General features: G+C 42.4%; 2 protein-coding genes across 2 annotated transcripts; both read right to left on the bottom strand.

Annotated features, from left to right (window-relative positions):
- Positions 1 to 16,952: 16,952 nt before the first annotated feature.
- Positions 16,953 to 24,439, bottom strand: LOC131902477 (cytochrome P450 2A3). The gene is made up of 9 exons (XM_059253476.1): positions 24,252 to 24,439; positions 23,823 to 23,985; positions 22,974 to 23,123; positions 22,549 to 22,709; positions 21,083 to 21,259; positions 19,387 to 19,528; positions 18,774 to 18,961; positions 18,027 to 18,168; positions 16,953 to 17,331 (listed from the first exon to the last, which is right to left on the bottom strand). The coding sequence occupies exons 1-9, from the start codon at positions 24,429 to 24,431 to the stop codon at positions 17,150 to 17,152; spliced, it is 1,485 nt and encodes a 494-aa protein (XP_059109459.1). The 5' UTR covers positions 24,432 to 24,439; the 3' UTR covers positions 16,953 to 17,149.
- A 19,258-nt stretch (positions 24,440 to 43,697) lies between these two features.
- Positions 43,698 to 54,754, bottom strand: LOC131902478 (cytochrome P450 2G1). The gene is made up of 9 exons (XM_059253477.1): positions 54,575 to 54,754; positions 53,598 to 53,760; positions 52,011 to 52,160; positions 49,343 to 49,503; positions 48,807 to 48,983; positions 47,036 to 47,177; positions 45,396 to 45,583; positions 45,136 to 45,277; positions 43,698 to 43,879 (listed from the first exon to the last, which is right to left on the bottom strand). Exons 1-9 carry the CDS (start codon positions 54,752 to 54,754, stop codon positions 43,698 to 43,700), a joined length of 1,485 nt encoding a protein of 494 aa, XP_059109460.1.
- Positions 54,755 to 72,084: the final 17,330 nt, after the last annotated feature.

Genomic DNA, 72,084 nt, shown 5'->3' on the forward strand with positions numbered 1-72,084 from the left:
CCAACTTACTGGGTATCATGGGAATACCCAAAGATGGACTACAAAATTTGGCTAATACTCTAGAAGGGGACAAAGAATTAAATAGTCCAAGAGAATTATCAGCCGAAGCTGAGAAGGAATTGGCTCTAGTAGAAAAGACAATTCGAGAAGCACATGTGGATCGTGTGGATCCAGAACTTAAATGCATTCTTGTCATATTCCCCTCCAGACATTCCCCAACAGGTATTTTGATGCAGAGGGAAGATATTATATTGGAATGGATATTCCTACCATGTAAACCAAATAAGAAATTAAAGACTTATATAGAAAAGATCTCTGATTTGATTCAAAAAGGTAAATTAAGACTTCGCCAGTTGACGGGAATGGACCCAGCAGAAATTGTAGTACCTTTAACTAATGAGGAAATTTCATCACTATGGAAAGATAATGAATACTGGCAGAGAGCCTGCAGTAACTTTTTGGGAGAGATTAACAACCACTATCCCAAAAGCAAGAGAATAGAATTCATAAAGAAGACCAAATGGGTCGTTCCTCACATTGTACAACAAAAGCCAATTTCTGGAGTCCTCACATTCTATACTGATGCAAATAAATCAAGGAAAGCAGGATATAAACCAGGAGACTTAAGTAAAGTGGTACAAAGTCCGTACAGCTCTGTACAAAAGGCAGAACTGTATGCCATTCTTATGGTACTGATGGACTTCACAGAACCCCTCAATATAGTCACTGACTGTCAATATGCAGAGAGAGTTGTTTTACATATTGAAACTGCTGAATTTATTCCTGATAATATAGAATTAACTTCATTATTCATACAATTGCAGGAAATCATCAGAAAAAGGGAACATCCTATATATACGACACATATCAGATCCCATACAGGTCTGCCAGCAAGCAGGCACTGCTCCAAATCCCCGCCGGGGACAAGGGACAGTGCCCTGTGTATTTTAACTAGGTAAAACTGCAGAAGCCTTGGGCTAGGGTGGGGAGCCGGCACTGGGGAGGAGGCAGAGCGCCCCACTCACAGCGATTTCACTGGTCTGGGGTTAAACTTGCCACGGAACTGCGACAGGATTAGCTCCTTTTCAGGAATGGAACTGTGTAGGCTTTTCCTGGTTTTACAGAACTCTGTATGCAGTAACCTGCAGCTTCAAGCACCCGCCAGCTGAGGAGGAAGCTGAAGCAGGAGCCACCCAGGCCTTTGGAATTTGCCCCACGTTGGGCGCCAGATGTTGGTGAAATTATTAAGGCCACTCCATGTAGTTAAAAGGAAAGTTTATTAGTGACACAACTTACAAATGAAGGAAGGGATAGGTAGGTCACAGGGTCTGGGGAAGGTGTATCACAGTCCAGCGGTGTTCTCTGGAGCTCTACTCGGTCAACCTCCACCGTCCAGGGTCCAGGAACAGAGAGAGTGTGGCGTGTCTCAATCTCTGGTCTTCAGGGCCCTCCCTTGGCCCCACCTTGTAGGCATGATAGTTACCAAAGCCTCAATGGGGGTTGGAACTTCCAGACCAAAGCTGGAATGGCTACTCACTACAAGGAAGATAGACACAGGCTAGACCCAGAGAGGGGTAGACATAAAAACTCAGAATCACTTCCAGAGGTCTTCAGACAGAGACACCCAGTCAGTATAAGACAGTCAGCTTGGTTCAATAGAGGCATAGGGGTGTTGAGGAAGACACTATGGGAGGTTTCTGAGAGATAAGACGTTTTAGTTGGATTCCCATTGCTGTGATAAAATATTGACCAAAACAAGTTTGGGAATGAAAGGGATTATTTGGCTTATTATGTCCCTCCCCACAAAAAATTCATTATGAAGTGAGGTCTGGGCCAGAATCTGGAGGCAGGAACTTAAGCAGAGTCCAAAGAGGAGCACTGCTTACTGGCTTGCCCCTCATGGCTTGCTCAGCTTGCTTTTTTTTTTTATACAATTCAGAGCTACCTGTCCATGGTTGGTCCTGCCCATATGGGCTGGGCCTTTTCACGTAAATCATCAGTCAAGAAAATGACCCACAGATTTGCCTACAGTCCAGTCTGATTGAGGCAATGCCTCAGTTGAGACTTCATTCTTCCCAGATGACTCTAGCTTGTGTCAAAATTGGAACAAAGAAAACAGCACAGAACAAAAAGAGAGAGAAGCAAAAAGAAAACAAAGAAAGCACAAAATCAGATGATGTAAGGACAAAACCACCAAAGTTAGGGAATCAGGGTTCCTGTCGTGGAACTCCAAGGGTTTCTGAGAGACGGCTGGCACCAGAAAGAAAATACACACAGTGGGAGACAACATGAACTCTAATAGGGAAAGATCAGAGAGAAAGCAGGTATACACATACACAAATACCTAAAGCAGTCAAAAGTCAAGAAGTGAGGCAAGGAAGAAATCAGCTGTCACATAGGGGAGATTACAGAACACAGTGTTCTTCAAAACTGTTATCATAAATGTCAGCCAAGAGTCGTCAAGGCTCTGGAATCCAAGGCCATGGTGTACCTGACCACATGCCCCACATGCTGTTGTCCTCATCATAGCCTTTGCAGATCCATCGCAATCCTCAGCTAAAACAGGCAGACTCTCACACCCATCTCATTTCATCCATCTCTCTGCCCGGTGGTACCTTTGTAAGACAGTTGTACAGTTTCCCAGCGTCCAACTGCATCTAATTGACAATCGAGGGCAAAGATCTCGAAGGCATTGTTCCCCAGAACTCCCTCTGTTTCCAAATAGAGATTAAAGATTATGACTCTTGGGCAGATCAACATAGGCACCAAAAAAAGCCCTGAGTACACCGTGGTGGAGTGAGGGTGACAGGAAGATATTGATGACTGAGATGTTTTTCTTTATATTTCCTGGGATGGAGGATGGCTTTTGGTCTTCATTATGTAATTGCTTCACTGCACCGCCCAGTTTCATCTCCTGATACACACTGTGGCTTCTCTGTGTAACTTGGAAGGAAGAGGAGTACTGTGGGCTGCTCCACAGGCAGACAGGTTCCAGTAGAAGGCCACAGCATTGGAAGACAAATTATCCAAGGACTTTGAATGTACTGGTTAGGAGATAAACTCTGGTATTTAAAATGTTGGATGGTGTGATGGCTATTTATGGTTGACTAATACAGATGGGTTCCATGGTACCAAAGTACCTGAACTTTGATTTTTAGACCAAGTAGTAATGTTGAAGACTGGTGTTATGGATCTAAATAGAATTCAATATTTTGGATCTTCTTAGGATGAGAGATAATGCATAATAATGGATATGGGACACCTCTCCACACATTTCTTACTGTTCTGCATCAGGCATTTAAAAATTATTTTCACCAGGAGGTGGTGGCACACTCAGGAGACAGAGGCAGATGAATCTCTGAGTTTGAGGCCAGCCTGGTCTACAGAGTGATTTCCAGGTCTGTAAGGGCTACACAGATAAATCCTGTCTTGAGAAAACAACTTCTTTCATTCATTCTTTGAAAATTTCATGCATGTATGTGATGCATCTTGAACATACCCACCCCTCACTTCTCTAATTGCCCCCAGTAGCTTCTCCCTTCCAACTTCACATCTTCCTTTTACAATATTTATTTACTTACCCATTTAACCCACTGAGTCCAATTATTGCTGCCCAAATGCACAATAACATGGAATCATCCACTGGCGCATGGAGAACCTACCGGTGGCCATACTTTTAAAGGAAAATGACTCTCCCTTCCCCCAGCAGCCATCAACTTCCCATAACTCCTCAGATAGGGGTGGAGCCTTGGGAACCCCTCCTGATGTGGGAAGTTTTAACCAATTCTTAGTGAGGATGGAGATAGGTAAGAAACTCTGCTCACAGAATGATCTAAAGTAGCATTAGATTTCAGTTTATTACGTATGTAGCAAACAAAAGCAAAAGAACAAATAGCAAGCTGCAAATAAATAAAATACAAAATCAGACACAACATCCCTCAAAAACAACTGCAGTGAGCCCAACTGAACTAGTCTAGCTGGAGTCCCGGTGCAGAGTGATTTTCCCTCAGATAAAGCCTCCATATTTCCATTCCCAGCACAGACACTTAAATTTTTTTGAAATTATTATTTTCTTATTTTATGAATATGGGTGTTTTATCTGCATGTGTCTGTGTATAACATGTATGTAATACCCACAGAAGCCAGAAGGAGGTTTCATATCCCTGAAACTGTAGTTACAGATGGTTGTGAGCCACCTTGTGGGTGCTGGGAATTGAACCCTGGTCCTCTGGAAGAGCAGCCAGTACTCTTAACTGCTGAGCCATCTCTCCAGTTACTCCCCTTCTCCTAAATCACAGGCATTTTTTTTTGGTACCACAGGATTACCAAATAGTGACCTAATTTGTAGTGCTTTGCCTTCTCGATGTTCTCAAGGCTCAGGATGTTAAACATTCTTGGATTGTTTGCTGACATCCGTCGTCCTTGTCACAGTGTTGGGGGTCAGCCTGTTGCAGGACAAGGAGATTTGGAGAACCCTGAGATAAACACATTCGAGTCTGAGACAAGGAAACCCACCTTTCTCCCCGAGTGTGCTCTTAACAAGCAACAACAGCACATGAAAAATTAGCATACTCTACACTGCATTTAGCCCTTAAATGGCTCATGTGTAGTTATTTTGCTAATTTTACCTTGTGGTCTTGTAGCACAATTATCACCATGTCTATTGATACATGATCATACAAGATATGTCAGAGCAGAAGGTAGAGAGACACAGGTTGGTGGGAGAAGTGATACCGTCAACAAATACAGAGACAGTGCTGGGTGACAATACCCAACAGCGGCTAGATTAACAGGCACCTGGTAGATGTAGCATTCATAGAAAGGCAATAAGTAAGGTTTATCCCTGAAACATTTGTAGATGTCTTTGGAGACATTATTCAGTTATTTTGTGACAGATTTTTAGGAGTATAGCTAGTATTCATACAAAAGGTTGACTGATTTTGTACACGGTGGGCCAAAAGTGAAAAGAAAAATAGAGGCTGAAGAGATGGTGCAGGGCTTAAGAACACTCGTTCTCTGCGGAGGCCTGGGGTTCAGTTACCGGTGCCTACACAGCAGCTTCCAACCATTCATAGCTCTAGTTCCAGGGGACCAAATTGACTGCTTGAGCAAACAGAAGTGCCTTTCTGACTGCTGCAGGCACTAGGCATGCACATTGGCATACAAGTACATGCAGGCAAATCGCTCATGCACATAAAATAAATAAATCTGACATTAAAATAAGTTAGTTAACTGTAAAGTCTTCCTGGGAGCCATCTGGAGTCTCTCCTGCCCTGACCAACATTCCCTACACTTAGTTTTTCAGGGTTTTAGACATCTGTCTTTCTTCTTAGTTGGACTTCAGGGTTTCTAGCTTTGCTGCTCTAACTTGAATATTTATTTTAATTCACATATATTTTTAACTATGTAATTTCTTTTAAGTTTTTATTATTCATTTATGTGTATCTATGTGTGTCTGTGCATGTGCCCAAAGAGCTGAGAGTGGTGTCACCTCTCTGAAGCTGGAGTTCCAAGCAGTTGTGTGTCACCTGGGAACTGGACTTGGATTCTTTGAGAGAACAATATGTTGTAGCTAGAGTTTTCCTGCCTGGCCCACAGTCAGGACAAATCTCTCTCACCTGCCAGTCCCACAGCCACTCAGACCCAACCAAGTAAACACAGAGACTTATATTGCTTACAAACTGTATGGCCGTGGCAGGCTTCTTGCTAACTGTTCTTATATCTTAAATTAATCCATTTCTATAAATCTATACCTTGCCACGTGGCTCGTGGCTTACTGGGATCTTCACATGTGGCTTGTCATGGTGGCGGCTGGCAGTGTCTCCCTCTCAGCCTTCCACTTCCCAGAATTCTTCTCCTTGTCCTGCCTATACTTCCTGCCTAGCCAATGGCCAATCAGTGATTTATTTACTGACCAATCAGCAACACATTTGACATACAGACCATCCCACGGCACTTCCCCTTTTCTTTTCTTAAAAAGGAAGGTTTTAACCTTTGCATATCTCCAAAGTCAGCTTGGTATATTTGGGAATTTGGGCGTAGCTTCTCTTACTACTTCCTGCTTGAGGGGGGCGCTGTATCTTATGGGGACATAAAGAATATTTTAGGATTATGGAGTAGTCCATGAGGGTGTATCGTCTGAGCCAGTTGCCTTGAAATGGTTCTGGATGTTGGATCATCTGGGCCATGGTGTCATCGGAGACCTTTCAGGGGGTCTTGGCTGGTCAAACCTGATGTATCTTAATCTGGAACAAATCCATAGCCTCTGGCTTTCTGTGGAAACAAAAGCAGAGCCTCCTTTCCAAAGTAACATATCCTTACATACAAATTTTGAAGTCAAGGTACCTTTAAAATATACATTTTGGCATAACTCAACAGCTTTTGTAATCAAATGTTTTTCTTCAGTTATGAATATCAAAGAGAACATAATCCAGATTCTCTGTGTGGTAGCCATCTTTACGTGGCTTATTTTTTATATTAGCTTGAGCCTATTGCTTTAAACTGCAGCCTTCTAAGCCTGAAATGGCGCTGACACTATGGCTGCTGGCTCCGCCCACTTCAGCTTCCCAACATGGCGGTGGTACATTTTCTGCCAGCTCTGGGAGCCATCAACTCTCAGAAATAGTGGGTCTATGCTTCTATCAAAGCAGCGTGTAGCCCAGAAACCTCTTTTTTTTTTTTTGTACTAGCAAAGGCTAAATCCACCACACAGCTTAATGTGCCACTTGCAGAGGCCTCATTCCTGCCATACTGCAGGTCGAGCATGCACGCCAGGAACCCGCCATAGTAGCTCAAACACGCAGGCTGCCACTAGCTTGAAAGAGACAACTAGGAGCTGTTTTTAGCTCCGTTTTAGAATCTTTTTTTTTCTCAGTTTTTAGGTGGAAACTCTTGCCACCACGTTGGCCGCCATTTGTAGCTAGAGTTTTCCTGCCTGGCCCACAGTCAGGACAAATCTCTCTCACCTGCCAGTCCCACAGCCACTCAGACCCAACCAAGTAAACACAGAAACTTATATTGCTTACAAACTGTATGGCCCTGGCAGGCTTCTTGCTAACTGTTCTTATATCTTAAATTAATCCATTTCTATACATCTATACCTTGCCACGTGGATCGTGGCTTACCGCGATCTTCACATGCGGCTTGTCATGGTGGCAGCTGGCAGTGTCTCCCTCTCAGCCTTCCACTTCCCAGAATTTTTCTCCTTGTCCCGCCTATACTTCCTGCCTAGCCAATGGCCAATCAGTGATTTATTTACTGACCAATCAGCAACACACTTGACATACAGACCATCCCACGGCAATATGTGCTCTCAATCACTGAGCCATCTCTCCAGCCCCCACATAAGTAGTCTTAAAACAATAATTTAAATTTATTCTTTGAAAAATTCATACATCTATACAGTGTGTGTTGATCATATCTACCTCCCACTGCCTCCCTACGGCTCCCCCTTTGGGGACCTTCAACACATCTCTTTCCTAATTTCATGTGGTTTTTAAAAACCTCTGTGCTCAGGGATATGGTCATCTACTGGGGCATGGGCAACCCTCCATTCCCACCCCAAAAAGGTGACTCTCTCTCCCTCAGCAGCCATCAACTTCCTATAGCTTCTCAGCTAAGGGCAGGGCCTTCAGAGCTCCTCCCTCATCCATGCTGGAATCCATATTGTGCAGGTAACCATAGCAATTGTGAGTTCATTTGTGCAATGATTGTATCATGTCTAGAACATAAGATTACACAGCTCTCTTTCTCATTTTTGACTCTAACATGCTTTCCAGCCCTTTCCAGCCCCACTTCTCTGATATTCCCTGAACATTGTGGGTGAGGAGGCTAATGCAGATGACCCATCTGTGGCTGAGCACTCAATAGTCACGTATTCTCAGCACTTTACCAGTTATGAATCTCTACATTAACCACCTCCCACTACAAAAAGTAAGGTTCTCTGAAGGTTCAGAGCAGCACAAATCTATGAGAATAAATATGAGTGTTTAAAAGGCAGTGTGACAATATGAACATTTAGCAAAACAGCAGTAGTTCCCACTCCCAGCCTATGATCTCCCTAGACTTAGTCTTTTGACTGAACTGAATTTGACATGGGGCCTGTGAAAGGCCTCTCAAGGTGTTTCCAGATGGCAAAGGATTACCTTGACTGTCCCTTGCTGATCTACATTCATTAGTCCAATGTCTGCCTTTTCCACATCTTCTGTATATTCCAGAAGGGATGGCATTCTGTTGGGATTATTCTTAGAAAAAAACATTGTTTTTAGGAATGCTCTGTTTACAACTCCTTTTCAGGTGACCTTGTTTACTGCAATTGAAATACCTGGTATTTCAATTTTTTTCAAACCTCTGGAAATTGCCTCTCCTATCCAAGCATCATCATGGTTATGAGATTCAATATTAATTATATCTTGGATCCATTCCTCTAAGGGTGCTGATCTTGCCTTTAATATCCTAAATACCCTTTTGCATTGTGCATTAGATTTTCAAAAGCCAGAAATTCAATTATTATTTGTCTAGCTTTTGAATTTGGTATCATTCTATTTACTGCTGAAGTCAATTTTGGTAAGAAATCAGTGAAGGTTTCTTTTGGGCCCTGTATAACTTAAGTAAACGACTCAGTTTTCTTTCTTACTTCTTCAATTCTGTCCCAAGCATTCAAGGCTGCTACACAGCATAAAACCAGGGTATGGTCATCATATAGAGATTGCCTTTCTACATCAGCATAATCTCCCTCTCCGAGAAGTTGGTCTTGGGAGAGTTCCATACCTCTAGCCCTACTTTGTTGTTCAATGGTCTTAGCCTCATCATTCCACCAGATCCTCCACTGTAATTGAGGACCAGGCTCCAAGACTGCTGTAACCAAGTCTCTCCAGTCTTGAGGGATAGTTCTATTACAGGTTGACCATGAGTTTAACATCTGCTTGACAAAAGGTGAATGAATACCATGAAGACTATTGCTTCCTTGAATCTCCTCAGTTCCACAGGAGAACTGATTAGGTTGGGCTCTTACACAGCTTGGAGGATATCTATCATTTGGAGTTCCTGTAAGGTTACTGGATAAATTAAGGTTGGTTGTTTGAAAACCTTAGGCTGTTCCTTTCTAACCTTATAATGCAATGCTGAGACTGGTTCTCCTTTAACTTCCTCTGTCTGGGTCTGAATATCTCTATGGTCTGTTTTAATAAGTTTTTCTAAAACTTTTATCTTGGAACTCATATTAACCAATTTTTTAATGATAAAACAAAAAGATCAAACAGATAATATTTATAATTGATATTACATAAATACCATGTAAATTATCCTCTGATTTAATTACTCCATCTTCAAACTGTCTAGCGTATTATCATATAGAGACCTAACTACCTCCATTGTAACAGTGTTTCCCATTTTTTTGATGTGGGGAAAAAACTCTCTCTTTTAACTAATTCTTGCCTTTAAGAATTCCCAATTGTCTCACCAAATCTGCTGCTGCTGCTGCTGATTCAAATGACAGTGAAGATGTGGGGCTGACTGCTCTGCATAGAACAGTAGAAGCTCAAGCAGGTTTTCAAGGGAGCTACCTAGTTTGGCAGCCCTCAACAGAGAGCAATGTAAAAGCAACAAAATGGCAAGAATTAGTACATACCTTTTAATAACAACTCTTAATGTAGTGGTCTTGATTCCCCAATCCAAAGTAACAGACAAGAAGACTGGATTATGTAAAAGGGCCTGTAATTATGCTGTTTGTAAGGAACACAACACTATCAAAAACAAAGGGCACTTTAGATTGACAGGCTGGAAAAGAGGCACTCCCAGCAAGTGGAACTAGGAAATAAGCAGACATGGCTTTTCTAATAGCTGACAAAATAAACTTCAAACCCAACCTAATCAGAACCACTCCATATTGACCAGGACAACAGGAAGACATTGAGATTCTAAACATCTAAGTTGGTACTTTTTTTTTTTTTTTTTTTTTTTTTCCCTGAGACAGGGTTTCTCTGTGTAGCTTTTTGCCTTTCCTGGAACTCGCTTTGTAGACCAGGCTGACCTTGAACTCATAGAGATCCGCCTGAGATCTGCCTGGCTCTGCCTCCCGAGTGCTGGGATTAAGGGCGTGTGCCACCACCGCCCGGCTAAGTTGGTACTTTCAGCTTCAGAAAACACATGGGCTATGGTTGTCAGTGCCAAGGCTCCATCTCTCATGTCCTTGAGAGAATCAACAGTCCTTGATTAGCTCTTGTGTAACAGTTTTTTGTTGACTCCGTCCCATTTTCCCTTTCAGGAAAGACTGTATATAAGATGTTATTCTTAATAAGCTTCTTTGGCATAAGATATAGTTTGTGCTGGATCTCCTGACCCCAGCTTTTTTTTTTCTTCAATATTCTTTATCTTCTCATCTCCTGGCCCTTCCTCTTAGGATCCTGTCATTGAAGACTGACCTGCTGGTCCAGGTTATTTTCCTAGATCCTTTTTAACCATCATGATATTGTTTACTTTCCCCCGTGGTCTCTTGGGTGTGTTTAATCTTCTTTTCAGTCTCAAGTGTTCCTTCTGTTACCTTTTGTAGAGCTGGCTTAGTGGCCATAAATCCTTTTAGTCTCTTTTTTATTGCCCTTTAATATGATAACTAGTTTATTGAGTGTCATAGTGGGGTGGCAGATGTGATGTTTCAGAACTTGAAATACATCTTTCCCAGCCCTTCTGACCTTAAAAGTTTCTATTGAATCATCATGTTATCCTTGTTGTAACCACGTCACGAAACCCCTAGAGACTACTAAGGAGCCAGTTTCCAATGCAAGCACACAAGGATCTCTTTATAGTCAGGTTTGAACCAGGGCTGCCCATCAACCTGTGCTCTGACACAGCAGATGGAAGGAAATGCAGTGGTTCAGGTCTCAGGGGTTGGGGGGTTTTAAAGGAAAAAACCACAAGCCAGGAATTACAAGCCTTGGTGGTTTTGGGGATTGGGTAGAAGGGATATGGGGCAAGGTGATTTTTTAAAACTATTGGTCCAGATTTTTGGTGTGAAACCATATTTGAAACTATTGGGTTAGACTTTTGTTGGGGACCCACAACCTGCTGACAGAATTATCTGGATATTTTCAAGGGCCATAAATCGCAGACAGAATGTCTGCAGGAGCATTTGGATCTTGTTAAACTTTACTGCCCTGTATCTGTTTGAGTTGTCATGGCACATTCCTGAGATTTCTGGAACTGAGTACAGCAGGTGGTGTAAGACGGTGGTCCTTTCCCTAAGATGGAGCCTGTAAAGTCAAATCTAGGCCTTTACAATCCTGAGCAGCCTGCTTCTGGGTAAAACATGGCCCTTCTCCCCTGCAGCTTTCAAGGCCTTCTATTGTAGGTGTTTGTGTTTTTGAATATATGATAGAGAAGGCCCTGTCTATTTGACGTTCTGTCTACCTCTTGTAGCTCAATGGGCATGACCTTCTCCATGTGAAGATTTTCCTTCTATGATTTTTATTGAGAGCTTCTGGTAGCAAAAGACCATGGGAGTATACAGCAGTGACAACTAGAGTTCAGAAGGTCAACCTATCAGAACTAAGGGTTCTCTTAGAGGAAACCATTACTCAAGGCGTTATGGAATTACTACCTTTTGAATGAACTGACTGTCTCTTGTAAAATTCTTGTGCAATAACAGCTATGATTCTCCCAATGTACCATGCATTTCCATGTTATGTGTACATATAATCTCATGATTGTATATCAATCTTGGGCACAACTTTCCCTATACATTTGGGGTAATTGGATAACTGGCCCAGGGTGTGTTTATCTCTCATTAACATAAATCTGGCCAGGCTATTCTCTAGACAAAAGTATTTCAGCTAAGATACCTTTTTATCCAAGGACAAATACAGGTAAACATTAGCTCATCTCCCTTACAGATAAGAGAAAAGAACCCTTAAAATTAAATCCTCAACTAGCAATTAAATCTTCAACTCCTTACCTTCACCCTGGATTATTTACACAAGACCCTATCTTAAGAGATTTACTGCTCACATTTCTGGGATGATGTTTTAGCCACCTGCTAGTTACTGAATTAAGATAGTTACTTCCCACTGACCAAAGGAGATTTCTGACAAGGCCAGGCAGGTGATAGGTGCCAAGCTTCATTTCTTGTGCAAATTGTTTTAATTCCTTCTCAGCCAGGTGCTACTTCTAGATTTTTTCCTCAGCAATTACTCTGAGCGAAGGTGCTTTTACTGACCAAATGCTACATGCTCTGATGTAGGTTGCTTAGCAACCAAGCATACATCCCCCTCTACCAGAAAGCAGCTGCAGCCAAGATGAGCTAGGAAAGGGGGTGCTAAAGACAGTTTTACTTTTCTAGTGACTTATTGACGTTTATAAACCCCTAACAGTCTACCTAGCCACTTCCAGGTTATGTTTGAGCACAGAAATTACTTTTTAGAATTCCCTAATTGATCTTAGCCTTTAGTTGACCCTACCAGAGAGCTCCCCTTTAGTCACTCCCCCTTTTGGGTTGTAATTGGAAGCTGACAATTATTGCTTTATGTGCAGATCCTTATCACCTCTCTCTGTGACCCTGAAACTTCAAGCCTCATCTTGCTTTGCCAAAGAATTACTGCTTGTGTATATACCGGTTCCCACACAGCACTTGGAGAATGGATTTAGAAGAACAAAGATGAGGATGGAGATGGAAAGAACTAGATAGAGAAGAGAGAACAGCAGAAGGGATGGGAGCTAAGTGTGAGGACAGAAAAGAACTGTGTAGATTGAATTTTTCTTAGAAGAAAAATTCTTAGAAGAATTTCTTAGAAGAAAAAGTGTGCTTAGATTCGTTTGCTATCCCTCAGGGCAGGCACCTGGGGAGACCTCGGTAGATTTTGTCGATCATATCTTCTTTGCTTTTAGCATGAAATTCCTTCTTGCATGCCAGCCATTTCTAGATCTTTTCATGCGGTCCCAAAGCCTTCTCCAGTTGCCTCACACATTCGCTTCCTTTGTCTAAATCCTCCTTCCCACTGAGCCCTTTCTTCATCAGCTGCTCAAAGCAATGGCTTCATAGCTGAATAAGCATGTCAAATATGGCCTTTATCCTTTGACCGAATTTTAGAGTGAGGTCATTTGGACAACAGGCATGCAGTCTCACAGACCCCAGAAGGCTCCTGTGGAAAGCCACCCTTTCCCCCCAGGGAACTCTTTGTGCCTCATATTTGAGGATGATATTTGATCATTCAGCTGGGTCTAAGCCTTAGGAAAGGTTTGAGCTATCTGCTGCCCTCTTAATGGACCCTTCCCTTCCCAGCAGCCAGTAGCTGCCCATATCTCCTCAGTCTTAACTGTTATATTTAGTTGGTGTATGTTAATTGCCCACAGTTTCTGGCTTTATAAAGACTATTCCTTTCAAGTAGTATATCATGCATCAGCCATATTGACCCCCGTTAACCTTGTTTCTCTTTCCTCTCCCTCCCCTCCTCTAGTGTCCGTCCCTCCCCTGAGACTCCCTCTTCATTTGTGTAATATACAGCCTTCCTTTCTCTCCTACTGTCTGTCCATCAAGAAGGAAAGCTCCTTGCCCTTAGCTGCAGTGAGTCAGGGAAGATAGGAGGGAGACCCTCCTCCCATGCCTGGAAAAACAAACACCTTTCTCCTTTCTCTATTTCTCAAAGGAGAGGCCTTAACAACAAAAACTAATGAGAATATGGCATATTCTAGAACAGCTCAGAGTGAAGTAAAGAAGCAGACCACTGCCATGTGGTCCAGGGCTCTGTGGGAGTCACATGAGCTGAACAGTCCGCGGCCATGTCCGGGCACTTTTCATACTTGATCTGAGGAGACATATATTGCTCCTTACCGCAGAAACTGAAGCCATTGACCACACTGCTTCCCACAGCCAAGGACAGGTTTGTGGTCAATCATTTCCCTCCCATGACTGTCTTTTTTTTTTTTTTTTTTTAAAGATTTTTATTTATTATTTATACAATGTTCTGCCTGCATGTATGCCTGCAAGCCAGAAGAGGGCACCAGATCTCATCACAGATGGTTGTGAGCCACCATGTGGTTGCTGGGAATTGAACTCAGGACCTCTGGAAGAGCAGCCAGTGCTCTTAACCTCTGAGCCATCTCTCGAGCCCCCATGACTGTCTTTTGTGACCAATCTGGAGCTGTGTTCTCAGGATGCTGAATTGTAACTTGTCAGAGAGCCATGTCTCTTCCACCCTACTCGCCCCTCCCCACCACTCACCCAGAGTAGTCAGTCTAGTTCTTAATGACAGATCTTAAGAGAGCTCCTGAACATATACCTCTCTGCAAGACAAAGAATGCGATTCATTTCTTCTCTAAAGTTAGCTTGTTACGCAAGAAAAACCTCTTTCAGAGCAAATTCCCATGCAGAATTTAAAGGCTGTGAGAACCATGGTTCCCTTCTGCAGTTATGGCCATCAGTCTGTCCTCAGCTGGGGTGCCTGCAGTCTCTGGGGGGGGGGGTACTCTGAGCTCCTGTCACTGCCCTGCTGGGTACCCAGGTTGGAAGGGAATTTCTCTTAGTTTGCTGAGTTGCCTTCCTGCTTCTCCTTTTTCTCATCCTGTTAAGTTTTTCATCTCCTCGTTATTTCTTTGGAATATGGCTTCTCCTTTGCTGTTGTGGTTATGCAGGTTTGGCGGGAGGAAAGGGAAGGGGGAAATGATGTTAGAATATTATAATCTCAAAAAAATAAAAGAACTGATTTGTAAAAAGAAAAAAACATGTTATTGTGATGAATCTTTTTGACCCATGGGAAAATTTTAAAAAGAGCATTTCTGAACCTGAGCATTCTTTGAATGTCAGGCCATGAATTTACCTATACCTCTGCTCTGGCTGTTCTCATTCCGTAAGTTTGTATATATTTATTTTTATTCCATTATCTAAGTATTTTATGACTTGCCATATGATTTCTTTGAATCACTGTTATATAAGTCTGCATTGTTTTTGTTGGTGTGACTTAGCCATTGAGTAATTTAGACATGTATCAAAACATCAATTGTACTCTATTAATGCATATATAATATATATATATATATATATATATATATATATATATATATATATATATTAAAAGGCTTGTTTTTAAATTGGGTGTATTTGTGTGTGTCTCTGTGTGTAAATGTGCGTAAGCATGCAGGTGCCCATGGAATCTAGAAGAGAGAGTTGGATCCCCTGGGGCTAGAGATGTAAGTGGCTTTGAGCTCTTAGACATGTGTGCTGGGAACTCAATTCAAGTCCTCTGCAAGAGCAGTCTGTGCTTTTAAGCCTAAGCTGTATCTCCAGCTCCTGATATGCATAATTTTTATTTGCCAGGGAAAGAAAAAAGCAAGCATATTTTAACAAGCATGTTTCTTAATCTTCCCATCCTTGCAGCTCTTGTAGTTTGATTTTGCTATTGATTTCTGGCTGCATTTCACTTGGTTCATCAGAGTTGCTCTGGTTAACCTAATATTTATAAAGTGATTGAAATTTTTGTACCCTGACATGTGGCTTATCCCAAAGAATGGTCCAAGTGAACTTTGGCAGGATGTGTGCTCTGCTGCTGTCCAGTGGAACATGGTTGGTTATAACACGCCTTGACTCAGCAAACTGGGTCATGTCTTTGTGAGTTTTAACATTTTTCCCCCCAACATTTTGTTAGGGTTTGTTAGTTTTTTCTTTCCCTCCCTTTCAGACAAAGGCTTGCTAGCCACTGTCCCTTCTCCTGAAGGTGTGTCTCATTGCTAAAATTGAGCTAGCCCCGCCCCTTGTGAGTGTACATTTTCGTATGTGCATACCGGTGTCTGTGCACGTGTGTGTAGAGTTTAGAAGTCATCACTGCATGTCTTCTTCAGTGTCTCTCTACTTTGTTTTTTGAGATAAGATCTCTAATCAAATCCAAAGTTCATGATTTGGCCTTCAACCTCCTCCCAGCATTATGGTGACAAGCATGTGCCACCAGGCCTGACTTTCAGTGGGGGCTGGGGATCCAAACTCAGGTCCTCCTGTTTGTTTGGCAAGCACTTTTCCAACTGAGCCATCTCCCCCAACCCCCTTTCCCTCTTTATTCTTCTGCAGCTTGTAGGATTGAAGTTTGCCACCAGGGAGGGCTTGAAATGCAGTTCCCAAAGATGTCATCTCCATGTCCTGATAACCTCGCTCCCTCTTGGGTCTGCCTGATACTGACGTCATAAAAATAAGAAGAGATACCCGGAAAATAAGAAGAGATACCCGGCTGGTGTTGCTGTCGAGATTGGGCATTGCTCAGCCATCCACTCAACAGATTTATACTAGTGCATACGCTTTTAAAACTCTTAACTGGCTCTGATCTCAGAGGTGTAAGCAAACACTTGGCCTTGGGAAACTAACTTGGGGCAGAAGATGTGGTTGTGCGCATCCCAAGGAAACCCTGCAATGCGCACTTACACGCACATCCACGAATCAGCACACTCTCATGTCAGCTTCCTGGCCGTCTCTGAAAATGTCTTTCTCCACCACAGATCTCGTGAAGAGGCCCGATTCCAGTTCTCCAGATGGATTCTGAGTCAGACGCAATGACTTTAACTAACAAGGCATGGGTGATGATGCCCTGGTTATCAATTCCTCGAAAGTGGATCAAAGTGTGGGTGAGTGAATGGTGAAGCCAGGTTGGCTGCCCACCCGAAGTTCTGGATTACCTCTGGACAGGATGATGTGGCAATAGAATGAGCTCTCGTTTTATCTGAAGGGTGGTGATATTTGAAAATCTACCCAAGGCCAATGCACACAGATATTCGTCCAAGTATTATTGAGCTCTTGGAATTGGTGAGACTTCAGTAAACTTAGACTAAGGAAACATTATAACTCAAGAATATATCTCACTAGTAAAATGGACATGAACTCTCTTTCCTTTCCATGTATGAGCATTAAGTGGGATCTCAAGACCCTTTAGCATAAACTTGACAAAGAATACTTAGTTTATAAATAATGTCTACTTTATTATTATTATTATTACTACTACTACTACTATTCACAACATAGTATAAATTTCTCCTTTCTCTCGCTCTACCTTTGAAATGGCAGTCTCCCTTCAGCAAGTCTATTCACGTCCTCTGTCTCTCCTGCCCCTCTGACCCCTCCTAAGTCCCCAGGCCCCCACTAGCCTGGTCTTCATCCTTCCCTTTACCCTCATCCAGCCCTGGCTTAACGAGACAAGAAACTCATGGTGTAGTTTGGTGGGATCGTGGCAAAGCCCACGAGTCTAGGGGACACATCAATGTCCTGGGGTGCCTGTGCGGATCTGAAACGGAAGTTCTGCAAGATGTTCGTGAGGAAGAGAAAGAGCTCCATTCTAGCCAGTCCTTCTCCGAAGCAGTACCGCTTTCCTAAAGAGAGGAGATAGAGGAAGGTGAAGCCAGTTCTTGACGTCACCCACGTGGCAAATCCCTGCCTGCGTTCTCCGTGGGAGGAAGGGCTAAGACCTTTAAGGAAGGCTCTAACGTCTGAGCCTCAGTTTCCCTCATACTTGTGGAAGGTTGATCCACGCTAGGCTGCAACAATGAGAAATGTGGATTGCCTTCCCTACAGAGGAAGTCTGGCTTCTCCAGCATGGCTGCCGTATAGCCACATCCTTTCTTTTCTTTCTTTTTTGTTTTTTTTTTGAGACAGGGCTTCTCTGTGTCGCCCTGGTTGTCCTGGAACTCTCTCTGTAGACCAGGCTGGCCTTGAACTCACAGAGATCCTTCTGTCTCTGCCTCCTGAGTGCTGGGATTAAAGGCAAGCACCACCACGCCCAGCTGCCACAGTCTTTCTAAGAACTGGTTGTTGGACCTGAGAAAGATCTCTGACTTAGTTTGAGATTTCATTGCCCCTCATCTACCACTACAATTTGAACATCACTTTTCCAGGGTCCAGATACATGGTGCTTGGGAATTATGGGAGTTGCAGCCGAGTGGCTGAGGGTTTGAGCCAAGAGAATCTTCCAAGATGAAGAGATATTTGGTTTCATCAGAGGGAAGCTGTGGGTGAGGTGTTTCTGTTGGTGTGAGCAGTGGTCTGGCACTACATGGTGACTTCTTACCTATGGAAAAGGGCACAAACGCATCATTCTTCTTAAACTGCCCCTTGTCATCCAGGAAGTGCTTTGGGTTGAAGTCTTTGGGGTTGGAGAAGAACTTGGGGTCCCTCAGCACAGAGCCCAGCATAGGAAACACTTCAGTGCCCTGCCGGTGAGGAAGATTTGATAAGGTAGATTTGGATGAGTGCCCTGTTGGCCCATAGGGGTTAGAGGGGTAAGTTAGGGTATCCCAGGTGAAGATAAAGATAAATATGTGAGTTGGGGGGGCTTTGAGGGAGGGGTTTTGAGGAATGTGAGGTCATTATCCTTGAGACAGGAGGTGTGGGCTCATATTATATGAGACAGGGTGAGTAAGTGACATGAGGCCTGTCTTCTGGGGCGGGAGATTGAAGGATGTGCACTTCATGTCTCTCAAGTCAAGAACTAGAGTGTATTGGATTTATGTACCCCTAAACAGGATCCATGGCAGACATGTGACTCCTGCCCCTGACAGAAGATCTAGGTAAATTAAGTTTATATGTCTTGAGACTTGATGTTTGGGAGGCACGGAGTTGAAACTCCTGGGTCAGAAAGTCTAAGAGAAAATCAAGATGTAGGAAGGAGACTCTACATAGGAGGGTGGAGAGGTGTACTGGCAGAGAAAGCCTGTCGCTGAGAAAGTGAGAGAGGGTTGGGTGGTTTCTAATGAGGAGGAGGACCTGCAGGCCCATGAAGAGAGTTGGCGATCACTATAGGCTGGTGAGTCAGCACCTTGGGGATGAGGAAGTCCCGGAACTTGGTGTCCTTGGTGACCCTGCGAGCCAGGCCCATGGGGATCATGTCTCCAAATCTCTGAATCTCATGGATCACAGCCTCTGTGTAGGGCATCTTCAAGCGGTCCTCATATTTGGGTTGCCGGTTCTTGCCAATCACTCTGTCAATCTCCTCGTGGACTTTGGCTGAGAAGAAGAGAGATGTGTTTAGGGGTCCAAGAACCTCATTCTAGGGATGATAGTGCAAAAATGTAGAACTGGGTGGAGGCCTTGAAACAGTGTCAATCATCGTCAGTACATGCAAGTCATCCGCATTGTTGGAAGAGGTTCTTGTGATCATACCAGAATTATGTGAGAATTGTGAGGAAGGAGATTTAGGCAGGGTCTGGGGGATCAGGAAGTGGTTCCTTTGAAGTTCAGATGAGCAACACACCAGTTGATTGAACAACTAGAGCCCAGTGCCCATCAGCTCTCTCTCTGTCTCTGCAGAGCAAGGAATAGCTATCTGAGAGTCTGTTTTCTTGAGAGAGGTAGGGGATATTGTGGAGATCAGAGAAGCGAATTTAGAATCTACGACACACAGTCCCCCTTCCCATTCCTTGCAGCCTTACCCTCCACATCTGGGTGCTTCATGAGCAACAGAAAGCCATAGCGTAGGGTTGTGCTGACGGTCTCTGTGCCGGCAAAGAAGAGATTCAGTGTAGTCATCACCAAGTTTTTCATGTAGAACTCTGTGTTGGGGTTCTTCTTCTCCTGCAGGGAGGGAAAGATTCAAGTCCAACCCACTCCTTATGCTCTTGGTGTCCTTCTGTTTTGTCCAAACTTCCCCCCACCTGAATTCACTTCTCTTTGGCCCAGACCTGAGGTGCGAAGAGGGATCCTGGCTATGCCAGGTTCTCTCCAGTTTCAGACCTTTGGAAAGGATCCAGTACCCTAATCTAGTGCTCTTCTGTCATTTATGACTTAGTTAATTGTCTGATCTCTAATGACCAATTTAGTGGTCAGTTTTTTATTTGTTTGTTTGTTTTTTGAGGCAGGGTTTCTCTGTGTAGCTTTGGAGCCTGTCCTGGAACTCAGTCTGTAGACCAGGCTGGCATTGAACTCACAGAGATCCGTGTGCCTCTGCCTCCCTAGTGCTGGGATTAAAGGCGTGCGCCACCGCCGCCGCCGCTGCCGCCGCCGCCGCCACCGCCGCCACCACCACCACCACCACCACCACCACCCAGATTACTTGTCAGTTTTTAAATGGTAGAAATATTTAGGAAGGAAAGGCTGGGGCCAGGACATCATGATGGAGGGAGTCAGTGAAAACTAGAGACGGTTTTTCTGAGACAGACACAGAGCTTTTTAAAAATTATTTTTCTGTGCCTGGGTGTTTTGCCCACATGTGTGTCAGAGCACTATGCGTGTTCAGTAACCACAGAGGCCAGAAGACACATCAGGCGGCTTCGAATCCACTGCGACTGGAATCTCATGGTGGTGAACTGCAATATGGATGCTGGGAGTTGAACCCCAGTGCTCTGAAAGAGCAGCCAGTGCTCATAACCACTGAGCCAGGGATTTTAGGCGATGAGATCCTATTTGTTAATTATAAACCTTAATATTTCCTAGAGGAATCCCATCCCTCAGTCCTTTGCACTTCAGACAACATGAAGTTCCATCTTGGCCAGATGCCACACGCTGGGAATCCCAGTCTCCAGAGAGCAGATCCAGGAGGACTACCACAGGTTGGAGGCTAGCCTGGACTACACACAAGTTTCAGGCCAGTCAGGGCTACATAGCAAGATCCTATCTCAAAGCCACCGATGACAAAATCTCCATCTTTGTTCCGAACAGATGGGAGAAGGTCACGCTAAAGCTCAGATCATACAGATGCAAATGGCAACGAAGACAGGCAAAGGCAAATGGTGTGTCAGCTGAAAGCACCAGCCTCAGTCAGTGAGGTGGGATGCACAGCCTCCTTGCTGTGCCATCAGACAGTCACCTATATCTGCAGAGCTGCAGCCTCCTCATTTGTAAAATGGGAGTCGAAATGCAACCTCACTCAAGAGTTGTGGGTGCTAACTAATGAATAAAACTACACCTTTAAAACAGTGCCAGGAACATGGCAGCCCTGTACACTGGCTGCTACCTCAGCCTGTACGCCCTCCCGAGAATAAGGGAGTAGTGGATGGGACAGTGATGTTGAATGAGGTTTATAACGAGCAGACCGATGAGTGGTTCTCTGTTAACTCCCCCCTCCCCATGCTTGATTTCATCCTACTTGGCTTTGAACCTCCCATCCTGCTCCCTGTCTTCTGGGTTTACCTCCAGCATGCGGATGAGGAAGGAGTCAATGAAGTCCCTTGGGGAATTGGGATCCAGGGTGCGCTGGTTCTGTTCCACCTTCTTGGCTATGAAGTCCTCCAGCCCCTGCAGTTCCTTAAAGGCTTGTTGCTGTGACCCTGGCAGGTGCTTCATCACGGAGGAGAACATCTCGTAGAGCTGATGGTGGGAAGGGAATGAGAAACCAAGGCAGTTGTCATTGGACAAAAGATGAGGGACATTCACATCTCCTGTCCAGGAGTTTAGGCATCCAGGTGGGGCTGTGTGGCAACAGAGTTTTCTTATAGTTCAATCGTGAGGGCTATTGTTCAAGGTTTTAAATGAGATGGATTTGGGAACACATGCAGGTTTAGGGTATTCGGGTGAGGCTGGGGTGGGAGGCAGCCAGTTGTTGGTAGGAGTTGCCGATGTAGATGTTTAGGTGGTTGGGTAACTTGAGACAGCTATTCATATACTAACGGGATTTGGATTGGTGAGTTTTAACAGGCATTCCAACATTAAATTAGTGCTGGATAGTCACAATAGATAAATTATGCAATCAACCTGAATGTCCAAAAACAGTGCAATGGAAAAGGAAAATGTGATCTATATACACAGCTGAATTATTTTTCGACCATTAAAAACAAAGTTACAGCATTTTCGGGAAAATGGGTTCAACTGGAGATAATCATATTAAGCAAATTTAATGAGTCTTAGCGAGAGAACTCATGCATTTTTTCCATTTATGGTACAGATACGTTAAATCTGTGTACATATGTACATGTATATCTTGGAAGTGGAAGAAAAACGGTTTCAGGGGACAGAGAGGACTAAAGGAGGAGGAGGTGTGGGAAAAGGGGAGGTAGGGGATATGGGGGTGAATAGGCTCAATACACAATATACGCTGGTTTAAAAAATAAAAAAAATAAGTATTTTGAAGTAGTGCTGATATTCACATATCCACCTGCATTGTTAATCCAACGGCTGCACAAAGGGCCCTACTTAGGTGTGTGAGTGAACTGTGTTGGAAGACCCTTAACTGGGGTGTTTGAGGGGCATTCTGTGCAGACATTTTGCTATTTCCGTGGCTGAGTAAGTGGTACTCATCTACATAGTCCAGTGTGCTGGCTCCGAACATTTTGCAGACGACATGTGATTTGAGTGACCTGGATTTTGCAGCATCTGACAACTGGGAACTGAAGGGGGCTAGTGTATTCAGCGGGCCCTCCTGTAGCGACCTCATGCTAGAGAGTAAAATGAATTGTGATGGTAACGCACGCCCAGCTGAGACAGCTCTGTGTGTGTGTGTACACTGCTGGCTTTGATTTCTGCCACAGCGGTATATTGACATCTGTTCTGGCCCAAATGTCGGGCTACTTTGAAGGTCCCTGGTGGAAGGAGGCTGGCAGTTTGGTAGTGAGCTGGCAGCTGTGGTCTGCGGGTGGTAGGACAAGGCTGAAACGGGTTACCTGCCCCGTGGAGGTAGCCGTGAACTGGAAGCTTCCCAGCATCATCCTCAGCAGTGACAGGAACTCTTTGTCCTCATAGTCAAAGCGGTCCCCGAAAACGATGGAGCTAATGACGTTGGAGACTGTTCTGCTCAGGTAGAAGGTGGGGTCAATGAGAGCACCTATGGGTGGGGAGGGGGAAGGAGATGGAGACGTTGGAACTCGGAAAAAAGCCTCACGGGGTGATAGCATCAGATACTTTGAATCAGAGAATTCAAAATGAGCACCGGCTGCAGTGCGGAGTCCGCCAAAACCCGGGCACAAGGACCCACAGCGGGGACCAGGGCGCTCTTTCCTGGCTTAGTTCCCATCCTGGATCATAGTGCTGCTTTTCCTATGGTATCTTCCCCTTGGTCGGTCCTGAGAACTTGCAGGGCTCTGCTTACCGTTTGTCTTCCGGAATGCCTCCAGGAGAAAGCCAGCCTCCTCTTGGATGCGCTCCTCGATGCCACGCTTGCCCACGCCAAAGTCCCGCAGCGTGGCGATGGAAAAGCGCCGCAGCTGCTTGGCGCGCTCGCCGCTGCTGAAGGCTACTCCTGGGAAGGTGAGTGAGGGACAGGGAGAAGTCAGAGAAGAGGGGCGTGGCTGGCCACTGACCACCTTTGCGCTGTTCCCCAAGAGGAGAAAGATGCACACAGACGGTGCCACAAAACTACGGATAAAAAAGAGAGCAAGTCAGAGGACAGTAGAAAGAGGGAGACAGAAGGACAGATGCAAGAGGCGCAGAGACAGAGGGACAGGGCAGAGGCGGGAGAAGGGAGACTGTGGAGATCTGTGGGTGGATACAGTTGTGAAAGATTTATAATTGAGCTAGGGAAGAGAGGGAAATAGGGAGAGAGACACAAAGAGAGTCTGGGAAGGGTTGTTGTCGGGAGATTGGACTTGGGAACAGATGTTCTGACAGTGGAGGAAGAAAGCAGCGGAGAGGAAGAGAGACAGTATCACCGGCAATCACAGAAGCTAAGAATGATGGTGTGGGGTGGGGGGAAAGCTTTCAGAGCCTTCAGAGCCTTCAGAGGATTTGGTTAGAGGAATCCCAAGGCGCAAGAGGAGGCATGGGTGGTGGATCAGGATACACATGCAGAAAGAGACCGGGAGATTAGGACGCAACGGGTCCAGACCTGACACAGCAGGAGGCACCAATGTGAGAAGATAGCCTTGAAGGGACAAGGCTGAGGAAAATGATGCCTTCTAAATGTCCCCTGCCACGTTCCCCTCTATCTTGTCCCCCTCACCATAGCCTTTGAAGAGCCAGTCAAAGGTGGCCTGCTCGCCACGCCCACTGAATTCCTCAGCTTGATCTACCAGAGCCTCCTTGACAGCTTCCTGTCCGCATAGTACCACAATTCGGCGAGGCCCCAGGTGGATGGTGAACACAGGGCCGTAGCGTTCGCTGATCTGATGGAGATGGATGAGTGGGGTTAGAGGGGAGGGGTCAGACCTTGATGTCAGGTCTGGGATTCATTTCTCTGGAGTTCTAACAGCTATCAGATGGGATGTCCCAAGACGTGATCTCACATGCCTAGGAATTGGTTGCTAATTCGTCACAATTCCCCCGGCCTAAAATTGTACTCCCGCCTGGTCGATACCCTACCACAAAGCTTCAATCAAAATTGGGCATCCCTCCATGCCCCCGTTCTACCCATCTCCCTGCTCAGTGGCACCTTCATGAGGGAGTTGTACATCTGCTCTGTGTTCAGCTGAAGGTAGTTCCCGATGAAGGGCAATGGGGTGGGTCCTGGAGGCAGCTTCCCTGAGAGCTTCCTCTGCTTCCAGACAGACATCAAGACCAGGACAATGAGGAAGGCCAGCACGGTCACCAGGAGCAGTCCAGAGGCCAGCATGGTGGTGATGAGGGTGACAGACAGACAGATGGTGATAGCTGAATTAGTTTGCTTTTATATATCCTGAGGTAGAAGGGTGGGTGGCCTTTGGTCTTGATTATGTAATTGTCTCATTTCACCTCCAGACTACGCCTCCATCATGCACTAAGCTTGGGATATAGCCAACAATCAAGGAGGAGGAGGGCCCCAAGAGGGATTAGCAGGGAGTAGACTGAACTTGTGACATCTGAGAAAGTAGTATTGCAGGGCTATGTGTTACACAGGAATGGATCGCTAGACAGAAGCCAGAACCGAATCCTTCATAACATTTATGCGGGGTCCCCTGGGAAGGGACCAAAACGATGTGATATTAGGGTCTCAGGAGAGAAGAATCCTATATTTCATTAGCTTGAAACAGGATGAATGGCTATGAATTTGAAAGTCCATTTTCTCCCTTACTTGAGACAAGTTCTCACTATGTAGTTTTGCCTGGCCTGAGCTCAATGTGTAGACCACAGAGATCCATCTATCTCTGCCTCCAGGGTGCTGGGATTAAAGGCCTACACCACCACACCTAACTCTGGGGATCTTCCAATGAAGAGGGTCCTGAATTTAAGGAACTAAGAAGGGGAGACTCCAGGGCTATGGGTTGTGGATGTTGAGGTGAGAACGACTGTGGATGAGTACTGGCGAGAAGTATATGCAGATCCCAACAGGATCCTGGAGTCTATACTTATACTTGGGTGGGAATATACTTTGGTTTTGGCCCCAGGCTATCTCTTGATTCCTAGAACCCTTGGGGAAGTACCTGAGTCTAGGATAGACCTCTGGAACATAGGATCTAGGAAAGGTGGGGAAGACCAAAATCCTATTCCAATGGAACTTTGTACAGTACTAAAGACAACATCTGAGGTTCATGGTTGTCAGAAGGACTGTCTAGGTCTTGAGAAATGATGATAACAACCACGACTATGGTAGAAAAGTTCTAATTTATAAAAGCCTCCCTCCCCATTCCTATCCCTGATCCTTAGGAAAGGCCACTGGGTTCACTGGCTCATTGTTGTTGTTGTTTACAAAAGTTCCCCACTTTACATATGGATGCATGGAGGGTGGCATGGGGTCACAGATAAAAGCCTGCAAGCCAAAGGCATCAAAATCCACCTTAGCCTACATTTTCAGCTTTCTCTTTCTAGACTTCTTTCCCCACCAGTGGGAAGAGAGCATTGGGGGTGGGAGGGTGTTATAATTGAGGTGTGTGGTAAGTGGGCTGATGGCTGCATTGCCAGGGGATGTTATTAACAGGAAAAGAGAACGGAGGTAGACAGACTTAGGTAAGCATCTGGCATGGGGAACAGAAGAGGACCCTGGGATGCTAAGGGTGGCCACAGGGAAGGGAAGAGTGGCCACTGTTCTCCCACACTGAAATTCTTCTAAATAATCAGGACAGTTACTTTTTTTATGAACCATCTCTCCAGGAAGATTATGTGTATACCATCTATGGGATGTTAGTAATTACGGAGTTGGCGCATCATCAACCTCACCAAGATTGCCAAGATCATAAAGGAGCTGGAATTTAATTCACTCTTCTCTTCATTGCCTGGCCCAGCTCAGCCTGGGAGCGACATGGGGACTAAGCTTAGCCACAGGGTAAATGCTGAGATTGGAATCTGCAGTGGACAAAAGACAAGACACTGGCAGTTGCTATGTCAGTATCAAGCAGCCCAGGAGGGAGGAGGATGAGGCTGGCATTAAGATTGTCCCTAGGAAGCACTAAGGTCAGAAAGAAGTTAGCACTGAACTTGACACCAAGGGGATATTAGTAGAATCACTTCTTAGGCTAAGAGGGACCTTGAGAGTGGAGGCAGGTTGTCACTGGAATTGCCTGAACGAAGGCATACGTGTGGCATCATACAGGCTCTGGATTTGCTTCCAGCAGGTTCTGACAGAAACATGAGATGCTTGCTGAGATTGGCCTCAGCTAGACTCTGGGAGGGGCCTCAGGTGGACACTGGCAGGCTTTGATGAATGGACCACTTGAGGTGGCGCCCTAGCTTTAGACAGGTGGAGGTGGGTGAGGCTGGAACTCCCATGACTGGCATCTTGCTCATCTCATTCTAGCTGTTGGACTCTGAGACCTGTTGGGGAGAAACAAGGGGCAAAGAAGAAAGCAGAGAGAAAAGCTGTTTGTTGATTTTGGAAGAGGAAGAGGCGGGGAATGGGATTAGCCTAGGCTCGGCAGGTAGCAATCTCTCCTTAATCCTTATTACCAGCCTGCACCTGCACTAGCTAGCCCTCTCCCCTTGTTTCCACTTGAATAGGAGGAAGGGAACAATTTGGAGAATTTGTTTCTCAGTGAAGGTGGCAACAGGAAGGATCCCTGAGCGTTCAGGCAGGCTCCCATGATCTGTACAGGGGGTAGGTGTGGGAGGGCTAGAATGGGAACAGAGCTTGAAGAGTTCAAGAGAGATCAAGTGTATTTGCTCGTATTGATTTCTGTAGCCACATGAATGACAGAGCAGGAATTGAAGTCACGTGGGAGAGACACTGGCACACAAAAGAGGGATCGGTGCCTGCAGTCACCTGGAAGAGACATGTGCAAGTGCAGTATCTCAAGACAGGCTTCCAGACTGAGTTAGTGGTGAACACAGAAAATCTACCTTTGGTGGGTCTTAGTTTCCCTTTCTGGTTGAGTGGTTAAGAGCAAGGGCAAGGCATGGAATGGAACCCTAACCTGGGAAGATACGCCCCTCCCTCCAAATCCTGTCAGTCTCCCTGAAATCCTCTCTGTTGTTGTGTGACCTTGAAGAGCTGACTTCATTGACAAACTGAGCTTTAGGGGCTCAAGGACTGAGTGCATGTACTTCTTGGTAGTAATGAGTTAATGCATAAAGGCAACAAATATTAGCCATTTTATACATACGTTATTGCAGCTTAATAATCTACAAGAAAAGGAGATGGGTTCAATCTGTCTTTTGCAATCTCTGGTTTTTATTGTAGCATAGAGTGTCCAGCACTGGATAAGACCACTGGTAGATATTCTTCCCTAGAAGTCTCTGCCCCATGCCTTCCAGCACTATGAAAGCTAGCCAGCAAGGAGACACTTTGCTAGCCAGTTCAAGATTGATCTCTCTATGTCCTGTAGCCAAAGTTGGTGGTGTCTTCACCAACAGGGTCCTAACGTCTAGTTATGGTGGGCAAGCAAGAGCCATGGCAAGGGCCAATCTTGTTTTGAGTGCCTTCAGGACCAAGAGAGGGTATCTGAGAAACCTCTCTCCCCAGTACTTCTTTACTGAAGCCAAACACTGGGGCCCTTCCACCCCCAGAGCTGCGAATAGAAAGTTTATCCTGGAGGGCTGATGCTCTATTGAGCAATTTTTTGAGCAAGTACAGATTATCTTTAGATGTTCAGATTGTTCTGGATAGAGCTGCACAGGACTTGGCCCTGCTGTCTGTCTTCCCTCCTCACCTTAGACTATCCATGCCTCTTCTTTTCTTTCTCCTTCTAGCAAGTCACTGTCGTCTCCAAGAGTCCTCTGTGTTTATGAATGTCTTCATGTTGTTATCAGTTTGATTAGTAAGTTATGACAGGTGCTTCTGCCTTGCCTAACTTTGCATATACATCCTTCTGTGAGTATTGTTTTGAGTACGTTTGGGCTCTCCAGGGAGAAGGGGGAAGAGGAAGTCATTGATACATAAGCCAGGTCTCAGACATGAGATGAGTGGAATAGAATGGATGTTTGACAGTTGCCCCCTCCTCCACCCCATCCCTACACACTTTTAATCTTATCTATTAACTTCCTGTCTTATCCTCTTGCTCTGACCCCAAACTCTCAGGACACAAATGGCTTCTCCCAAACGTACCTGAAATCTATAATCCTGTACAAACTGAGCCTTTCCTTTTACTATTATTATTATTATTATTATTATTATTATTATTATTATTAGTGTACATGTGCATGTGTACTCATGTGGAGGACAGAGGTCACGGTATCTTCTTCATTTGCTCTCCACATTAAGACCTAATATATTTTTGCTGAACCCAGAGCTCACCAATTTGACTAGCCTGTGTGGCTAGTGAGGCTCAGGGACCCTCCTGGATCCATCTCTCCCAACCCCAGCACTGTGAGATGAATAGAACTAAACTGTGTGTGCCACCATGCCTGGCTTCTGATGGGGGGCAGGGATCCCCGTGCTTATACAACATGCCCTTTACCCGCTGGGCTGCCTCCTCAGCTTCTCTCCTTTTCTTTTAAATTGAGATGAAATAACATAGGAACTAAGTGTTTATAGAGAAAAGCTCAGTGGCATTTAGTGTATTCACCGTGTTATATAACCACTACCTCTATCAAATAGCAAAACATTTCCCAATGAAAATCTTAAGTAAACGTAAGATAGTGGCAACTTACTTTGGGGTCTACACTAATGAGAATTTTGCCTGGAAATGGCCTGTGTGTCAGTAAGTTCCATGCCTGTTGAAGCCCTGTCTGCTGTCTGAGGTTTGGTTTTATTGTTGTTGTTTTTTTAGGAAACCCCAGAAAGTTGTCCCTAAACACCTATGATTCTTAAGCACGTACCCCATTACCGTAAGCTCCATACAAAAGAACTCCAGAACTAGACAAGAACGAGTATATCTCAATAAGAGAGATATTAGACTTTTTATCCCCGTTGCAACCTTTGGTTCATTAACCAATTATGACCTGGTCAACCAGGGTACATTGCCCCCAGGTCACTGGTACCAAGGCAGTGAGTGAGCCTTGAGAACAAAGGGCTATGGTCAGAAAGAGAAAATGTTTGCATTTCAGATTTCCCGGTTGTAACAAGGATTAGGAAAGAGTTTGGGGAGTGTTGGTTGAAACCATGTGAAGGGGAAAAGCAGAGGAGGAAAGTTCCTTTCTGTCTGGTTGTTCACCCTCCGCCAGGAATGCATCCCCACAAGGAAAACAACAGGACGTGTGGTGGAATGCATGCAGAGAGAGAGGTTTGATGGACACATGGGGTGGAAATGGCCTGGAAAAACAGATTTGTATTTATTTATTTAATAATCCCAGTTTAAAAAATATATATAATTTACATATACTCATATCCATACACGGGAGATAACAAACTGCTAACACCCATGTCTAGCACTTCCAGCCAGTGGGCCAGTGGTGGATGGGGACAGGTCTCATTTCATGAATGTGTTTCTTCAATGTCCTCAGTTTCCTGGAAGGAAACTCTAGCATACTGGGGAAAACGTTCCTTTAAAAAACACAGGAAATTATTATTTAAAAAAACAACAACAACAACTCATGCTGTCAAAGAAAACCAAGTCAAAGTGTTTACATTTCACCTTCATTATCAAAAAGGAGGAGGCTGCTGCTTTTTACTTGGCTCTGTGGGTTCTGAATTCTGTTCATTCACTTCATGTGTTTTCCTCATTTTGGAGCTTGGTGTTTAACCTGAACACCTATCATCTGAGGCCTGCCTGGCTGGTTTTCCACACGTGATTCTCATCACCTGGAGGTGGGTCTTTACCAGCTCTGGGAGCCTTTGTTTCTGCTTTAATTTTTATGAGGCCTTCAGCCATCAGCTCCTCCCCCACTCCTATTTTTTCTTTTCCTTTTGAGATTATAATATAATTCCATCACTTCCTCCCATTCCCTTTCCTCCATCCAAACCCGCTTATACACCCCCTTGTTCTCTTTCAGTTCACATCCTCTTTATTCATGAATAATTGTTACATGCATATATGTATGGACTACTTGTCGTAATGGACCACTTAGGACTGAGGAGTGGGAAGGCGTACCCAGAAGAGCCCTGTGTGAAATGCTTCTTGCAGAATGGGTTCTCCAGGGAGAAGGGGAAAGAGGAAGTCCACACAAGCCAGGTCTCAGACATGAGATGAGTGGAATAGAATGGATGTTTGACAGTTGCCCCTCTCCCTCACCCTCCCCTACACACTTTTAATCTTATCTATTAACTTCCTGCCTTCTCTCACTCTGACCCCAAACGTACCTGAAATCTATAATCCTGTACAAAATGAGCCTTTTCTTTTATTATTATTATTATTATTATTATTATTATTATTGTGTTTGTGTACATGTGCATTGTGCACATGTGGAGGACAGAGGTCACGGTATCTTCTTCATTTGCTCTCCACATTAAGACCTAATATATTTTTGCTGAACCCAGAGCTCACCGATTTGACTAGCCTGTGTGGCTAATGAGGCTCAGGGATCCTCCTGGATCCATCTCTCCCAACCCCAGCACTGTGAGATGAATAGAACAAAATGTATATATCCACAATATACATACATCACTACTTGAGGCTTTTCATCATCTTTGTCACTGTGATCTGCACCTTCTCTGGGAGCTGAGACTATATCTCTCGGTCTTTTGGAGGGTACCTCCCTACTCAACCACTCCTTGAAGTAGGACTGGAAGGCGCCCATGGGGATTCCTGATGTACTGTATTTTTAAAATAATATTTGCCACATTTTTTATGTTAAGACTCAATATAATTAGCATATAACATAAAGGGTTCTGTTTTGTTTTGGTTGATTCTCTGTCTTTAACCTCCCCCTTCCCTCTCCCTGACCCATTCCCCCAGTCTTCATCCTAGGAGCTCGACTTTTGTGTTCATATAACATGTATTCTACTGTCTCTCCTATGTAAGACCTCTTTTTAAATTGACAAATAGTAATCAAATATATTTAAGGTGTACAATACAACTTTTTTGATATGTTATATATTGTAGAATGGCTAAATCAGGGTAATTAGAATACATATTGTGTCACAAAGGATTTTGTGTGAGAACACTCAGAATCTTAGCAGTATTCTAGAACATGATGTTTTGTTATTAACCACAGCCTCCGTGTTGCACAATATAGATCTGTTTATGTCTCTGGCTTACCTGATGTTCTGATCCTTTGACCAACACTTCTGCTCTCCCAGCCTCTGGCTACTGCCAGCCTGTTTTCTTCTCCTATGAGTTCAGCTTTCTAAGTCTCCCCATGTATGTGAGATCATGTGTTTGTCTTTCAAAAGAAAAATATATTTTTATGAGGATGAAGCTGTTGTGAATACTCTAAGGGGATTTCCATTTCTGGCGGTGGTTGAATGAGCTCCTGTTGAATCCAGTGAACAATAACTACACACTATGAAAAAATATTTTAAAATCTCTACCAGTTGGATGAAATTTCTAGAGAGCAGAGAAAAGCAGATACTGGAAGAGTTGGTTGAAGGATTTCCCACTTTGTTTTTGGTTGGTTTTGTTCTAAGGGTGGCAGGCCATGAACAGCACCTTGTGGGATGACAAAAACCCTGATAGAAACTTTCTTTTTTCTTAAATTTCTAGAGCCAGGCAACAGAGCTCATCGTGATTAATTACAGTGTAGTTGGTAGTAACATTTGAAACTCTAAAGAGTCAGATAAAACAAGACGAGATGAGATCAAATCCTATGTATACATCTTGACCAAATTTCTGACTGATTATTTAGGTACTTATGAACTGAAACACTCACAGCTAGAAGCACTGAGGCAGAATACCAGTACTGTGCATATACTTTTAGCTATGTCAACTGCTCTTTAAAACAAAAACAGTGCAACAATATTCTTCAATAGAACATAACAGAATCCAGAGTCTCTACAAGGTCTCATTTCTAGTACATAGGTTAAAAATCCAAACTTAGCAGGTGTATAAAGACATAGGGAAATATAACCTATCCTCAAAAAAAAAAAAAAAAAAAAGAAAAAAGACAGCTGATGGAGACCAACCCCATGGTGACTTTGATGTTGGGATTTAGCTGATAGATGCTCAAAACTTATTAGTTAAGCAGATAGTCTTATGGATTACCCTGTTATGATTCATATACCATTGTATAATGATGAAGTAGTTGATGTCTAAGGTGATAAACACGGTACCTTTTAATTTTATTTTATGTGTATGAATATTTGGTCTGTATGAATAACTGTGTACTATATGCATGACTGGTGCCCTTGGAGGCTAGAAGAGGGGATCAGATCCCTGGAACTGGAATTAGTGATGGTTGTGAACCACCATGTATGTGCTGGGAATGGAATTGGGCCCTCTGGAAGAGCAATTAGCACTCTTAACCACTGAACCATCTCTCCGGTCCCTGATTGTTGACACCTTTTTGAGGTGTGAAAATATCATCAACTCAGAAACCTACTAAACCATTTCTCCAGTCTCTGATTTAATTTTGACACATTTTTATAGTTTATAAGTGGAGAAATTGAGGTCATCAACTTGGAAAACTACATAGTCAAGATTGGTTTATAAGTGGAGAAATTGAGGTCATCAACTTGGAAAACTGCGTAGTCAAGATTAGAGACTGGGTCTCTCTGTTGGCAACACTAGGTCCCTCAATCACTTCATCTAGCATCAAGCTGGAGATACTAAAGGAGCAAGAACAAGCTTGAGGAAAATCAGTTTGCACAATGCTCAGTTTGAAAAGATGAATCTACTTTGTTTTAATCATTAAATAAATTGTACACCTACTTTTGAGGACAGGGTGGTTTCAGACCTTCTCAGAGAGTTTGGCCCTGCTTCTAGACTCATTGATTTTTCACCTGATTTGAGATGTCAACAATTCCTAATTCATAGTTTCAGTGAGTCAATCCTAAGCCATAGTTTTAACTTGTTCAATAGCAAGTTAGAGAGCAGGGCGTTAAGTCTTGGGAACATGCACACAATATAAAGGCACTGCCTGTAATTCAGAGGTTAGGAAGGAGTTTGTTTTTCTCTATCTTTACACCTTCTTCTGCTAAGTCCAAGTATATGAACAGAGAGATGTGAAGGTGTGTGTGTGTGTGTGTGTGTGTGTGTGTGTGTGTGTGAGAGAGAGAGAGAGAGAGAGAGAGAGAGAGAGAGAGAGAGAGAGAGAGAGAGAGAGAAATGCTCCAGGTATAGAGAAGACTTCCATGTTTTAAGAAGTTGGGAGAAACTTAAATATTAAGGAATCTGGTGTCTGGGGTAATGGTTCAGTGGGCAAGAGCATTTGCCTTGTAAGCACAGTGACCTTTTGAATTTGAATCCCCATCAATCACATAAAAAGCCAGGCATAGCTGCATGTGCATTGGGTGGTAGAGGCAAGTTAATTCCAAGAGCTTCCTTCTTGTCCAGCAAGTCTGGCTGAAATGGTGATCTTCCAGTTCAGTGGGAAGCCCTGTGCCAAGGCAGTAAGATGGAGAGCAGTAGATGAAGAGCCTATATTCTATTCTGGCCTCTGCATACACATTGGCATGCATTCATAGATGAGAGAGAGAGAGAGAGAATCTGAATTTAACTCATTAGTGGAGTCCTTGCCTCTGACTCGTGATCTTCTGGGTTTAATCCCCAGTAAACACACACACACACACACACACACACACACACACACACACAATTTTAAGACTTGTGAGGAACCTAGGTGTCATGGTGCATGTTTGTAATCCCAGCACTTTGGAGGTAGAGATAGCAGGAACTACATAGGGCATTTGAGGCCAGCCTGGACTACATGTGAACCTGTTTCAATGTCTCTTAACAAAAAGAGACTAATAAGGACTAACATCCTTATCTATAAACCCAAATAATCAACAACATAAAAAAAGGGTAAAGATGTCAAAAAGGCATTGGAAACTGTAACACACACCTGTATCAAAGACTATTGGGGTCCAGCCCCACTATAGTATTTTCCCAGAGTTCCAGAAGAGACACTACTAGCAGCGAATTAATTAATCTGAGGGATTCTTGAATGAATCTATGTACATGAAATGAGCGTACTACATTCACTTTATTCTTCTGAGTCAGTTTTCTCTCTACACAGCTTCTTTTCTGCTGTCATACTTAGCCCCTTTCTTGCCTGATTCTCTCTACATTTTTCTGCTGTTCTAAGTTCTATCTTAAATCTCCCATCTCATTCTTTCCCATCTTGTTCCCTCTATCTTAATTCTTCCCCCGTCTTAATTCTCCACCCTAGTTCCCCAATCTAGTCTTCTTTTTGTCTCTGAGGTTTACAGTTATATACACATGCAATCAGCAAATATTATGGCCAAGGCAAGGTCACCAGGCTTGAATGCTTTCAGGGTCAAAAGGAGGTGATAAGATCCACACAAAGAGCAGTAACTGTCAACTATCATTTAGAACCCAAACGGGAAGTGACTAATGGGGAATAGAATCAACTGAGGGCTAAATTTGGTTAAAGATCTGAGGAAAGGGATTTATGTGCTCAAACTATATTCTTAGAAGTGGTTAGTTAAATGTCTATAAGTCACTAAGCCATGAGTAAAAATAGAACTGCCTTTTATTCCTTTGGAGCCGTATCTGTCACAGTTTAACTCGGCCGCTCGTTTTCTGGCAGGGCAGGGCAAGGCAAGTGTGCTCAGTAGCTAGGCAACTTATATCACAGCTTGATGTACCTGGTATGTAAAAGACCTTTAGTTCTGAGTTAATTGTTAAAGGGAGATCAGAACTAGAGACAGCACTTAGAAGAAAGAGGGTTAAGCTTAATTAGCACACCTGCCTGGCCTTCTCTAACAGATAGTCTGGATTCTTATCTATCTGCAGTCTGTTCTTAGAAAGTCTGGGAAGTATCTCAGATAAGATGGTCCTGGCCGGATATTGCTAATAACGATAATTACAGAAATCCTGAAATTAGGGGGTCTTGACTGTGATTGTTGTTAGCACAGTTGGGGGAAGTTATCCAAATGCTTCAGTTGTGTAGGGAAAACCATGCCCAGTGAATGATCAAACACACTGTTCTTAGAAAAAGAATTAAATGGAAAAGCTACAATAGCACACAAGAAATTCCTTTCAGGAAATAGCTAATATTCAAAAGCCAATATCACCAAGACTCCTTAAGTCTTGGCTTTATCCTCTGTAAGGGCCCTTGGCTTCGTCCAAGTATTAGCTTTGCCATAGTCAGCTGAATTCCTACTTCATATTTCTGAGGCTCACTGCACACCTATCATACTGGCACTCAGGAGACTGAGGCAGAAGGATCAAGAGTTCCACTTCAAATTAAGCTACATGGTAAGGCCATTTCAAACAAACAAATGGGCAAGTATTACAGTTTACAGTGGTTTGCATGTGTCCCCTCTAAAATCTAAGTGTTGTAACTCACTGCTCAATGCACTGATACTAACAAGTGGGAGTTTACTCTAGAAATTAGTGTGGAGTTCCTCAAAAAAACTAAAAACAGAGCTCTCATATGACCTAGCTATATCAGTCCTGGGCATAGACTCAAAGAACTCCAAATCCCGTAACAGAGAGACCTGTACATCCATGTTCATTGCTGCTCTATTCACAATAGTTAGGAAATGGAAACCAGTCTAGAGATCCATCAAGATCCATCAACTCATAAATGATACTGAAAATGTGGTACATATGCCCAACGGGATGTTGGGGGATATTCAATTACACTGTGAACCCCGAGTTTGCATTTGCATTAAATTAACTTTGGGTCAGGAGGCTGAGTTAGCAACTTGTTGACAGAAAATAATCATAGAGCAGCAGAGGACATCTGGAAGAGATAGAGAGACACAGGAAGTAGTAGGGAGGGATTTAGAGTGGTGCAGCCGTTTCTGGTTTGATGAAGTGAGTCTTTCTGAGACACCAGCAAGGAGAGAAGGTTAGCTAGTTGTGACCCAATCTCTCTGAACTAGCAAGTTTTCACTCCAGCCTTTGAATCTTGAATCTTATTTATAAATAGAATGATAGAGATTTAGTTAAAGCTACCTTTAGTGGCAGTAACAGAGCTGGTTTGTGTAGGAACAGAATTCCCACCAGGCTGCGGTCTGAGAGGCCAGGCCCTTGCTAGAGAAGCAGGCCAGTAACTTCGGAGTTGCAATTCCTGGCTGAAATAGTAGATTAAGGCACAGCTACTGTGCTGAAGTTAAAACAACAATGGGATTCTATTCAGTGCCAAAGAAAAAGAAAAACATGAAATTTGCAGGAAAATGAATGGAACTAGAAAACATTATATTAAGTAGGGTAACCCAAGAACTACATATTTTCTCTCATATATGGAGCCAAGTTTTTTTTTTCATTTTTCTTTATTAAGAAATTTTCTACTCACTCCACATACCACCCACAGATCCCCCCTCCTCCCTCCTCCCACCCCCCAGCCCTCTCTCCCAAGCCACCCCGCATCCCCACATCCCCCAAATCAAGGTTTCCCATGGGGATTCAGCAGAGCCCAGCACACTGAGCCTAGGCAGGTCCAAGCCCCTTCCCACTGCGCCAAGGCTGCACAAGGTGTCACACCACAGGCACCGGATTCCAGAAGCCTGCCCATGCACCAGGGAGAGATCCCGGTCCCCCTGCCTGGGTGCCCCCCAAACAGTTCGAGCCAAACAACCATCTTCCGTATCCAGAGGGCCTAGTCCAGGCCCATGGGGGCTCCACAGCCACTAGTCCACAGTTCATGGGCTTCCACTAGTGTGGCCAGTCATCTCTGCATGTCTTCCCATCATGATCTTGATGTCCCTCACCTGCAGAATCTCTCCTCTCTCTCTCATCAATTGGATTCCCAGAGCTCAGCCTGGTGCCTGGCCATGGATCTCTGCATCTGACTCCATCAGTTACAGGACAAGGGGAGCCATGTTTAAAATCCAGATTTCCGTGTGATTGTCAGGAAGAGGCCAGGAATCAATAAAAGATCCATGAGAGGTGTGTGTGTGTGTGTGTGTGTGTGTGTGTGTGTGTGTGTGTGTGTGGTCTTGGAGGGAATAGTAAAACACATGTGATGGGAAAGAAGGGTGAACACTGGGAACAGGAAGGCTTAAACAGGGTAGGGTGAGGAGATAGGGAAGGGAAAGGGCAGGGGAGGGTCAACAAAAATTAAGGATTTATGAAAAAGCCATATAGAGACCTATTATCTTATAAGTTAAAAAGTACAATTTAAAAGGAAAAAAAAGAGAGAGTTTGAATGAAGGTACCCTGCATAGGTGGATAATGGTGTTTTCATAAGCCATGGGTTGGTAAATGAAATCTCAGGCATAAAATACCCCTCCATGAGTTGTTGGTCAGGGAGGACTCAGAAGCCCCTAAACAGTATTGCCCTTGTTCTCAGTTGTCCACCAGAACTAGATGGCAAGACCCTGTTGCTGAGGACACCATATGCTTTTGTCATGATGTATAGAAAAATCTATTTGGAACAGAGCGGGGAGTTTCCTCCCTGCTGGGTGTTTTTACCATGCGGGGAGGTGCTACGCAGGCTGCTGGGGTGGGTAAGTCATCAGTGTTTTACTCTGCAGTGGACCCTGCATGCTACAATAATGATCTGCCGGGCAAGCTGAGTCCACGGATGCAACAGCGGCATGCATGTTATGGTAGTAACCACCACTTTTGGTTCAATGTGAAGCCCACTTCACAGGAGGGAATTCATAGCTGGTACTGTAAGCCTGGTCAAAAACCCAAGGTTAGAAAGGTTATGGGCCCCAGGGGATGATATACTACTGTTTTGCTGAATGGATGTGGTATCGAACTGCCTTCTGAGTATTTGTGTTTAGAGCCATAGTTTGGTATCTGTTGTCAACCTCAGTCAAACTTCTTTTTGCTGTGGTCAGCAGCTAATTCAGAGACTTGAATTTGTTCAAGGGTTGAGAATAAATGACTTGGTGGGACATTTATTTCTATTCTTTCCTCCCCAAGGCTCAAGGGACATTATGGATGAGGGGATGGTAAGAATGTAAGAGACATAGGATGAGGAGGAACACCGTGACATGCTGTCTTCTGGACATGGCATGGTCATTGCACTCACAAACTCACTGTGTTTATGGTTACCTGCAATAGATGGATCCTGTCAGCATCCCGACATGGATGGGGGTGGGGCAGAGGAGGCTCCACTCCTAGCTGAAGACTTATGGGTAGTGAATGGCTACTGGGAAAAGAAAAGCCATTTTTCCTCTTTACATTATCCAGTAAATAACTCTAAAACCATGTGCATGCAAGTCACCCTAGCTATTTTTTTTTTAAAGGCAGGAGAAAGGGGGCATCTAGAAGGGTATCGGGAAGATAAAGTGTTCTGTAGAGAGTGGGAGGGAGATAATTGAGAAGAATGGAGGTCCATATCATTAAAGCAATTCTATATGTGTGTCTTTGTAGCTCGAGTTTTCCTGCCTGGCCCACAGTCAGGACAAATCTCTATCACCTGCCAGTCCCACAGCCTCAGACCCGACCAAGTAAACACAGAGACTTATGTTGCTTTCAAACTGTATGGCCGTGGCAGGCTTCTTGCTAGCTGTTCTTATAGCTTAAATTAATTCATTTCCATTAATCTATACCTTGCCACATGGCTGGTGGCTTACCGGCATCTTCACATGCTGTTTCTCATCGTGGCGGCTGGCAGTGTCTCTCTGACTCAGCCTTCCATTTCCCAGCTTTATTCTCCTCCTTGCCCCGCCTATACTTCCTGCCTAGCCAACGGCCAATCAGTGTTTTATTGATTAATCAGCAACACATTTGCCATACATCCCACAGCACTTCCCCCTTTTTTTTTCAAAAAAGGTTTTAACCTTAACAAAGTAAAATTACATATAATTTGGGAATTTGGGCATAGCTTCTCTTACTACTTCCTGCTGGAGGGGGGCGCTGTATCTTATGGGGATACAAACAAAATTTTAGAATTATGGAATAGTCCGTGAGGGTGTATCGTCTGAGTCAGTTGCCTTCAAATCGTTCTGGATGTTGGATCATCTGGGCCATGTGTCATCGGAGACCTTTCAGGGGGTCTTGGCTGGTCAAACTTGATGTATCTTATTCTTGAACAAATCCATAGCCTCTGGCTTTCTGTGGGAACAAAAGCAGAAATTCTTTTCCAAAGTAACATATCCTTATATCCAAATTTTGAAGTCAAGGTTTCTTTAAAATATACATTTTGGCATAACTCAACAGCTTTTACAATCAAATGTTTTTCTGCAGTAAAAAATCCCAAAGACAACACAATCCAGATTCTCTGTGTAATATTCATCTTCACGTGGCTTATTTTTTATATTAACTTTACTGTCTCTTTAAAGACTTTATTTTTTTATCTATGTATTTGTTTATATAACTGTATATATTCCTTTTTCTCTCTCTTTCAAGCCTACGTACATTTTTACACACATTGTAAACTATTACATCTGAATCTGTCTTATTGTGAATCTATTGCTTTAAACTGCAGCAGCTGTGGCTGCTGGCTCTGCCCACCTCAGCTTCCCAACATGGCTACGTTTATCACCAGCTCTGGGAGCTATCGTGGGTCTATGCTTTTATCCAAGCAGCGTGTAGCCCAGAAACCTCTTTTTTTTTGTTTTGTATTAGCAAAGTCTAAATCCACCACACAACTTAATGTGCCACTTGCAGTGGCCTCATTTCCGCCCTACTGCAGATCAAGCACACGCTCTAGGAATCCGCCAATAGCTCAAACCGGCAGCTGCCGCTACTTTGAGAGAGACAATTAGGAACTGTTTTTAGCTCCAATTTAGAATCTTTTTTCTCAGTTTTTAGGTGGAAACTCTTGCCCCATGTTGGGCGCCATTTGTAGCTCGAGTTTTCCTGCCTGGCCCACAGTCAGGACAAATCTCTATCACCTGCCAGTCCCACAGCCTCAGACCCGACCAAGTAAACACAGAGACTTATGTTGCTTTCAAACTGTATGGCCGTGGCAGGCTTCTTGCTAGCTGTTCTTATAGCTTAAATTAATTCATTTCCATTAATCTATACCTTGCCACATGGCTGGTGGCTTACCGGCATCTTCACATGCTGTTTCTCATCGTGGCGGCTGGCAGTGTCTCTCTGACTCAGCCTTCCATTTCCCAGCTTTATTCTCCTCCTTGCCCCGCCTATACTTCCTGCCTAGCCAACGGCCAATCAGTGTTTTATTGATTAATCAGCAACACATTTGCCATACATCCCACAGCACTTCCCCCTTTTTTTTTCAAAAAAGGTTTTAACCTTAACAAAGTAAAATTACATATAATTTGGGAATTTGGGCATAGCTTCTCTTACTACTTCCTGCTGGAGGGGGGCGCTGTATCTTATGGGGATACAAACAAAATTTTAGAATTATGGAATAGTCCGTGAGGGTGTATCGTCTGAGTCAGTTGCCTTCAAATCGTTCTGGATGTTGGATCATCTGGGCCATGTGTCATCGGAGACCTTTCAGGGGGTCTTGGCTGGTCAAACTTGATGTATCTTATTCTTGAACAAATCCATAGCCTCTGGCTTTCTGTGGGAACAAAAGCAGAAATTCTTTTCCAAAGTAACATATCCTTATATCCAAATTTTGAAGTCAAGGTTTCTTTAAAATATACATTTTGGCATAACTCAACAGCTTTTACAATCAAATGTTTTTCTGCAGTAAAAAATCCCAAAGACAACACAATCCAGATTCTCTGTGTAATATTCATCTTCACGTGGCTTATTTTTTATATTAACTTTACTGTCTCTTTAAAGACTTTATTTTTTTATCTATGTATTTGTTTATATAACTGTATATATTCCTTTTTCTCTCTCTTTCAAGCCTACGTACATTTTTACACACATTGTAAACTATTACATCTGAATCTGTCTTATTGTGAATCTATTGCTTTAAACTGCAGCAGCTGTGGCTGCTGGCTCTGCCCACCTCAGCTTCCCAACATGGCTACGTTTATCACCAGCTCTGGGAGCTATCGTGGGTCTATGCTTTTATCCAAGCAGCGTGTAGCCCAGAAACCTCTTTTTTTTTGTTTTGTATTAGCAAAGTCTAAATCCACCACACAACTTAATGTGCCACTTGCAGTGGCCTCATTTCCGCCCTACTGCAGATCAAGCACACGCTCTAGGAATCCGCCAATAGCTCAAACCGGCAGCTGCCGCTACTTTGAGAGAGACAATTAGGAACTGTTTTTAGCTCCAATTTAGAATCTTTTTTCTCAGTTTTTAGGTGGAAACTCTTGCCCCATGTTGGGCGCCATTTGTAGCTCGAGTTTTCCTGCCTGGCCCACAGTCAGGACAAATCTCTATCACCTGCCAGTCCCACAGCCTCAGACCCGACCAAGTAAACACAGAGACTTATGTTGCTTTCAAACTGTATGGCCGTGGCAGGCTTCTTGCTAGCTGTTCTTATAGCTTAAATTAATTCATTTCCATTAATCTATACCTTGCCACATGGCTGGTGGCTTACCGGCATCTTCACATGCTGTTTCTCATCGTGGCGGCTGGCAGTGTCTCTCTGACTCAGCCTTCCATTTCCCAGCTTTATTCTCCTCCTTGCCCCGCCTATACTTCCTGCCTAGCCAACGGCCAATCAGTGTTTTATTGATTAATCAGCAACACATTTGCCATACATCCCACAGCATGTCTTAGTTAGGGTTACTATTGCTGTGATGAAACACTAGGACCAAAAAGCAACTCGGGAAAGAAAGGGTTTATTCAGCTTACCCTTCCACATCACTGTTCATCATTGAAGGAAGTCAGGACAGGAACTCAAATAGGGCAGGAACCTGGAGGCAGGAGCTGATGCAGAGGCCATGGAGGGGTGCTGTTTACAGGCTTGCTCCCCACGGCTTGCTCAGCCTGCTTTCTTAGAGAATCCAGGACCAGCAGCCCAGGGATGGCTCTACCCACAATGGGCAGTGGGGGTGGGGTGGGGCATGGGGAGGTGTTTCCCCCATTGATTACTAATTGAGAAAATGTGTTACAGCTGGATCTAATGGAGGCATTTCCTCAGCTGAGGCTCCTTCCTCTCTTATGACTCTAGCTTGTGTCAAGTTGACACACAAAACCCACCAGTACAATGTGTATGAAATTATTGAATAAATAAAAATATTTTAAAATACATGTTTGTTCTTTCAGTTTGTATTTCAGTGTGGTGAGTTCTCTGGATATATATCTTATACTTCATTAATCTTTGTTGTTGTTCAGATAAGGCCTATCTAGTTTTGAATACAACAAAAAATACTAATTTTGGTTGTGTTTTGATTTCAAGCATCTTTAAAATTCTCTTGTGGCACTTAACTTTCCACTAACACTAGTCTTCAGCTCTTATGTGTTCCCCAACCTTCCTTTACAGCTCATAACGTGATCACAGCTATTTAAAAATTCCCAGTCAGAGTGAGGCATGGCAATGTGTAGCAATTTCCACTGAATCAAAGCATTCCGCCTCCATGGAGAGTGTTTGTTTGTTTTGTTTGCCTATGGGTTACCAGCACACACTGCACATTTGATAATTATTGACTAAGTGAAATATGAGGGAGAGTTTGTTGACATCGAACAAGCTGATAGAACTGTGGAGACAGGATCACAACAGCTGTGAATAACTGAGGTATACTCAAAACAGAATACAGGGTGTGTAGAATTGGAATTTGAGATAAGAGCCACCAGGAGAGCAAGTTTAGCAGGAGAGACAATTGTGAGGAGAAACACTGAGCCAGCAACGTGCTTGATGCCATACGGGGTGACCAAATCAGCTGGGAATCAGTTGGTGGCATAGAGAATTGCTATCAGTAACAAGTAGTCAGAAAGCCCAATTCAACTTCTGTTCTACACTTCACCTTGAGGTAGAAGACCCTCTCGGAAGCTAAAGAAAGATCGGCACCCTTGTGGGAGCTTACTGTGTCTCCTCTGTAACTAACCTTCTCTCCCCACCTTTCTGCATTGAAAAAAATCTGCCCATGATAGACTTCTGTTTTGGGGGGCCGTTTTAATATATTATGTTAGGCAAGTTTCGTACAGCCAAGCAAAGTGTATGTCACTCTGGGTTGCCAAGCAGGGGGCACAAAAGGCTCTGTTTAATTGAATTTGGGGGTCAGTTTTTGGATTGATGTCCCCTGGGCCTGTTCTGTGTACAGTAAACGGCTTCCAGGCTCTTAGCTTGCCTGTCTCATCCCTTGGTTATTTCCTGCAACAAGAGAACTGTCAACGTGATACTCAGTAAACTTGTTATAGCCAATAGTCTTGAGTTCTTTATTGGGGAGGAGAAATAAAGGCAAACAGGATAGAGTACAGAGTATATTCTGGCCACTGTCGGGGCAAAGACAAAGGGCTATATAAGGGCAAAGCATCCATAAGAGTATGGTGCGGACTGAGACCAAGGTTGAGAAATTCAGTGAATTTAATTTGACCTTCAGGCTTTGCCCCAAATTGTGGCTAGAGATCTGCTTTACACATCCAGCCATGTGTTTATAGACACCTCTCCTGACCCGTGGCCTCGGGCACAGCAATGAGACTGATTTCTCTAAGTGTAGGGAGGGTTGAGGAAGAAAGGGAGAGTGGGCATCAGTGAATTCCATCAGAGCTCAACTCTCAGAGGACTCTTTGTTGGCCTGGCAGTGGGCAGGCACTCAGCGGGCCATGAAGCAGAGCTTATAAGTGGGGGGGATGTTGCCGAAGCCTGAGATCCTGTGAGTGATGTTGATATCAGCAGGAGGCACCAGAGAACGTAAGGAGAACCTCTGAAGGATGGAAGTGAAGTAGAGGAAGAGTTCCATGCGGGCCAGGGCCTCCCCGACGCAGACACGCTTTCCTGTAGACACAGAAACGATAAGAGATGTGTGGCAGTCTCGACCTACTCCTCAGCATCTCTGCTCACAGCTGTATCCACAATGTGGGGGCGTTATCAAGACTTTCTAGGGTCCCACTGCTACTGCCCAACTACTAGCTGCCACCTAGAGGGACCAGACAGGTGGGAACTTCTTGTCTGCCCGCCCACCCGGATTCTGCCTGAGTTAGAACCAGATATACTGGTTCCAAAGGATCCTTGAGGGCTGGGGTGTGACTCAATAACCAAGCTTTGACTGGATTCCACCAGTGAGAGGCTGGGGTGTGTGAATCAGTGGTGGAACATTTGCTCAGAGCGTGTGAATTCCATCCCCAGATCAGGGGGAAAAAATTCAAAAGTCTGTTCATTTCAATTCCTCAAAGGCATTTCAAATGCCTTAGGTATCAAATACTAGTAAGATAAAAAAAAAAAAAAAGACAAGAATTGTATTTAAGGCTATCTTCCTGATCACCAAGAACCATTTCAACAGTAGAAAGGGATTAATGTCCATTTCAAGTTGAGAATTGCAATAATTCACCCAAGGCTCCAGATGTCCCATGACTGCCATTTAAAATTACATGATGCCAAGGCCACTCACTGGCCAACACACTTCTGTCTGTGAGGCCAAGCTATGGTGCTGTTTTATGTCTGTATGTGCGAAGAGTATGAATGCTTTCCCTCTTTTAGAATGTTTGACAATGTTCAGAGAAAAGAGAGTATTTTGTGTCAGTTAAACAAGTTTCATGTTTCAGTGCTCTTGAATAAGAATGTTCACATTTTCACACATATGTGACCATTCAGTCAGGTGTTATCAGTGGTTACATGTGTCCACAGTACATGGCAGATACGCCTGGTTTAGACAAGGATCATATGGCTGACGAAACATGAAATATTTTTAATGTGATTCTTAACATAATATGGTTAAGTTCACTAAATGTGTGTTCACTGCTATTCCTGCTCTAACATTTTAATTTTTTTCTCGTTATTTCCAATGGTTTTAATGTCAGGATCTCACTGTGAGCCCAGTGTGACCTTCCGCTTGAAATCTTATTACTGCTGCTGCCTTTTGAATATTGAGATTGCATACATTACACCACCATGCCCACATGCCCACAATCATTCAAGTGAATGGTTCCAATATTACCTGATCTGAGATTTTAGTATTTTTATAACTCTATAACACAGACCCTAGAGAGACCACTCTAGTATTTATCTTGGGATATCTAGGCATAATTACCTACCAGAGGAAAAGACTACAAAGGCATCGTTCTTCTTGAAGCGCCCCTGTTCATCCAGAAAGTGCTGAGGATAAAAAGCATCTGGATAGCGGAAGTATTTGGGATCTTTGAGGACTGAGCCAATCAAGGGATACACGTCTGTGCCCTGGGATTCAGACAGAGGCCATTAGAATTCTGTGTTGGGCAAAGGGGGTGGGAGTACAAAAACAGGAAGAGGGAGAGGTCAGGAAAGGTGATAGGACAACAATGGGCGACAACCTCACCTTGGGGAGAAAGTAGCCTCGGAAATGAGTGTCCCGTATGACATTATGGGGGACACCCAGGGGTACAACGTCTGTCATTCTCTGTATCTCATGGATGACAGCATCAGTGTAGGGCATCTTGGCCCGGTCATCCACTGTTGGAATACGGTGTGTTCCAATCACCTGGTTAATTTCCTCGTAAACCTTGGCTGTAAGATGAAAGAAAATATATCAGGAAAGGTGAGAAGAAAAGCTGACATTGTATTCATTGTTTGGTCTTTGTTTTTATTTGTGGTTTGAGGGGAACATGTGATTGTCAACGGGGCCTCACTAGGTAGCTCATGTTGGACTGGGACTAGTTATATAGATCTCAAATGCTCTCTCTTCCTACTCAGCCTCATATGTGCTGGATTACAGGTATGAGTCACATGTCTGGCCAGGGAATGTCTGTGTAGAGAGGCGAGGGCAAGTCATGTTCTGGGTTTTGTGGATGTCGTTAAGTCAAGGATCTTGAGATGAAGATTTTGTTTCTAGATCCAGAAAAAACAGTGAGCCTTAAGGGAGAATAACGTGTGTTTGGATTGCTTCACCATATTCAACAACAGACATCACTGGTGCTTGATGGTACCAGTTCTTGAACACTGGTCAGACATCAGGAGGTACACAGCCTAGATCCTTGAATGACAAATGGGAATTTGATCTTTACTTGAAAATACCAAGAAACCATGAGAGGATAATGATCAGGACAGCATGCTGGGTCCAGCTGCACTATTATACACAGGTGTTGTTTTTACTCAACCAAAGGCTTGTTTTTAACTTGACTAGTATAGAGAAAGACCAAATTAGAGAGTTTTCTTCAGCAAGAAATGTCTTTTGATTACTGGAGTTCCCCAACCAAATCAAATTCTAGTTTATTAGACATGAATTCTGTTTGATATGGATAATGTAGTCAGCTGAGCAATAGCCCTCACATAGCCTTGCCTGGGTTTGATGGCACATGTGTCATCCCAGTGTCCCAGAAGGCTGAAGAAGAGTGGTCATTAGACCAAGGTTAGCCTGGACTATATAGTGAGATCCTATCTTTAAGAGAAAGGGGAAGGGAAGAGGTCCACCTTTAAATCCTTGACATCAATGTTATTTACACAAGGACGATATAAGGTCAGAGGACACTTGGCAGGTCTGACTAAGTTTCTGTGAAATGAAGAGATTAGCAGATTATGCATATTGGCCATGAGTAGTCATGTGTCTGAATCTTAGGTGGGCACGAGTTAGGGGAGGAGGTGTGTTAACAGAAGCAAAGAGATGCCTGTGCTCTGCTCAGGCTTTGCAGATGCAGGAAACAAGCTTGAGCCCAGGAACTCAAGAAGGGCTCTCTGGGAACTGGGAAGTCAGAGAGAAAGTCACTGACTTCCTTGACATCAGTCTAATGGAAGCCACTCTAAGCAGAAGTCCTGACCAGGAGGGTCAGATGATAAATACAGGTTACCAAGTCTCAACAGGTACAGAGAACAAAGACAGGGACAATCAGAGAGGTGAAGGCCCTATGTTCTGAGGTCATCAAAGGAAGAGAGGCCAAGGCTGTGGGAATGTACAATTTCAAGATTTCTATCCTTCCAAGGAGGCCTGGGAGGTACAGATGAGTTGCTCAGAGTGAAACTCACCCTCCACCTCGGGATACTTTGTCAGCAGCAAGAATCCATAGCGCAAGGTGGAACTCACAGTTTCTGTGCCAGCAAAGAAGAGGTTGAGGGTGGTGAGGACCAAGTTCTTGAGGTTGAATTCTGTGTTGGGGTCACTTTTATCCTGAAAGCAAAGGGGATTGCCAACAGAATCACCCCCTCGAGCCCTTACCTTCCCCTTTCCTCTGTGTAGAGGAGGCGCCTTTGTGAAAGGAGGACAGATGGGTTAAGTAAGTCCAGGAGAAACAACACAAACTAATATATTGAGTCGGGGGCATGTCTGGTGTTTTAGAGGAACAGCAAGAGAAGGCCGGTGTGCATGTAGTGGGCAAGAAGAGGAAGCAGAATCTTGCACAATTTGAAAGTTTGGGAGGCATCAGAGCACACAGCTTTCAACTGCCAAATACTCAGGTTACATAATGATTTTCCTAGAATTCTAATGGTCAACACACAGGCATGCAGGCTACATAATGGTCCCTACCTCTCAAAGACTTTAAACTTGTGATTTTGAAGTTTAAACTCAAATTTAGAGAGTGGGCATCCAAGATTCTCAGTTCTGAGACTCTAAAGGTACATTATGATTTTCAAAAATATAGTCTGTTGTATAGATGGTCTTAAAACTGTAAGATTTTAAGTTTCTTTCTTTATGCTAAACTTTGTAGATCTGAAGTATATTTTAGAAAAAATATGGTATATATACATGGTGTCATGAAGAACAAGGAAATCATCCTTTGCAGCAAAATGGATAGAACTGGGGGAGTTTAGTTTACTGGAAATAAGCCAGGCACAGAGGCAATTACTGCATGTTCTCTATCATAGAAGAAAGCTAGGAAATGTTTACTTGAAAGTAGGCCATATTCACAAAGATGAAGGGTGTTGGTTTTGACCAGTGTATGCTGTATGCTTATAAGGAAGTATCACACTAACATGCAGTTTATATGTGATGGCTATTCTTGGTTATCAACTTTAAGTGGGAAGACCTACTTCATCTGGGTCTTTGATGTGGGAAGATCCACTTTTAATCTGCTGGCAGCCTATGTAAAAGACATGGAAGAAGAAACCTGGCTCTCTTTGTCTGTTTGCTCTCATCCTCACTGGCAAGTCCATTCTTCACTGGCATCAGAGAAGACTTCTTCAGGATTCTTGCAGATATTGAAGACCAGCTGAAACATCCAGCCTCATGGACTGAACAACTACTGGATTCTTGGACATTTCATTGGTAGACCAACATTGTTGACTAGCTGAACCACAGCCTGTAAGCCATTCTAATAAATTCTAAACACACACACACACACACACACACACACACACACACACACACACACACACTGTAAGTTCTGTTCCTCTGTGTGTCATGATCCCCCACTGGTGTCACATATTAGATATTTACCTTACCACTCATAACAGTAGCAAAATTAGTTATGAAGTAGCACCAATTTTATGGTTGGGGTCACTACAACACGAGGAACTATATTAAAGGATCACAGTATCAGGAAAGTTGAGAACCATGGCTCTAGAGAATATGACTACGTATTTCATGCTAAAAAAATCTTATTTCATTAATTTTAAGGGAGTTTATTTGAAAGATGCACGTGGTTTACATTTCTAAAGTTTCCACATTTTTATCTAGAGATTGAAATAAACTATATGAGATAATGCTTTTTCTCTTTTCTTCTAACAGTTGCAAGATGGATTTGACATGGCTGGAATGAAGGTTTCAGAAGACAGAAAGAATGGTGTAAGGGAAAAGTACCTGGTGCATCTTGATGAGAAAGCAGTCGATGTAGTCCCTAGGGTTTGAGGGGTCAAAGGATGCTTCATTGATCTTGACCCTGGATGCAATGAAATCCTTAAGCTCTTCTAACAAGTCATAGAGGTAGTTGTGACTTCCTGGAAAATACTGCATGATTCTCCAGAACATGTCATATAACTGTGGGGAGGAGGCAAAGAGGTGTGTGTCAGTCACGGGCATCAGGGACCAGATGGGCCGAGTTCTAGAGTCAGAGTTGGGCTCAAAGTCTGTGGCAGGAGCTAAGGCAGAGCAGAGCACATTTTTAATCCCATCACCAGGGACACTGAGGCCAACCTAAGCTACCCAGAGACACCCTATTTCACTAAATAGTCTACTGTTGGATCTGAGCTTTGGGTGTAACCCTTTGTTTCCTGCATACTTGGACAAATTGATAAGTGCCTCCTAGGGATGAAGGGAGGAGGATTAGGCGGCATACAGGAAAGTGATTGCTTGAGAATGAAGGGTGAGCATGGGGTTGACTAGTGACTAATAAGTACCTGTGCCCAGGGCTTGCTCATCTCCACAAAGCTCTCATTGATCATCTTCATCAGTCTCTGGAAACATTTGTCTTCATAGTCGAAGCGTTTTCCAAAGACCATGGAACAGATGACATTGGACACAGTGCGGCTCAGGTAGAAGGTGGGGTCTATGGGAGCTCCTGGAGGTAGAAACTGACTATGTTGGAGACAGTCATGGGTAGGTAGGGCAAGAAACCACTCAGTGTTTACACAGAGCCCTGGGTTCCCTGCTTAGTAGTATGCACGAACACCTCATTTTCATATCTGAGTCTAGTATTCCCAAACTGCAACCTGGTTTGGAAATCTCCTAATTGATCTGTGAATGTTCAATATGATGATGCTTATACAATGCCTGGCCTGGCACCTGGCCTGGAATAAGCACCCAAGAAATGCGAGAGAAGTTCAGCATGATCTTTTGTCGTCGTTACCTTAATGTATTTGTGATGGATGGAAAGTAATAGAGGACACATCTGAAAAAAGAAAAAAAAATCCAAACCAAACCAAACAAACAAAACACCAGAGGGGCTGGTTAAGAGCACTGGCTGCTCTTGCAAAGGATCCAGGTTTAATCCCCAGCACCCACAAGGCAGCTCACAACCATCTGCAACTTCAGTTCTAAGGATCACCTGACTCCCGGGAACACCAGGCATGCACATGGTACATAGACATATGTGCAAGCAAAACATCTATACACATAAAATAATAACGATTTAGAAAAGAACACCCGATGTTAGTCTAGGTCTACCAAAAAAAATCCTTATTAAGGAATTCTTCCTGCAGCTGGGGAGAAGAAAGTTCAGCAGACAAATCATTTGCCACATAAACTGGAAGATTGGAGTTAGAATCGTAAGCACCCAGATAAAAAGTGGACCAGTTTTAAAAAGTATAGCAGCTTATCTCTGATTTAGCACTTGAGAGGTGGAGATAGGCATTCTCTGGGAAAAGCTGGCTAGCTAGATTTGTGGTAGCGAGAGCTTTGGGTTCAGCGATAATCCATGAATAATAATAATAATAGAGATGAGAGGAATTGAGGAAGACATGTGATGTCAACCTCTGGCCTCCACACGTGTGCACTCATGTGCAAGTACATGTGTACACACATGCATACATCCAACATGCACACATATGAAAAAAGAAATTATTCTGCTAGGTCTCAGATGCACTATTTGTAAAATGGGATCTTGGTCAAGTAAACGGTGTGGGGGTCAATTTCTCCAGAACCATGCACACATTCATGATGTACAACATAGCAGATAACTTCTGGAGGTACAAGACTGTTCAAAGCCATGGGTGGACTCCTTATTTGTCTAGAGTTCAGACAAGGGACTTCTGGTTTAAAGAGATATATATCTATATCTCTTTATCTATTGTTTCTATATTTCTCAATCTTTGTCTTTTCTTTCTAGTCTCTATTGGCTCTATACCTTATTTTATGCTAGGAACTAGACACCTTTAAAAACTATAATAAAACAAAAATCACACATAAACAAAAACCTCTCAGAGTGTCTTTTGTGTTGGCCTACTCCTGGGTATGTGGTCTTCTCTGGAGTTTGGTTGATATTATTCATTGCCACTACATTGGAGAAAATTGATTTTTCTCTTTCCATCAATTATCAGTTGCAAATAGCTTCTTGGTTAGGGGTGTTTGTTTGTTTTGACTTTTGTTGTTTTATTTTATTTTGAAATAAGGAACATGAAGTTGGGTGGATATGGAGGTGGGGGTGATGTGGGAGGAACTGAGAGGTGAAATATGATATAAATATATTGTAATTTTTGAAAAAAATTAATGTAGTAAAATACCCAAGAGAATAGTTTTCCTGAAGAAAATGTGTGTGTATGTGGTGTGTGTGTGTGTGTGTGTGTGTGTGTGTGTGTGTGTGTGTGTGTGTTAACTGGAGCAAGTTCAAAGTCATCCCAGCTGCATAGTGGAACCATCCACTCCTCCACAAACACCAGGGGTAATTGGGAGTAAAGACCTTCAAAATGAGAATTTTCTAAGCATTTGTTTCATAGTGAAGTGAATATACCTACCACTGACAAACTATGCTCTTTTTGAAATTTTGTTTTAATTGAATTTTCATTTGTGTATAGGTGTTTTGCCTGCATGTATGTCTATGTACTACATGCATTCCTGATACCTATGGAGGCCACACAAGGGCATTGGATCCCCTGGAACTGGAATTATGGACTGTTGTGAGCCTTCTGTGAGTGCTGGGAACCAAACTCAGATCCCCTGGATGATCAGCCAGTACTACAGCAGCCAAGCCATCTCTCCAGCCCAAAAAAACTGTACCTACCCTTAAAAATGGTGAAGATGGTAACTTTTGTGTTATTTTCTTCATCACAATAAAGCATGTATGACATAGCAACATTTGATCCTTTCTCTAGGAAAAGATGCAAGCTCACACAACACTAGAATCCTGTATGGTTTCTTGAGTTACAGACCCCCGAGATCCACTGGTGAACATTTCTAGACAAACTGTCTCTCAGAATCTTCCATGTTGATTTCTAACATATAGAACCTTCCTGGAAACCTGTATGAATCCTTATTGTTTTCAATCCTTTCTTATTTCAGGTCTTTCTCACACCAAGTCTCCCCATGACTTAGCTTTTCCTAGCACCCAGTCACCCGATGTAGTCTCCATACCCTTGACTTTATGGAATTCTTCCAGTAGATAACCAGCCTCCTCCTGGATCCGCTCTTCAATGCTCCGCTTTCCCATTCCAAAGTTTCGAAGGACGGTCAAGGAAAAACGCCGAAGTACCTTCCATCGTTCCCCACTGGACAGAGCTAAACCTGCCGGAATGTCTGTGGTCAGGCGCCTGCCCTCCACCCTTTCTGCTCTCAAGTCTGTGGTAGACACGATTACTAAAGCTCAACCTTCCAGACTCAATGGGAAATCAAGATTCCCTCCAAAATAGTCTGTACTGAAGGAAAAGGAATGGGGCTACGAAAAAATTCAGTAGAGCAAGGAAGTTTTCCTATAGGCTAGTGAGCTGTGGCTGGGTTAGTTTCACGTTCAATGCCTAGAAAAGTGGAGGAGGAAAGGATGGAATGCCATATGGAGTATTCCCTAAATGGAAATACTAATTCTATTTTCTGGGTGCCAGTTGGATTCTTCAAACATATATATGTGTGTACACAGAAGATCACCACTGTATATCAATGCACCTATACAAAGGAGCTGCATGAAGACTATAGTAGAAATCACCTGATGTATGGATTGGTGAACTGTTTAGAAATGTAATAAGATTATTTTAGAATATATTGATAAACAAAAGGAAGAGTGGAATGGTGGAGTCTAGAGGAGGGGATCAGATCCCCTGAAACTGGAGCAATAGATGATTGTGAGCCCCATGTCAGTGTTGGGAACCAAACTCAAGTCCCCTGGATGAGCAGCTAGTGCTCTGGACTGGAATGGTTCATGGTGTGGTGAATGGGTGGATAGATGTCTGTCTGTCTGGAAAGATATGAGAATGAAAGATTCTAAGTGAAGCATTTGTGGATAGAGAGAGTAAGATGAATGGATAATGGCTGGAAGTAAAAGTGGCTGGATTGATAGAAGAGCAGGTGGATGGAAAGATTAATAGGTGTGTGAATGAATTAAAGGTCACTGCACAAATCAAAGTATGCATGGATTCTTGGATACATAGAACATTGAAGAAATGTGAATAATTTGGTGAAAAGATGTTTGCATACAAAGGATAATGAATATATTTTGATGGATTTATAGAACAATGGGTAGAACTGAGAAAAATGTTTATTGATATAAAGATAGATAGACAGACAGACAAACAGACAGATGAAAAGAGGCATTTGCAGAATGCAAGCAAGTAGGAGTGGGTGTATAGGTAACACTAGACAAGAATACTCCTAAATGCAGGTGCTGGTGACCTGTGTTGTATGTGCATATGGGCAGATAGGAACTAAGCTTGCCTGAGATGGCTTTAGGGGAGTACACAAATAATACCACACAGTAATTCACTAAAAGTAAGAATAAAAGTAACACTACAAGCACTTTAGAGTCCAAATTCTGGAATTGAAAAACAAAGTAGCCCTCACGCATACTGTGTGACATTACCTTTCTTACCATCAGCTTTTGCACTTTCAAAATTAGCAGAACATTCATATCCTTCTCAAGGGAGTTAATGTAGGTGGTTTATGGACCTATCAGAGACCCTTCAACACACTGAGACTATTGCAATCATTCCTGTTCTTATTGCTGCAACTTACCATGACCTTGGAAGTTCTTGTCTATTGTAGGCATTTCACCACGGCCACTGAAGTCATCTGCTTGGTCGATCAGGGCCTCCTTCATAGCCTCGTATCCATACAAAATAACCACTGGCCTTGGACCAAAGTACACAGTGAACACAGGGCCATATTTTTTCTGGAGCTGAGAGTGAAGGAAGATACCAAGGAAAGGAGTAAATTGGAGTATGACGAGACCCCCAGGCAAGGAATGTAGAGGGTAGAGATTCTAGGAGGATGAAAAGGTAGACTAGTAGAAGTCCTGAGCTTGGAAGGGCTATTGGCGAGAAAACATCAAAATGACTCCTGTGACCTTGGACAGCAAATGTCCCTAATTTTGTACATCTTGGTTTTGTTTGTGAAACAATGGGCTTGGAATAGCTGAACTCCACGATCTGCATCTTCTCTCTTTGAAATGCTAGGTTTTAGCATCTTAAAAGTCTAAGACAATTTGAGATGAAAGTTGTGCTTAAAGAAATGAGATTCAGCCGGGCAGTGGTGGCACATGCCTTTAATCCCAGCACTTGGGAGGCAGAGGCAGGCGGATCTCTGTGATTTTGAGACCAGCCTGGGCTACAGAGTGAGATCCAGGAAAGGCACAAAGCTACACAGAGAAACCCTGTCTCAAAAAACCAAAAAAAAAAAAAAAAAAAAAAAAAAGAAAGAAAAAAGAAAAAAAGAAAAGAAAAAGAAAAAGAAAGAAATGATATTAAAAAAATTAGATTCCTCAAATCCTTATATTGTGATCCATGATCCCAAGAAGAGGGGATTTTGTTCTAGTGTTCTCAGAGTCTAGGACTGATCCGCCCCACCCTTAATTTTAGGATTCTGAAGTTTCAGAATCCTAACCTTCCTAAAGTTTGTTTTTGAGTCTGTGTTTAGGAATCATGAGTTTTGGTGTGTACTCAGCTATGGTGTTTGTTGCCTTCATCGCTATAAGAAGAAATGGACACACTCACCTTCAGGAAGGATTGAAATACGTTATCAATGCGGACTTGTAACAGGTTCCCCAAAACTGGTATTGGTGTGGGGCCAGGGGGCAGCTTCCCTCCCTTGCTGGTTCTCTTCCACGCAATTGAGATGAGCAGGCAAAGCAAGCAGAGTGACAGAAAGATGCTGAAGGCCCATCCCAGTGCCATGGTGCTAAGTCCAGGGCTTGTGTCCTTGGATCCAGATCCTGCTTAAATAGCTCCTAGGAAATCAGCTTGTACTGAAATCTGAACCCTGTGGGAGTCAAGCTATCCCTGTATTATGGCATAGGAGGCAGATCGGTTGGTGGGTGTGGATTTATGTAATTTGTAATCTCTCACCTGCACAGAGTTTATTGAATTCACCCACATGGGATTATTTCCTTTCTTCCTATTTCATGTTTCCCACTGGCCCTCAGCTTCACATTCTTTGTGGCATCTGATGAGAGATCTGTTTATAGGGATCTGCATAAAGCATAGACTTCCCTATATTATCCTGCCCCGGGAGCTCGCCTCCCTTTGTTTTTTTGCCCTTGGAATGCCAAGTCCTTCCACCTGTCCACAGAATGCCAAGGAGAAGATGTTTTCTTCTGTAGTTGAGCACATCCAAGGATATCCAAACAGCCCCTGAGAGGTCCCCACTCAGCCCTGAGACTTCCCTCCCCCTGAAGCACATCTGGTGAAAGTAATGAAGACTGCTGTGTGTGTGTGAGTGTGTGATGTGATGTGTGTGGTGTGGTGTGTGTGAGTGTTTGTGAGTGTGTATGTGATGTGTGGTGTGTGTGTGTGATGTGTAGTATGTGTGTGATGTGGTGTGTGGGTGTGTTAGTGTGGTGTGTGTGTGTGTGTGTGATGTGTGACATGTGGTGTGTGTGTGATGTGTGGTGTGTGTGTGATGTGTGGTGTGTGTGTGATGTGTGGTGTGTGGGGGTATTAGTGTGTGTGTGTGATGTGTGACATGTGGTGTGTGTGTGTGTGTGTGTTGATGTGTGTGTGTATGTGATGTGTGGTGTGTGGGTGTGTTAGTGTGTGTGTGATGTGTGACATGTGGTGTGTGTGTGAGTGTGTGTGTGAGTGTGTATGTGATGTGTGGTATGTGTGATGTGTGGTGAGTGTGTGTGTGATGTGTAGTATGTGTGTGATGTGGTATGTGGGTGTGTTAGTGTGTGTGTGATGTGTGACATGTGGTGTGTGTGTATTTTGTGGTGTGTGTGTGATGTGTGGTGTGTGTGTGTGATGTGTGGTGTGTGTGTGTGATGTGTAGTATGTGTGTGATGTGTGGTGTGTGTGTTAGTGTGTGAGATGTGTGACATGTGGGGTGTGTGTGATGTGTGTTGTATTGTGTTATGTGTGGCAAGTGTGTGATGTCTGGTGTGTGTGTATGTGATGTGGTCTGTGTGTATTGTGTGGTGTGTGTGATGTGTGGTATGTGTAATGTGTGGTGTGTGTGATGTGTGGTATATGTATGATGTGTGGTGTGTGTGATGTATAGTGTGTGTGTGTGTGATGTGTGGTTTGTGTGTATGTGATGTATGTTGTGTGTGTGTGATGTGTGGTGTGATGTGGTGTGTGTGTGTGAGAGAGAGAGACAAAGAAGAGACAGAGACAGAGAGAGACGGAGTGAGAGAGCATGTAGAGTTGGGAGGAACAGTGGTAGGGCGTAGGAGAGGGATTGGAGGGGAGGGAATGGGGCATGGACTTGATCCAGTCATGATATTCATGCATGAGTACTCAATAAAGTACCATAAAAGAGGTAAACCAAGTTCTATTTGATTTCATACAACTTCTTATCTACTTTAGCTACGAGCAATGATGACAGATTAGATGACGTTGATTTATCCAAACTTAATGATGTGGTGTCTAAGATGCAGACAGCCCCTTGGAACACCACCCTATGGATAGGATTCATCATTAGAGATGCTTCCTGGCATTCACTGTCCTTAAGAATCTAAAGAAACAGTTCTCAGCTCTTTTCATGCCAAATATCTGCAAAACTTCTTTCCTGTCCCCAAACAAATCCACAGGCTATTGTTCTCTGTGTACTGGTACCACCACACAGATCTGAGCATGTCCTCAGATGTCTGGGTTCTCACATTTGGAAGTGGAGTTCCTTTTATTTACCTACAGGTTCCAACAACAGAGCTTGAGTCAGGCATGGCATCTATGCTTGTAATCTCAGCACCTAAATCAGGATTAAGGGCCAGCCTGGGGCTGTGGTGAGAACTGGACAAGGAGAATGATAAAGATTTAGCTGGCTAAGCTGAGGTGTCCATGTCCAGGAGAAGTGATGGGAATTCTAGGCAGACTGAATGTGTCAATTTCTTTGTGTTAGGTCTGCTGCTAAGAGACCTTTCTTTCTAAAGAAACAATTAGCTTTGCATCCTCTTTCATGGCTCACGTGTCCTTTTGCAGCATTCTGCCTTTTCTCATCAGCTAATATTTCCCTTTCTTCATCTCCTTTCTACATGCTATACTATACACACATGTATGTACATTTGTTTACATATATAAATGCATACATGATAAAAATCATTTTGGAGGTTGCTCAAAAACAAGCAAGAAAACAACAACAACCTCTAAAAACCCCAAACTGCCATATGACCCAGCTATTTCACTTTTGGGCATCCACCCAGTGAACCTCATACCTTACCATAGTCTAGCATAAATGAGACCAGAAATTTAATCCTCATTAACAGAGAGAGATAGGATAGTAGAGGAGTGAAGTATGATATGTATGAAAATGTCATAATGAAATCCATTATTCTCTATACTAAAAAAGTTAGTGAACAGTTGAAGAGGAGCTGGGGAAATAGCTCAGCCAGAGATGTACCTGCCTCACAAGCACAAGGACCTAAATTTGGATCTGCAGCACCCATGTAAAAGCTAGACATGAATGGAGCATCTATGCATAACCCCAGCATTTGGAGCAGATAGAGACTAGCCTAGATGAAATGATGAACTACAGGTTCAGTGAAAGACTCCATCTCAAACTAACTTATTAATTAATCAAACTAATTAATTAAGTAGAGAACAACCTAAGAAGATACTAACATCACAGGGGGTGATGATTTTTGTCAAAGAACATATAGACTAGATCAAAGGGACTTTGGTATGAGGAACTAGTTTTGCCCAAAAAACAACCTTCATGTAACAATCAATAAATATGCTTTTGAACAGTGATTCAAAGTTTGGTCCATCAGAGGCTAGACTCTGCCTCTGCTGCTAAAGAACCTAAATTGCATTCTGGAGTGACCTACCTTCTTTGGACATCCCATGCAATACAGCATACCTGACAAATATATGCATGGGAATTGCTTTTATCTACAAACCTAACATTTTAATTTGTATCTAGTGGCTACAGACATTATTGGGTACAAGTCTAAAAGCAGTTTATTTGTTCCGTATGTTCTCCCCCTTTTCCCTCTTGTCCAGTCTCATTTTGGATCCCCATCAATCACTAATTAAGAAAATGCCTGACAGGTTTGCCAGTACCCCTAGCTCATGGAGGCATTTTCTCAATTGAGGCTTCCTCCACCCTGATGACTCTCGCTTGTGTCAAGTTGACATCAAACTACCCAGAACATCTGACAAGAAGCTAATATTCGAAATCTATAAGAAGCTCAGTATATATTTTCTTAACAGGGTTGTTTGTGGCTTGTGGTGACCTGCATGCAAATCTCTTAGCTCAGATCTCATACGCAGTCAAGGGCTCAACCAACAGGGGAGGGTGCTTGGAGTGTAATTAGGTGTTTTAAAAATGACATAATATACCATCCCATTCCCTTATGTTCTTATTCCCCAACTCCTACCCTTCAATGCCCACCCCTCATCCCCAGTTTACTCATGCCCACCCCTCATCTATTTCCCCTTTCCAGGGTGATCCATGTGTCCCTCTTTGGATCTTCCTTGTCAGCTAGCTTCTTTGGAGTTTTGGGTTGTTGTCTGGTTATCCTTTGCTTTACTTCTAGTATCCACTTAGGAGTGGGTACATACCATGTTTGTCCTTCTGAGTCTGGGTTACCTCACTCAAGATATTTTCTAGTTCCATCCATTTGCCTGCAAATTTCATGATGTCATTGTTTTCACTACTGAGTAGTACTCCATTGTGTGTATGTACCACATTTTCTTAATCCATTCTTCAGTTGAGGGGCATCTAGGTTGTTTCCAGGTTCTGGCTGTTATGAATAATGTTGCTATGAACATAGTTGAGCATGTGTCTCTGTGGTATGATTGAGCATTCCTTGGGTATATGCCCAAGAGTGGTATGACTGGGTCTTAAGGAAGATTGATTCCCAATTTTCTGAGAAACCGCCACACTGATTTCTAAAGTGGCTGTACAAGTTTGCACTCCCACTAACAGTGGAGAAGTGTTCTCCTTGCTCTGCATCCTCTCCAACATAAGTTGTCTGCAGTGCTTTTGATCTTAGCCATTCTGACAGGTGTAAGATAGTATCTCAGAGACATTTTGATTTACATTTCTCTGATGACTAAGGATGCTGAGCAATTCCTTAAACGTCTTTTGGCCATTTGAAAGTCTTCCTTTGAGAATTCTCTGTTTAGCTCTGTAGCCCATTTTTAAATTGGATCGTTCAGTATTTTGATGTCTAGTTTCTTGAGTTTTTAATATATTTTGGAGATCAGTCCTTAGTCAGATGTGGGGTTGGTGAAGATCTTTTCCTACTCTGGAGGCTGTCATTTTGTCTTATTTACTGTGTCCCTTTGCCTTACAGAAGCTTCTCAGTTTCAGGAGGTCCCATTTATTAATTTTTGCTCTCAGTGTCTGTGCTACTGGTGTTGGAAGTGGTTTCTTGTGCCAATGCATTCAAGACTACTTTCTACTTTCTCTATCAGATTCAGTGTAACTGGTTTTATATTGAATTTTTGATCCACTTGGACTTGAGTTTTGTGCATGGTGATAGATATGGATCTATTTGCAATCTTCTACATATTGACATACAGTTATGACAGCACCATTTGTTGAAGGTGCTTTCTTTTTTCCATTGTACAGTTTTGGCTTCTTTGTCAAAAATCAGGTGTTCATAGGTGTGTGGGTTAATGGGTTAATGTCAGGGTCTTCAATTTGATTCCATTGGTCCACATGTTGCTTTTTATGCCAATACCAAGCTGTTTTTATTACTATAGCTCTATAGTAGAGCTTGATGCCAGGGATGGTGATGCCTCCAGAGGCTTTGTTGTACAGGATTCTTTTAGTTATCCTGGGTTTTCTGTTTTTCCAAATGAAGTTAAATATTGTTCTTTCCAGGTCTGTGAAGAATTGTGTTGGGATTTTGATGGGGATTGCATTGAATCTGTAGATTGCTGTTGGTAAGATTGCCATTTTTACTATGTTATTCCTACCTATCCATGAGCATGAGAGATCTTCCATTTTCTGATTATCTTCTTCAATTTCTTTCTTCAGGGACTTAAAGTTCTTGTCATACAGGTCCTTCGCTTGCTTAGAGTTACTCCAAGGTATTTTATATTATTTGTGGCTATTGTAAAGGGCGATGTTTTTCTGATTTCTTTCTCAGCCTGTTTATCATTTGTATATAGGAGGGCTATTGGTTTTTTGAGTTAATCTTGTATCAAGAATGGAGTGGGGAAGCAATGAGAGAGATACCATAATGGAGGGAGATATCAGGGGGAGAGAGAAACCCAGTGCTAGGTATGTTGTCAGGAACCCCTAAGGATGACCCTAGCTTGAACTACTAGAAATAGTGGAGAGGGTGCCTGAACTGAACTGGCTTGCCCCAGTGATCAGATCAGTGAATACCCTAACTCTAATCACAGAACTTTTCTCCAATGAACAATGAAGGCAGATGCAGAGATACACAGCCAAACACCAGGCAGAGCTCCGGGAGTCCAGTGGGAGAGAGAGAGAGAGAGAGAGAGAGAGAGAGAGAGAGAGAGAGAGAGGGAGAGAGAGAGAGAGAGGAGGGATTCTATGAGCAAATGCATCAGGATCATGATGGGGAAACCTGCAGAGATGACCAAACCAAAGTAGTGGGAACTCTTGAAAGTTGGATCAATGGCTGTGTAGCTTGCATTGGACTGGACTAGGCCCTCTGCATGGCGAGACAATTGTGTAGCTTGATCTGCTTGGGAGGCCCTCTGGCGGTAGAATCAGAATCCACCCCTCGTGCATGAGGGGGCTTTTTGGAGCCCACTACCTATGATGGGACACCTTGTGTAGCCTTGAGGCAGGGGAAGTGCTTGGACTTGCCTCTACTGGATGTGCCACCCCATGGGAGGCCTTGCCTTCTTTTGGGGGGGAGTAGGGAGTAGGTTGAGGGGGAGGCTGGGGGGTGGGAGGAGGGAAGAGGAGGATCTTTGATTGGTGTGTAAAATGAAAGAAAAACTTTTCTTAATAAAAAATAAATAATGTGAAAGAGAAAAAAATACATTATCTAACTGTTCCCCAAGAATAAAGCCTTGGACACTTTTATGCCTTGACATTTCCACCAAGAAAATGGTTCAAAAATATGCACTGATTTTTGGGGGTCTTCAGAACAGTTTTATGAATCAATAATAAAGGCATTTCATTTCTTTGCTGCTTTTTCAGAAAGCCCCACACCTATCAGAGGGCTTGTCCTCCCTGGACAGAACAGATTCTCTGGCTCTCAATAGCCAGGTTGTAGCTTTTCACCTGGGGTTTGGGTCTTGTGACATTTTCTCTATCCATGTCAACTGGTGTTGTCATTATACAGGTCTTACTTAGGCAACTACATTTTAAGACGTCATGGGTATGGCTTCTCTGTCATGTCTAGAAGATACTATCTTGCAGCAGCTCTCCTGGTCCTCTGGCTCTTGCAATCTTATCTAGGATGTTGCCATTTTCTGAATATTGTGAATAGACCAATGCTGTGGAATAATCTTTCTGTACACTATGAATATGTATTACTCTCATTGGTTAAAAAAAGCTGACAGGCCAGTAACCAGGCAGGAAGTATAGGTGGGACAGCCAGACACAGAGGACTCTAGGATGAAGAAGAGTGGAGTCAAGGGGACACCAGCCAGCATCTGAGGAAGCAGGACATGTAGAAAATGAGGTAACAAGCCATGAGCCATGTGCTGAATCATAGATAAGAAACATGGGTTAATTTAAATGTAAGAATTATATAGTAACAAGTCTGAGCTATTGGAGCATTTATAAATAATATTAAGCCTCTGAGTGATTATTTGGGACCAGGCAGTCAGGATAGGAAAATTCTGCCTACAAAGAGCAGCCATGAACATGGATAAGTAAATATCTCTGTAGTAGGATATAGAGTTCCTTGGGCATATGCCCAAGAATCATATAGCTGGACCATACAGTAAACCCCTCTCTAGCTTTTTGAGGATTCTTCATACTGATTCTCATCATGGCTACAGCAATTTGCATTGTTACCAACAGTGACTAAGTGTTCCCCTTTTCCACATCCACATCCAACATTTGTTGTCATTTTTTATGTTAGCCATTCTGACTGTGGTAAGATGGAATCTCAAAATAGTTTTAATTTGCATTTTTGCAATAGCTAAAACTATTGAAAATATTTCTTAGCCATTTGCATTTGTAGTTCATCTTTTGATAATGTTCTGTTTAGTTCCATGTTACACTCTTTCTTCCTATCCAAACTTTTGATTGGGTTGTTTTCTTGATATTTAGGTTTTTAGCTCTTTGTACATTGTAGATACTAAACCACTGTCAGATGTACAGGTAGCTGGGTAGGATTTTCCCCATTCTGTGGACTGTATCAAATGGTAGTGTTCTTTGCTGTACAGAAGCTTTTTAGGTGCAAGGGTTTCCATCTGTCAATTGTCTCAAGTTCAGCTCTAACTGTTTATCTACATCATGTGGGTGGATTTTCGCTGTGTCCCAGCAGCTGTTCCCAAATAAACAGACTGAGACTTATTATCATTTTAAATGCTCAACCAATAGCTTGGGCTTGTTACTAGCTAACACTTACATTTTAAATTAACCCATATTTCTTATCTATGCTCTGCCACTTGGCTTGGTACATTTTCTCAGTATGGCAGGTTCATCTCCTTCTCTGCTTCTCTCCTCCTCTTCCTCTTTGAGCTCTCTTTTTGCCTGTGAGTCCCACTTAACATCTAATTATCCAGTTATTGGCCAGTTAGCTTCTTTATTAACCCAATCACAGTGACATATATTCACACAATGTAAAGGAATATTCTGTAACATAAACCTTAAAGGTCTTATAATGAAAAACCCAGAGCCAGATAACAGGGTGAAAGGTGAAAGAAGAACAGCCAGCCACTAGCTTACTTCTATGAAATCCTCAGCCTCAAGAGAGTGAGTTCCTGTTTCCTCACACCGTATATATCTTTCTGTGTCCTACCATATGACTTCCTGGGATTAAAGGCATGTGCCTGGTTCTGTTTCTTTCATGCAGCCCAGTGTGGCCTTGAACTCACAGAGATCCAAACAGATCTCTGCCTCCTAAGTGACAGGATTAAAGGTGTGTGCCACCACTGCCTGACCTCTATGTCAAATTTAGTGGCTGGCTCTGTCCTCTGACCCCCAGGTAAGCTTTATTGGGGTATACGATATATCACCACACTCCCCCTTTTTTGTCTAAAATAATAAAAGAAGGTTATAACTAATGTAAGAAAAACTATATACAATAAGTACAATAAGTATATACAATATATACAGTCAAGAATTACATTAACAATGTCCAATCCATTAACATTTGACAGATTTAGAGAAAACATTCCATTATTTATCCTATTTTGGTGAGTCCAAAATGCTGTACCTGATTCATGTTCTATCCTAATTTGTATTACCAATCAAAAATATCGTTGATGTCTTTCAATCTCATATACTTTACACCTCTTTAATGAGTTTCTTTTCTGAATTTGTTAACAAGGAAAACTATAACTACAACTTTCTCACCTTAAATTCCCTCAGAGACCTGAGAAGGAAATAATATTAATTGAGTAAGCAGGAAGTACAAGCAAGTGACTTCCAAAAAATGTGAGAAATGACAGAAACAGCTGGCTGCCTGGACAGTCACCCAAGATTCCTCTGCAATGTTTGGGCATCCATCTTTTGCCTACAGGCCTAGCATACCTGACAGACTTTTCTGTTAAGCAGGATTTTCTGAAGGGCTGTCATACTTTGTCTTGGCAAGGTGCAGCAGTCTTTTCTTTTGTGTCCTGCTTGTCCTTTTTGCACAGCATACTGTCAGCAGTCAATGTAAGGGCATTTTCTTGCCCAGTGACTAACTTTTGCCACAAAAAAGTGAACTCCACATGGAGTTTCTTCAATGACTATCATTTTCTCTGAAGTAGATTGGTGTTACCAGAAGCAGACAAGTCTCATAGCCATAAAAAAAAATCTGTGGTTTTAAAACATCTTAAATGCCATATTCTGTAGATCTCTGAAGTGTTTGAAGATGACCTGTTTATCTAAAATGTATTCCTGTTTGACCTTGAAAACATACCTAATATGACTACAAGTTCAATTGAAATAGGTGACTAAATACTAACTTGAATTTCTTTATATCCTAGTTATTTGATAATAATAACTTTCAAGGACTAGCAATTTGCATTACATTGTTAAATGAACTGTATAGGTACAATACCTTGAACAAGATTAGAAATATGTGTACAATATTTTCTAACAGAATCAATCTTAAATTTGTATACAATATACAAAAATTCAATTCAATGTAAATGTAAAATATTTAAAACTAGTAGTTGCTTTCTAAAAGTAGATTCAATAGTCTACCCTTTTATCTTATCATATCTACATTCTCTTTTTTTCTTTTTAGAGTAGATTCAATAATCTACCTTTAATCCATTATTTCTATATTTTTTTTCAGAGTAGATTCAATAATCTACCTTTTATCTTATCATATCTACATTCTATTTTTTCTTTTCAGAGTAGATTCAATAATCTACCATTTATTCATTATTTCTAAATCCTTTTTTCAGAGTAGATTCAATAATATACCTTTTATCTTATCATATCTATATTATTTTTTTCTTTTCTTTTTTTCCAAACAAGAATCCTAAACCTAATCTACTTTGTTTAGACTTTTCCCTGACTATTAACAATAACAACTTGTAACCAACCATCCTAAACAATGACAATTATCATTCCATAACCCATTGAAAGACCAAAAGCCACCCACCCCACATTGTAGTCTGAAGATTTCTTGTGTCCCGACCTGCTGGCAGTTGGGACAAATCTCTCCCACTTGTGTCCCCCAAGTAAACACACAGAGGCTTATATTAATTATAACGGCATGGCCATGGCTCAAGCTTTTTGCTAGCTAGCTCTTATATCTTAAATTAGCTATAACTATTAATCTATGTATCATTACATGTTCCCTGGCTTTACCTGCATCCCATTATATGTTGCTCCTTGGGTGGCTCACTGACGTCTCCCCTGCCTTCTTCCTGTCTCTGTCTTTGAATTGCCTGCCTGCCTCTAAGCTGCCTTGCCATGGGCTAAATGGCTTTATTTATCAACCAATCAGAGCAACACATATTTGCAGCGTACAGAAAGACACTCCCCCATCAGTTCCCCTTTTCTGTCTAAACAAAAGGAAGGTTTTTAACTTTAACCTATTAAAATTGCATATAACGAAACAGTTATCAAGCAAGAATTACAGTTACAATATCTAGTCTATTTGTATTTTGTAAAATTAAAGAAAAATTTCTATCTGTCCTATATTTGTGAGTTTATGGTTTTATATCTAATTTATCTTTTATTATAACCAAGAAAAATTATAACTATCTAGTCTTCAACTACGTCAAAGACCTCAGAAGGATATAATATTACCTAAGTAAACAGGAAATGCCTTGTAAGTGACTTCCAAAATTCTGGAAATGACAGAGACAGCTGTCTGCCTGGGCAGTTACCCAAAGTTCCTCTGTAACACCGGGGCATCCATCTTCAGTCCATAGGTCTAGTCTCTCAGTCTTTTTTTTCTCTGTGTCCTGTAGAATGTCTGGCAATCTCCTCTGTGAAGCAGGAACCTGAAGTATCATTCCACCTTGCAAAGTTCAGTGGTCAACTTTGTATGGGTCCTGAATGTCCAGATGATACAACATTTTGTCAAGCAGTCCAGGCAAGAACAGTTTTTTGCCCAAATGCTATTTTTGCCAAGAAGAAGATAAACTCCCTATGCAGTTTCTTCAATGCTCATCTTTCTCTTTGAAATAAATTGGTGCTGCCAGGAGCAGACATGTCTCACTGTCTAGAAAGTCTAAGTTTGAAAACATTTTAAATGTCATATTCTGTAGGTCTTTGAAGTGTTTGAAGACTACCTACCTAGTTGAAATATATCTATGTATACCTAGAAAACTTAACCAACATGACTACAAGTTTGATTATCATAGATGACCAATTATCAATCTGTATTTCTCAACTATACACAACAATTTCAAATGAGTTGCACAAACAAAATACTTTAAACAAGAGTAGAAATATATATACAGCATAACAAAATTAGCTTTAAATTTGTATCCATAAATTAAAATCTATAGCAATGTAAAATATTCATCTTATATTTCTATATCATATCCCCCTTTCTTCTTTTAGAAAGAGATTGACTATGACCAATAACAATTTGTAACCAATAAGCTAAACAAGGACAAATATCCATAATCTATTTTTGGGGAATATAGGTATAGTTTTCTAGGCTACTTCCTACTGACAGAGGGTGCTGGTAATCTTAGGGGAACACAAAATTTTTTAGGATTATGGTTAAGTCCTGACTGGAGTAGTCTGTGGGGCTGTATTCTCTGAGCCAGTTGTCTTGAAGTTGATTTTGGATGTTTAATGATCTGGGCCATGGTGTCATTGGAGACCTTTCAGGGGGTCTTGTCTGGTAAACCATATTAGCCTGGAAGCAATCCACAGGTTCTCATCTTCTGTGGGAACAAAAGCAGAACCTCTTTTCCAAAGCAACGTATCCTTAGACATAAATTTTGAAATCAAGATATCTTTAGAATATACATATTGATTTAACTCAGCAGCTTTTACAATCAAATGTCTCTCTGCAGTTAAAAATCCCAAAGACAATATAATTGAGACTCTCTGTGTAATATCTATCTTTATGTGGCTTACTTTTTATATTACCTTTACTGTCTCTTTAAAGACTTTATTTTTTAAAACTATTTCTTTATATAACTGTCTATATTCATTTTCTTCTTTCTTTCAAGCCTATGTACATTTTTATGCACATTGTAAACCATTTAAAGTCTTATTCCATCTGAATCTGCCTTATTGTGAATCTATTGCTTTAAACTGCAGTGGGTAGGACAGAAGAAGCAGTTTTGACTGCTGACTCCAACCATCTCAGCTTTTCAACACGGTGGGGATAATTCACTGCCAGTTCTGGGAGCCATGCTGTCCATTGACTCTGGGAGGCATGGGTCTATAATTCTATCAAAGCAGCATGTAGCCCAGAAACCTCTTTTTTTGGTCTGTATTAGCAAAGGCTAAATCCACCACACAGCATAAGGTGTGGCTTGGAGACTCCTCTGTGTACTGTGGCAGGAATCCACCATGCTGCAGGTCAAGCTCACACACCACAAACCCACCAAAAAGTAGCTCAAGCCTGGAGGCTGTACCTGGCCTGAGAGAGAAAATTAGGAAGCTGTTTTTAACTCTGTTTTTGGAATCTTTTTTTTTTTTTATAGCTTTCTCAGGTTTTAGGTGGAAACTCTTGCCCTACATTTTGGTGCTATTTGTAGTCTGAAAATTTCCTGTGTCCCAGCCTGCTGGTGGTCAGGACAAATATCTCCCACTTGCATTCCCCAAGTAAATACACAGAGGCTTATATTAATTATAACTGCATGGCCATGGCTCAAGATTTGTGCTAGCTAGCTCTTATATCTTAAATTAGCCCATAACTATTAATTTATGTATCATTACATGTTCACTGGCTTTACCTGCATCCCATTATATGTTGCTCCTTGGGCGGCTCACTGACATCTCCCCTGCTTTCTTCCTGTCTCTGTCTTTGAATTACCTGCCTGCCTCTAAGCTTCCTTGCCATGGGCCAAATGGCTTTATTTATCAACCAATCAGAGCAACACATATTTGCAGCATACAGAAAGACATTCCCCCATCACTTCCCCTTTTCTGTCTAAACAAAAGGAAGGTTTTAACTTTAACCTATTAAAATTACATATAACAAAACAAGCAAGAATTACAGTTATAATATCTAGTCTATTTGTATTTTGTAAAATTAAAGAAAAAATTATGTCTAAGGATACGTTGCTTTGGAAAAGAGGTTCTGCTTTTGTTCCCACAGAAGATGAGATCCTGTGGATTGCTTCCAGGCTAATACGGTTTACCAGACAAGACCCCCTGAAAGGTCTCCAATGACACCATGGCCCAGATCATCAAACATCCAAAATCAACTTCAAGACAACTGGCTCAGAGAATACAGCCCCACAGACTACTCCAGTCAGGACTTAACCATAATCCTAAAAAATTTTGTGTTCCCCTAAGATTACCAGCACCCTCTGTCAGTAGGAAGTAGCCTAGAAAACTATACCTATATTCCCCAAAAATAGATTATGGATATTTGTCCTTGTTTAGCTTATTGGTTACAAATTGTTATTGGTCATAGTCAATCTCTTTCTAAAAGAAGAAAGGGGGATATGATATAGAAATATAAGATGAATATTTTACATTGCTATAGATTTTAATTTATGGATACAAATTTAAAGCTAATTTTGTTATGCTGTATATATATTTCTACTCTTGTTTAAAGTATTTTGTTTGTGCAACTCATTTGAAATTGTTGTGTATAGTTGAGAAATACAGATTGATAATTGGTCATCTATGATAATCAAACTTGTAGTCATGTTGGTTAAGTTTTCTAGGTATACATAGATATATTTCAACTAGGTAGGTAGTCTTCAAACACTTCAAAGACCTACAGAATATGACATTTAAAATGTTTTCAAACTTAGACTTTCTAGACAGTGAGACATGTCTGCTCCTGGCAGCACCAATTTATTTCAAAGAGAAAGATGAGCACTGAAGAAACTGCATAGGGAGTTAACTTTCATTGTGGCAAAAGTTAGCCACTGGGCAACAAAGTGCCCTTGTTTTAAAAATCCCAAAGACAATATAATCCAGACTCTCTGTGTAATATCTTTCTTTATGTGGCTTATTTTTTATATTACCTTTACTGTCTCTTTAAAGACTTTATTTTTTAAAACAACTGCTGACAGTATGCTGTCCAAAATGGACAAACAGGACACAAAACAAAGGACTACCAACCCTTGCCAAGACAAGTGTGGTTGCAGCTTTGGCAACAGGCATCCTCTTAGGCCAGGACAATATGGCACTATTGCTGAAGTGACTTTGCAATCCAGAAAAGGTTAAGTGCCCCTTTCTTTGAAGGCAGCTGAAGAGACAGTGGACCTATGGATTCTGGTGTGCACTGGAACAGTAGCTGAAACAGTTATTCTTGAAGGAGTAACTAGGCTGATGGAGTCTAACCTCTCATTGATAGACTGGCATTTAATAAAGGAGCTGAAGCCACCCAGGAGCTGAGAAGAATGGGCACCCAAATTCCAAAAACACCAGCAATTTCCAGAATTTAAAATCCTGAATCATGACAGGACAGTGGCAGAATTCAAGTTTATCTGGTACATGGAATACTTGCACCAAATATGAGATCGAACTGTAGGCCTTGTGCATATCCTACTTTCACAAATGAGTCTGTCAGATACACTAAGCCCGTAGGCCAAAGATAATGTCCCAAGGTGCAGAGAAACCTTGGGTGACTCTCCAGGCAGCTGGCTGTTTCTGTCATAACTCATTTTTTTATAAGTCATAATATTATTTCCTTCTCAGGTCTATGAGGGAGTTGAAGATTAGATAGTTATAGTTACAGTTTTCCTTATTAAGAAATTCAGAAAAGAAACTCACTAAGAGGTGTTCAGTGTATATGTTTGAAAGACATAATAAGATAGTTTTCTGTTGGTAATGTAAGTTAGGGTAGAAAGTGAATTAGGTACATTTTGGACTCACCAAAATAGGATAGATAATGGAATATTTTCTCTGAATTTGTCAAATGCAAATGGACTAGACATTGTTGATGTATTTATTGCTTCTATATATTGTATATAGTTATTGTACTTATTGTATATAGTTTTTCTCATATTAATTATAACTTTTTAATTTTTTAAAAATTTTATTAGACAAAAAAGGGGAAATGTGGTGATATTTTATTTGTGTGTTAATAAGTAAAGCTTGCCTGGAGATCAGGGGGAAAAGGCCAGCCATTTTAAGTAAACAAAGAAGTCAGGCAGCACACACCCTTAATCCCTCAGTAGGCAGGATCTCTGTGTGTTCAAGGCCACACTAAGGAACAGAGCCAAGCATGGTGACACACACCTTTAATTCCAGTACCAACCATAGAGACTTAGAGGTCTGTACAGACAGACAAACAGTGACAGAGCTGTGTAGGAAGAGGAAGTGAGTTAGCTGGGCTAAGAGTCAATGAGAGGGCAGAAAAGCAAGGCATATGAGCCTGGGCAGACAGAAAGTCATGCTTTTTGGAAGCTGTGGAGTTGATGAGGGAAGGTTAGCTGGTGGCTTTCTGTATTTCCCTGATCTCTCTAAGGCTTTAACCAAAATTTCTGGCTCCATGTTTTTTTCCACTGTTTAAGGAATTTGTATTAAAGCAAGAATTTTATAATCCAAATTATGTTTCTTTGCTCAGTCATCAGTTCTGCTACTTAAAACAGAACTGACATCCCAAACTATTCCACAGTAAAGAATTACAAAATTAAAGAAAGGAATGCTTTAAATTTTTGTACTTTGCTGGAAGTTCTTTTCCCAGGATCTATAAAACATTAATTTTACTCCATGTTTTTTATTTAATAAGACCATTTAGAAATTTGTCTACACTACCTCTTGGGAATGTGTGCATCACGCTCTTAAAATTACTTCCAGCTGATTGGGGGCAAAGGCATCTTTAGGGAATCCTGAAAAGAAAATTTTGGGTTACTTACTCCCAAGTCCTGGGAGAGTTAGCTGTATCATTTGTTCAGTCTCTGAATAATGGGAAAGGGCTTGTCTCAAGTCTTTGCTTGAGATCTGGATGATCCAGTCTATGAGGCTGGATCATCTCAGCTAGCCATCTGGATATTGTCCTGAGCAGTTTGTAGTCCAAAGCTGATCTTTGCATGGTGTTTGTCAGCTTAGTGGTGCTATCATAGTCCATGTGGATTCATCATTGTGGGATTGCATCACCTTTTCAAAGACTTCAAAGGTCACTATTAGGCATAGTCATGGTTCACTGTGACTTTGAAGTCTCCAAAAAGATGATGGGGCCCCAGATATTGGTGTTTCTTGTACAATGGGAAGCAGGATCCAATTAGTTCTCTTTATAAGTTTAATTCTATTGCTTTTGGGATATTTATTGTTAATCTCTCCCAAAAAAATTACTGCAAGCTCTTTGCCAAGTTTCTCTTTCTGCCCATAATTGTCAGTTTCATCATTAATTAAAGATACTACAATTTCTGCTGGGTCCATTCCTGCTAATTGACAAAGTCTCAATTTTCCTTTTAAAATCAACTCAGAGATCTTTTCCACATAAGTTTTTATTTTTTTACTCTCTTTATTTGCTAGAAATATCCATTCTAATATAATATCTTCCCTCTGCATTAAAATTCCTATACGAGAATGCTTAGAGGGTAAAATAACAAAAAAATAAAATCATGTTTTGGATCCAAACAATCTACATGTGCATCCTATATTTTCTTTTCCACCAAAGCCAATTCTTTCTCAGGTTCAGCTGATAATTCTCTTGGACTGTTTAAGTCCTTGTCACTCTCTAAGGTTTTGTTCATCATTTTTGGCCCCAATAGCAGTCTGTAGATTGGAAATGTCTCCTAATAATCTTTGAAAGTCATTAAGAGTCCACAATTAATCTCTTCTAATTTGCACCTTTTGGGGTCTAATTTTTTGTAGATCTATTTTATATCCTAAATAATTAATTGAATCTCCTCTTTGTATCTTTTCAGGAACATTTTGTAATCCCCAACAAGGCAAAATTTTCTTTACTTCTTCAAACATTCTTTCTATAGTATTTACACTTGAATCAGCTAGTAAAATGTCATCCAGGTAATGGTAAACTATAGATTGAGGAAACTGTTTATGTATTACTTCCAATGGCTGTTGTACAAAATATTGGCACAGGGTTGGGCTATTTAACATGCCCTTTGGGAGAATCTTCCATTGATATCTTTTGAATGGCTGGGAATTATTATAAGTAGATACTGTGAAGGCAAATTTTTCTCTGTCTTTTTCTTGCAAGGGTATTGAGAAGAAACAGTCTTTTAAATCGATAACCATAAGAGGCCATCCTTTAGGTAACAGAGTAGGCAAAGGAATTCCAGATTGTAGAGATCCCATTGGCTGAATTAACTTGTTAACAGCTCTTAGATCTGTTACCATTCTCCACTTATCAGATTCCTTTTTAATAACAACACAGGAGAACTACAAGGGCTGGTTG

This window comes from Peromyscus eremicus, chromosome 1, assembly GCF_949786415.1.
Source record: "Peromyscus eremicus chromosome 1, PerEre_H2_v1, whole genome shotgun sequence".
In the NCBI taxonomy this organism is placed as follows: domain Eukaryota; kingdom Metazoa; phylum Chordata; class Mammalia; order Rodentia; family Cricetidae; genus Peromyscus; species Peromyscus eremicus.

Excerpts from the sequence above, each read along its gene's own strand:
- LOC131902477 (XM_059253476.1), bottom strand. The coding sequence starts at position 24,431 with ATGCTGGCCTCTGGACTGCTCCTGGTGACCGTGCTGGCCTTCCTCATT. Across the intron at positions 22,710-22,973 it reads GGCATTCCGGAAGACAAACG|GTGCTCTCATTGACCCCACC; the intron begins GTAAGCAGAGCC and ends CCCCACCCATAG. Across the intron at positions 18,169-18,773 it reads GGGACTTCCTCATCCCCAAG|GGCACTGAAGTGTTTCCTAT; the intron begins GTGCTGACTCAC and ends CCTCACCGGCAG.
- LOC131902478 (XM_059253477.1), bottom strand. The coding sequence starts at position 54,754 with ATGGCACTGGGATGGGCCTTCAGCATCTTTCTGTCACTCTGCTTGCTT. Across the intron at positions 49,504-52,010 it reads AGAATTCCATAAAGTCAAGG|GAGCTCCCATAGACCCCACC; the intron begins GTATGGAGACTA and ends TTCTACCTCCAG. Across the intron at positions 45,278-45,395 it reads GAGGCTACTTTCTCCCCAAG|GGCACAGACGTGTATCCCTT; the intron begins GTGAGGTTGTCG and ends TCTGAATCCCAG.